The 60,948-nt window shown below is 41.7% G+C and overlaps 1 protein-coding gene, 2 long non-coding RNA genes and 1 pseudogene across 3 annotated transcripts; all 4 read left to right on the forward strand.

The window, feature by feature from the left end:
* Window positions 1-11,543: 11,543 nt before the first annotated feature.
* LOC149980843 (uncharacterized) lies at window positions 11,544-17,697 on the forward strand. The gene is made up of 4 exons (XR_016483150.1): window positions 11,544-11,636; window positions 13,185-13,243; window positions 13,364-17,340; window positions 17,465-17,697. It is a non-coding gene; the product is annotated as an uncharacterized LOC149980843 (long non-coding RNA).
* A 5,699-nt stretch (window positions 17,698-23,396) lies between these two features.
* On the forward strand, window positions 23,397-23,790 carry LOC149980844 (uncharacterized). The gene is made up of 2 exons (XR_016483151.1): window positions 23,397-23,444; window positions 23,582-23,790. It is a non-coding gene; the product is annotated as an uncharacterized LOC149980844 (long non-coding RNA).
* A 12,894-nt stretch (window positions 23,791-36,684) lies between these two features.
* LOC110531681 (uncharacterized) lies at window positions 36,685-39,429 on the forward strand. The gene is made up of 4 exons (XM_021615002.3): window positions 36,685-36,962; window positions 37,091-37,456; window positions 37,636-37,986; window positions 39,041-39,429. The coding sequence occupies exons 1-4, from the start codon at window positions 36,920-36,922 to the stop codon at window positions 39,151-39,153; spliced, it is 873 nt and encodes a 290-aa protein (XP_021470677.2). The 5' UTR covers window positions 36,685-36,919; the 3' UTR covers window positions 39,154-39,429.
* A 1,257-nt stretch (window positions 39,430-40,686) lies between these two features.
* On the forward strand, window positions 40,687-45,160 carry LOC149980845 (uncharacterized; annotated as a pseudogene).
* The last annotated feature ends 15,788 nt before the right edge of the window (window positions 45,161-60,948 follow it).

Raw genomic sequence — 60,948 nt, forward strand, 5'->3', positions numbered from 1 at the left:
GAATTGGCTTTGGGGCTGACCAGTGAGATATACCTGCTGGAGCGTGTGCTACGGGTGGGTGCTGATATGGTGACCAGTGAGCTGAAATAAGGCGGGGCTTTACCTAGCAGAGACTTGTAGATGACCTGGAGCCAGTGTGTTTGGCGGCAAGTATGACGTGAGGGCCAGCCAACGAGAGCGTACTGGTCCCAGTGATGGGTAGTATATGGGTCTTTGGTGACAAACTGGTGATAGACTGCATCCAATTTGTTGAGTAGAGTGTTGGAGGCTATTTTTTAAATTACATCGCCAAAGTCGAGGATCGGTAGGATGGTCAGTTTTACGAGGGTATGTTTGGGAGCATGAGTGAAGGATGCTTTGTTGCGATATAGGATGCTGATTCTTGACTTAATTTTGGATTGGAGATGCTTAATGTGAGTCTGGAAGGAGAGTTTACAGTCTAACGAGACAGCTAGATATTTGTAGAAGTCAGAACCATCAAGAGTAGTGATGCTGCGGACAGGTGCGGACAGCGATCGGTTGAATAGCATGCAATTAGTTTTACTTGTATGTAAGAGCAATTGGAGGCCACGGAAGGAGACTTGTATGGCATTGAAGCTCACCTGGAGGTTAGATAATATCCTCTTGAAGCTAGGGGGCACTATTTTTATGTTTGGAAAAATAACGTTCCCAAAGTAAACGGCCTATTTCTCAGGACCAGATGCTAGAATATGTATATAATTGACAGATTATGATAGAAAACACTCTAAAGTTTCCAAAACTGTCAAAATATTGTCTGTGAGCATAACAGAGCTGATATTGCAGGCGAAACCCTGAGGAAAATCAAACCAGGAAGTGGCTTCTATTTTGAAAACTCCATGTACCATAGCCTGCCTTCGCCCCATTTAAAGGGATATCAACCATATTCCTTTTCCTATGGCTTCCTCAAGCTGTGAACAGTCTTTAGACATAGTTTCAGGCTTTTATTTTGAAAAATGAGCGAGAAAGAACCCATCGCGTCAGTGGATGGCTGGGTGCCAGCAGAGTTTTTCATGCGCAACAGCCATTTTCTTTCTCTCGCCTATGGAAGAAGCTACATTCCGGTTGACATATTATCGATTATATATTGTAAATACAACCTGAGGATTGATTATAAAAAACATTTGACATCTTTCTACGCACTATTTGAATTTTACTACGATACTATTTGGAATTTTCGTCTGCGATGTCGTGACCGCTCGAGCTTGTGAATTTCTGAACATAACGCGTCAAACAAGTGGAGGTATTTTGGATATAAAAATCATCTTTATGGAACAAAAGGAACATTTATTATGTAACTGGGAGTCTCGTGAGTGCAAACATCCGAAGATTATGAAAGGTAAGTGATTTAATTTATTGCTTTTCTGACTTTCGTGACCAATCTACTTGGCTGCTAGCTGTTTGTGATATTTTGTCTACTGAGAGATGTTCTTACATAAACGCTTGTTATGCTTTCGGCAAAAAGCTTTATTGAAATCTGACACACCAGGTGGATTAACAAGTTAAGCTGTGTTTTGCTATATTGCACTTGTGATTTCATGAAAATGAAATAGTTTTAGTAATTTAATTTGAATTTGGTGCTCTGCAATTCAGCGGAAGTTGATGACAATTATCCCGCTAAAGGGATAGGTGCACCAAGAGGTGCTCCTAATTTAACAATTTGGCATACAAGTTTTTTAATAAGGCATATGAACGTTCACATATTCCAGGAGGAATTTCTGCCAAAAAACAAATTTTGATTATAAAAAAAAGTTTACGTTAAAATGGCTCTCCTGTGAAGTAGTGACGCGCAACATACCCCTAGTTTCCTGAAACGAGTAACATATACTCATGGTGCTCCACCCCTGTTCACCCTTATACTGTGGCATTCTGCAATAGCATTGAATATCCCCTACGATATTCAGCTTTTTTTTTCTTCACGGCTGGTCATGCTTACCACCTTGCTACTCCTACCCTAGCCAACATCTCAGCACCCCTTGCAGCAACCCCCCCCCCCCCCCCACCCCGTCTTCAAAGGGGGAGACACCACTCTAGTCACTCTAGACCACTCAAGACACTCTAGACAATTTAGACCACTCTAGACCTATCTAGACCTATATCTGTCCTGCCCTGACATTTATGGAATCTTCAATGCCGAGTTAATAAACAGATCACCAACCATTTCGAATCCCACCGTACCTTCTCCACTATACAATCTGGTTTCAGAGCTGGTCATGGGTGCACCTCAGCCACGCTCAAGGTCCTAAACGATATCATAACCACCATCGACAAAAGACAGTACTGTGCAGCCGTCTTCATCGACCTGGCCAAGACGTTCGACTCTGTCAATCACCGCATTCTTATTGGCAGACTCAATGGCCTTGGTTTCTCAAATGATTGCCTCGCCTGGTTCACCAACTACTTCTCTGATGGAGTTTAGTGTGTCAAATCGGAGGGCCTATTGTCCGGACCACTGGCAGTCTCTATGGGGGTGCCACAGGGTTCAATTCTTTGGCTGACTCTTTTCTCTGCATATAACAAAGATGTTGCTCTTGCTGCTGGTGATTCTCTGATCTACCTCTACACAGACAACACCATTCTGTAAACAGCAGGCCCTTCTATAGACCTCCAAACAACCTTCAACACCATACAACTCTCCTTCCGTGGCCTCCAACTGCTTTTAAATGCTAGCAAAACTAAGTGCATGTTCTTCAACCGATTGCTGCCCGCACCCTCCCGCACGACTAGCATTACTACGCTGGATGGTTCTGATCTAGAATATGTGGACAACTACAAATACCTAGGTGTCTGGTTAGCCTGTAAACTCTCCTTCTAGAATCGGCTTCCTATTTCGCAACAAAGCCTCCTTCACTCATGCCGCCAAACATACCCTCGTAAAACTGACTCTCCTACCGATCCTTGACTTCGGCTAAGTCATTTATAAAATAGCCCCCAACACTCTACTCAGCAAACTGGATGTAGTCCATCACAGTGTTATCCGTTTTATCACCAAGCCCCATATACTACCCACCACTGCGACCTGTATGCTCTCGTTGGCTGGCCTTCACTACATATCCATCACCAAACCCACTAGCTCCAGGTCATCTATGTCTTTGCTAGGTAAAGCCCCGCCTTATCTCACCTCACTGGTCACCAAAGCAACACCCACCTGTAGTATGCACTCCAGCAGGTATATTGCACTGGTCATCCACAAAGCCAACACTTCCTTTGGCCGCCTTTCCTTCCAGGTCTCTGCTGCCATTGACTGGAACGAATTGCAAAAATCCATGAAGCTGGAGTCTTGTATCTCCCTCTCTAACTTTCAGCATCAGCTGTCTGAGCAGCTCACTGATCTCTGTACCTGTACACAGCCGATCTGTAAATAGCACACCCAATTTCCTCATCCCCATATTATTACTTACCCTCTTGCTCTTTTGCTCCACAGTATCTCTACTTGCAGGCCCCTATGGTAGACCCAGGGTCAGGGCCAGATCAGGAGGCAGTGATGGTGTGTCCAGGGTAGATGGTCGAACAGCTCGGACCACAGGAGCAGGAATAGGTAGTGTGTCCCCCATAGTCAGGTTGGGAGGTTGAGCTCAGTGGTAGCAGGACCAGGACTGGAGCTAGGCTTCCTGGACACCCCGAATGGGACCAGGGCTGTGGCTGGGTCAGTTGAGGCTGTACTGTCTACAGCTGGTGACAGTGGTGTGGCTGTGGCCCCCAATGGGCCTAGGTTAGGGCTGGACTAGTCATCGGAGTTAGCAGCAGGTGGGTTCAGTGCTGCTGAAGGGTCTCCTAATGCAGGGACATGCAGAGAGTCAGAGGACGGCAGGGCCTCTGCCGCTGCCAGTGTGACCTGTATAGTTAAGAGGGTGGGCAAGTGCCCGGCCCCATAGTAACCTCCCTAGAAACCTATCAGGGCGAGTTTGAGAGGCAGGAACAGGAGTGAAGTGTGCAGCTCAGGGTTGCGAGGTGCTGATAACAGTCACCGGCATTGCTTTTGTAATAAGTGATTTGGGGGAAACTGAGAAGAGGGGGTGTCTCTGTGTTAATGTCAGCTGGTGCACAATATCTAATATTAAGAAATTCTCAAGGCTCTGCTCGCCTAAGTTAGAATACCCCATGATAAGGTGTAGACCATACTATTTACCAATAAATTTTTTATCCATATTTTTCATAGATGTCAATTTACCACCACAAACCAAATGCTCACCCAGAGGCAGAGCTCCTAGTGGCCAGAGCCTTTAATGCAGGAAAAGTCAAATCTGTTTTACCTCACATCTGTTAGCATGTCACTTGTGTAACTAGATGTTAAAACACTCTAGATCACCTTCACTCCACACACAGAGACGCATACATAGTTCTCCCTGGCACACCATTTAAATATGACCATAACTGTATCAATTAAATGTATTTATAAAGCCCTTTTTACATCCGCCGCTGTCACATAGGGCTGTACAGAAACCCAGCCTAAAACCCCAAACAGCAAGCAATGCAGATGTAGAAGCACAAGAAATAAAAAAATAAAAAACTTCCTAGAAATGCCAGACCCTAGGAAGAAACCTAGAGAGGAACCAGGCTCTGAGGGGTGGCCATTCCTCTTCTGGCTGTGCTGGGTGAAGATTATAACAGAACATGGCCAAGATGTTCAAACGTTCATAGATGACAAGCAGGGTCAGATAATAATAATCACAGTGGTTGTAGAGGGTGCAACATGACAGCACCTCAGGAGTAAATGTCAGTTGGCTTTTCATAGCTGATCATTCAGAGTTTGAGATAGCGGGTGCGGAAGACAGAGAGTCCAAAACAGCAGGTCCGGGACAAGGTAGCACATCCAGTGAACAGGTCAGGGTTCCATAGCCGCAGGCAGAACAGTAGAAACTGAAGCAGCAGCATGACCAGGTGGAATGGGGACAGCAAAGATGCATCAGGCCAGGTAGTCTTGAGGTATGGTCCTAGGGCTCATGTCCTCCGAGAGAGAGAGAGAGAGAGAGAAAGAAAGAAAGAAAGAATTAGAGAGAGCTTACTAAAATTCATACAGGACACTGGGTGAGACAGGAGAAATACTCCAGATATAGCAGACTGACCCTAGCCCCCCGAAACTATTTCAGCATAAATACTGGAGGCTGAGACAGGAGCGGTATCATCCTGATTCCTCCTTACAAGCAAAAACTCAAACAGGAAGTACCAGCTACACCCTCAATGCGGAAGTGTTCCAATGAAGCGGATGTTAAGCTACACGACTGTTTCACTAGCACCGACTGGACCAAGACAGAATCCTACTACACCGGTTCTGATGCTCGGCGAATGTGGCAGGACTTGCAAACTATCACAGATTACAAAGGGAAACCCAGCTGTTAGCTGTCCGGTGATGCAAGCCTACCAGATGATCTAAATACCTTCTATGCTCGAGTGTGATGTTAGGCCACTAGAACAATGGACCTACTCAATAACACTATCATGGGAGGGCATTCTAGCCATCTTTTCATTTGAGTGTAAATAATGAATGAAAGATCACTAAAAAAAGACTACGTTGATGTGTTTGTTATATGTTTTTCATAGATGTTTTTAATGAGGTGAAGATACTGTGTTGTGATAGAAGCCCGAATGGTTGACACCTGCATTGCTTGCTGTTTGGGGTTTTAGGCTGGGTTTCTGTACAGCACTTTGAGATACCAGCTGATGTACGAAGGGCTATATAAATACATTTGATTTGGTTTTGATTTGATTTGATTTGACAATGTCATAGCATGCAAATTCCAAAATGGTCACAAATTTGAGTATCTTAGACAACTGTAGCTGAAGTGATAAATAATAAGTGAAACCTTGCTTCAAAAATGTGTCCTCAATTTGTACAAATCTAAACGATGAGATTCTACCTGTAGGACAATTCTGAAACTCTGAACTGTACAAGATACACGTAAAGACCACAGTCATGCCTGAGTGAGGCGTAAACAAATATTATGCAGTCCAATTCGACCAATCACCTGTAACTTCATTGTTGAAGCGTTGTCTACATGGGTGGACTCTTTCCACTCAAGACCCAAGTTGTGAAGAGCTGACAACTTTAAAGATGATCGCACTGTGTCTGATATTTCCACTTCTCCTAGAGATGGGTAAGTCAATATTTTACATTTCTCTGCTTATGTGATGTCCAAACTTGATTTGGAGACACAAGGTATCCAATTATTGTTCTACAGACATTTTGACAATCCAAGGTTGTAATTGAGATATGTAACAGCTAATATATAATAATGTTCTCTAGTTCATGGACTAGCTTGGACTGAGTCCTCATCCATCAGTCAGAAGAATGGTCTCATGTCAGCCAACGTTGGAGACACAGTGGTTTTGCTCTGCTTCAACAAAGGCGACGTGGGAATAATGTTCTCCTGGTACAAGCAAAGTTTTGGAAATATTCCTCAGCTCATCTCGACAATCTATAAGTATGACAGGAATGCAACATTTTACCATGAGTTTAAGGATAACCCTCGCTTCTCAGTAGAAGGTGGCCAAGGAAAAAATCACCTAATGATAGCAGATGTGGAACTCTCTGATACAGGCACATACTATTGTGGAAGTGCTTTTGGAAACAATGTGGAGTTTGGACAAGGATTCATTCTCATCATAAAAAGTAAAGAGAAAGTTATTATTATGATGATTTTTTTTGTAAATCTGAATTTACTTGTATACAGTGTAAATATGATGCATTCACTGGATAAGATGCGATCTTCATTGAATCAATTTTGATTTATAAAACTTGCCATAGGGATACGCTAGAGAGATGAAATGTGTTTATTGACCTTCTTGTCAGGTTCCGGGTCCAGAAATATGCCTGTTATGCATCAGTCTGTGTCTGAGTCAGTCCAGCCAGGAGATTCTGTGACTCTGAACTGTACAATACACACAGAGACCTGTGCAGGAGAACACAGTGTCTATTGGTTCAGACATGGCTCAGGAGAATCCCATCCAGGAATCATTTACACCCATGGAGACAGGAGTGATCAGTGTGAGAAGAACCCTGAGGCTGGGTCTCCTACACAGAGTTGTGTCTACAACCTCCCCAAGAGGAACCTCAGCCTCCTTATGCTGGGACTTACTACTGTGCTGTGGCCTCATGTGGGGAGATACTGTTTGGGAACGGGACCAAGCTGGATGTTGTCCGTAAGTGATAATTCTGATATGTTCTGATATTATTTCATGGTGCTATGAAGAAACTCAATGCCTGGTGGAGCAAAATGTCCTGAATCTCCTCTATTACTGTCTGTATTTCTACAGATGGTTGTAAGGAGGACCGTGTTCTCTTGGTGTACTGTCTGGGTGCAGCGTTGGGTCTGTGTTTCATCATCATCATTGTCCTTGGTTGTGTTTTGTATAAGATCAGCAGTAGAGAATGTGAACAGTGCAGAGGTAAGTTTTATCAATGTGCAATATGCTGAAACTGTTGGTACAGGGAACATGACATGTTTTTGATCATAAAACTTTTGATTATAATTATGATGTTGATGATGATGATGATGATGATGTTGATGATGATGATGTTGCTGATGATGTTGTTGTTGTTGATGATGATGATGTTTTTGTTGTTGTTATTGTTGATGATGATGATATTGTTTGATTAAAAGGGGCGCCCCCTCAGCCAAGTACTCCGGCAGTCCCCAGTCATAACCAGGTACACACACCTTGCATTTTTTGAGCTGTTGCTGAATCAATGTTTTTTTTTATTCAATCAAAATATGAACATTTACACTTTGGTATTGTGTGATTTTCTCTCAGATTTTGCCCTTGCTCTTAAATTTCTACAGCGGTTTCACTGGTGGGTTTGCAGGGAAGAACAATGACACCACAACTGATTTTGGGCAACAACATCAGAGTTGATTGAGGTTTATGCTCAATGTAACATTAGCTCATCCTGATGACAATATGTGCATATATGCATGCATGGAGTCCATTCTATTGACTAACTCTTTCAGTCATCTCTCCTTCGTAAGCTGTATCCTGTATCACATCTCTCTGTGATGTTCTGAATGCCCCTAAATAGATTTTCCACTCATGTAAACTCATCTCTAACCCCCAGCAATGACTGTCAGCCCTCATCACACGCTCTCTACACACAACTCGGTGCATTGTAACCACAACACACCCGTATCACCGAGGGCCCATTTCAGACTTAGGCAATACATGCCGTTCCTACGCACTCCTTTCCTGCACACTTCTCAGTAGTTGCTATTCAGACTTACTTTATGCAGGTGTGTAACGGGCTTTGCAGGCGTGGTTCCCTTGCATGCGCTGAATAAATTAAATGAAACTGCTGAAAACCCTCCCACTTACTGACCAGCTGATTTTCTAATGGAGTTTCCATTCAATCAGGTATTAAGTACATTTGTTTAAAACTATCCCTACATTTGGTGTACCTTTAATTTGAATTTCTCGCCAGTCTCACTAGAATATAGAGAGGGAACTGTTCATAATATTAGGGTGTAACACGATACAAATGGTAAAAGATACAGTGAACAATTTGGGCATATAATTAAAACATTATAGAATTATAGTTATAAGGCCAGAATTTCACTGTGGAAAAGGTGATATGTTGATATGCTTCAGTTTGCTGCTATGTGACTGGTTTCATATTTGTCTCAAGCGATCATAAGGTAAAATAGATATAAAACAATGGTAATGTATATTTACAATCCCTTCATCCCAAAATATTACTAATTTATCTTGCTCTTATCAACAGCCTTTATCAATTTGTAAATTACAGTATATATAAAACTGTATTTCTATCAGAAAAAAGAAAGTAGTTGTTGTTCCACTTGGAACTGAGGTTGCTGGACCTTTATAAAACTTTTCATTGTGCATAAAGTTGGTGATATTATGAGGTCAGAATATGGCGTGTCTGTAGACACACCTTCATTTCTTTGAACTCCACCCAAAACGAATAGTTAATAGCATTAATAGCATGCTTTTCTCAAGCTTAAATTCAAAGTCAGAATAAGCTTAGAGAGAAAGGTGCATAAAAAAGAAATTATGTTCCATTCATGCGATCTTAGGTTGGGCCGGAATCGGCCCCTAAGATCACAACTCTCTTTTACTGAGAAAAGACTGAAATAAAAACAAACTTCTTATCTGAGTACATTTTCAACATATTTTGTATTGTTGAGAGACTGGTTTCAAATATGACAATGTGCACATTGTGACTGAGCAGTTTTAACAAAACTGCACGTAACCTTGCGGTTAAATGCGTTGAGCGTTGGGCCAGTTACCAAGCCAACTATTTGAAAACATCTGTTGATGTGCCCTTGAAGCCCTAATTGCTCCTGTAAGTCATTCTGAATAATAGCGTCTGCTAAATTACTCACATGTAAAATGTTAACTATTGACAAAATGTGAATATATAAGTCCACCATGCAGGACTGCAATTCATATATCTTTCAATAGGGGGCAGCAGTGCATATACAAGTCCCTGTCACTGTTTTACCAGTAGATTCACAGCAACTTTAAGAAGTTGTCAAAAGGTTCAAATTGTTCACTAATTTGATGAAGTATCTTTGAAAACTTGCTTTCCTGTGATGGTTCATGTGCATAGTCGAAATAGCTGTCAAACAAATGCAAATGACCAACAAAGATGTATGTTAGACGCTATAACATGGGTGATATAGTGATTACATTGTTATTACACATCTATAACATGTTATAAACCCATTTCAGCGTCATAAAATCACATGCATCAAACAGCATAGGGTGTCATCATCACTAGATTATTACTACTAACATCAGCTAATTCATTAAAAGTTTAGTAACTAGGAGTCACAAATACCCAAAATAAAATTGGTAGCAGAATGATCTGTACATGACAAAGATAATGACTTGTGTTGACGTGTACATTTGTATTGAGTTCCAGGGAGGAGTTGAATAAGAATGGGAGACAATCTATTTATTCACGCCATCTCTCCTCTGTAATGTGTTGTCCTCTTTTAGTAGTGTTGATAGCTTGTCACTTACAACCACCCCAACACAGTGAACAAGTTCAGAGGCCCTCTGCGGTCTTCTTTTAGCACAAAACAAGGTCGTATCTATGCTTTGGTCAGGTGGGTCTGCTGGCTTTGTGCACACAGGACCCTCCTACCTGCTCTCTGTGTCTCTGTGTCTCTATGTGGTTTTCAGCAGGATGTCTCTGTGGTGTCACTGTTGTTCTCATAATCTCCTCCGCTTCACTTCTCACAATTTCTACACAGGCTTTGCCAAAGACCGCTTGCAGCCATAGCAAATTAACTCTTTATAAACTGACCCTGATATACAGTATATATATATATACAGTATTTAGTTACCTTATATCAGTTACAAACCACAAAGAACTGCTGATTAACCCTATTTGAACTCTCTGAGTTAACAGTCTCATGTGTGATACCATCTATTCTAGATCTATGGACAAAGGGGAGGGGACAGTTTATGATGATGTCATCTGAGAACTTTCAGTATATTCACAATCAGACAATCGTTATAAGACTACTGCAGGATGCTCTGTCAGAGACCAATAGAGGAGGATCCTCATTCTGATAGATGTATGAGAATCAAATCTAATTTTAAAACACTAAACAGAGAGTGAAACAGACTAGATGAAGTGTGTCATGTAAGGGTTGGCTGGTTGACTGGTTGACTGGTGTCCAATCAGACATGCACTCTCGGGTGTTACACATTAGTCAGTGCATGTCTCTGTGAAGGATATAGAGGGAATGAGACTGACATACAATGTACTTGTTTCATTCTGTGGGTGTTTTCCCATATGTACTCTGCGACCCCCCTTCACCTTTATACTGTACATGACAAGGCATGCTCTAGACACAACAGACCTTCTATGGGTCACCTGGAGTACTATAACTGTCTTAATAAATTGACCAGCTGGACCAAAAAATATTTATTTTCTTTCAAAAACTTTAGTTACAAAATACTGTACACTTATAAGGGACACAGTTGAGTGGCACTACTGAGGTTAATTAAAGGATATGGGCTAACACATAAAAAAGGGCAAAAAATTTAGCCTTTACATATTTAAAAGGGCATTGACAACCAACAAAGGTCTGAATTTAATAGACCATGCTATAATTCCACATCTGGTAATACATTATGTCATGTTGGAGGCCTAAGATGAAAACCAAGAGACAAAATTGGAGATTGTATATGCTGTGGGGGAGAAACTTCACTTGGGCTTGGGCTAGGCTGGGTTGGGATGGGCTCAGTACCAGGCACTAGAGAGGGGAATAGGATCCTTTACTGTTTGTCCAAACATCAAAAGAAAATTGGTCTTAATAAATTTAATTTCCCAGATAAATAAGCAGATTACCAAGCCACGATTTTGTCGGCTTGATCTAATAACTCTGACTTGATTGTCTTCTTTAAAAGTCTGTCTGGGCTTCTCAAACTATGGTAAATACACTTGCTAAACAGTAGCTTTTATTCCTGTTCAGACAGCCAATAGAGTCTCTCAGTTCAGTGTTCCCTCCTACTGTATGACGGCTACATGTAAAGTGTCATCATAAAAGAGGTTTCCTGTTGTCAAACCTTCACACGATACAATGCAGAAAGGTTTGACATTACAATGAAGATCAGACATTGGTCAATGTTTTTGTTTTACACCAACTTCAGTAAGTACACATTTTGAATGATGCTTTTTCAAATAATTTCATGCCATAGTCTTATGAATCCATTTAAATGACTAGCAGTATGCATATGAAAAGTATAATGAGATGTACTGTCTCCATAATGGGTAGAAATAATTTTTGATCAGATCTTTTACAGTTTGTGCATTGTCTAAGGACATTATTCAATCCTGGGATTTGTTCTGGGATGGGAGGTAGTGTGACTATCCCTTGCTTTGGTTCATCTGATATGGTGACCTACACTACATGGCCAAAAGTATTTGGTCACGTGCTCGTCGAATGTCTCATTCCTAAATCATGGGTATTAATATGGAGTTGGTCCCCCTTTTCCTGCAATAACAGCCTCCAATCTTGTAGGAAGGCTTTCCACTAGATGTTGGAACATTACTGTGGGGACTTGCTTCCAATCAGCCACAAGAAAATGATTGAGGTCAGGCACTGATGTTGGACGATTAGGCCTGGCTCGCAGTCCGAGTTCCAATTCAACCCAAAGGTGTTCGATGGGATTGAGGTCAGGGCACTGTGCAAGTCTGTCAAGTTCTTCCACAACAATCTCGACAAACCATTTCTTTATGGACCTCGCTTTGTGCACAGGGGCATTGTTATGCTGAAACAGGAAAGAGCCTTCCCCAAACTCTTTCCACAAAGCCCCGAATCAGATTTGTCCATCAGACTGCCAGATGGTGAAGCGAGATTCAACACTCCAGAGAACACGTTTCCACTGCTCCAGAGTCCAATGGCATGGAGCTTTACACCACTCCAGATGACGTTTAGCATTGCGCATGGTGATCTTAGGCTTGTGTCATAAACCGGCTCAAAGCCCGTAACAAAAGGGAGACAACGTAGAGATAAGGAGTAACAAAATATATATTTATTGAATAAAGTACACTAAGTACAATATACAATGGTGTGTGTAATCAGTAATCAGTAGTGTAAGTGAGTGTTTTGCATGCATGAATGTGATAATGCAGGGTGTTGAAAGGTGCCAAAGCAAACAACCAAAAGGCCACCAAGATACACAACAAAATCTGTAAAGGTGTCTGTATGGAGAGAGTCTCCTCCATGAATGGGGAAGAGGTCTATTTATCCTGGGACACACCGAGCCCAGGTGTTTCCCATGTAGCTGACGACCCTCCCAACTCCGCCCACCAGCATCCTAATAAGGAAACAAGAACGAAGAGAGAATACGGCAGACAGAGTGGGAGGGTTGTCACAATTGTGAAGCTCCAGACGAACAGATTTTGTGCTGATGCTGATTCCAGAGGCTGTTTGGAACTCTGTACTTGCAATAGAGGACATCCTATTTTTACGTGCAACGCATTTCAGCACTCGGCGGTCCTGTTCTGTGAGCTTGTGTGGCCTACCACTTTGCGGCTGAGCCGTTGTTGCTGCTAGAAGTTTCCACTTCACAATAACAGCACTTTGACCAGTTGACCAGGGCAGCTTTAGCAGGGCAGACATTTGACTTTAAGAATAAAATGACAGACGTAGTATGTTTCAAGTGTTTTCAATGTTTTATAATTCATCTTTTAGCGGGGACGCCTCAGCAGAGAAATTATGGGAATCCTCATGCCAACACATCAGACCAACAAGTCAGCAGGATTGCTGTATCAAGAATGGGACTTTTAAGAGTATTAAAGCAAAATATTACAGCATTACATTTGACCCAGAGTCTTAATTGAGTGAGTCTGTGTTTCATCCTCATACTGTAGCTACAGGATGGGAATGATGCCATAAACTATGCTGTCCTGAAGTTCACTGACAAGAATAGTACCACGCCAGGAGACAGAGGAGAGAACGGAGAGAACAGAGAGAGGAAGAAACCATCTACTCAGGTGTGAGTCATCAAGACAGGGTGTAACAGAGTAGGGTCATCCAATCAGCATCATTCTAAGTTAAGCCCCACCCCTCCTCTGAACTCCAATTTGATCTTGACATTGTCCTTGTGACCTGGCTATTTTGTACACTTCTGATTTACTGTAGGATGTCATTGCAGGGGCTCTAATTTTGCTGAATATATGCAGTACCAGTCAAACGTTTGGACACAACTACTCATTCAATGTTTTTTCTTTATTTTTACTCTTTTCTACATTGTAGAATAATAGTGAAGACATCAAAACCAGTTCTAACCAAAAGAATGTTAAACAAATAAAAATATATTTTATATTTGAGATTCTTCAAAGTAGACACCCAGTATCTCTACCGCTGCTGTCTCTAGAGAGTTGAAAACAGCAGGTCTGGGACAGGTAGCACGTTCAGTGAACAGGTCAGGGTCCCATAGCCACAGGCAGAGCAGTTGAAACTGGAGCAGCAGCACGACCAGGTGGACTGGGGACAGCAAGGAGTCATCAGGCCAGTTAGTCCTGCTACAGAGAGAAAAGAAAGAAAGAAAGAAAGAAAGAGAGGAAGAAAGAGAGGAAGAAAGAGAGGAAGAAAGAGAGAGAAAAAGAGAGAGAGAATTAGAGAGAGCATGCTTAAATTCACACAGGACACAAGATAAGACAGGGAGAAATACTCCAAATATTACAGACTGACCCTAGCCACCTGACACATAAACTATTGTAGCATAAATACTGGAGGCTGAGACAGGAGGGGTTGGGAGACACTGTGGCCCCGTCCGACGATACCCCCGGACAGGGTCAAACAGGACATATGTACCAGTAGTCTCAGCCACCGACCCAAATGATGAAAAAATACAAACCATTAACTCTGACTTTATAGTATTTTAAGACATACAGTGCATTCGGGAAGTATTCAGACCCCTTGACTTTTTCCACATTTTGTTACATTACATTCTTATTAAAAATGTTGTTTTAATAAATGTTTTCCTCATCAATCTAAACACAATACCCCATAATGACAAAGTGAAAACCGGTTTTTGGAAGAAAAAAATAATAATTCTTACAAATAAAAAACTGTGATACATTATTTACATAGGTATTCAGACCCTTTGCCATGAGACTTGAAATTGAGCTCAGGTCCATCCTGTTTCATTGAGATGTTTCTAGAAATTGATTGGAGTCCACCTGTGGTAATTGCAATTGATTGGGCATGATTTGGAAAGGCACACACCTGTCTATAAAAAGGTCCCACAGTTGACAGTGCAGAGCAAATATCTAGCCATGAGGTCGAAGGAATTGTCCGTAGAGCTACGAGACAGGATTGTGTCGAGGAACAGATCTGGGGAAGGGTACCAAAATATTTCTGCAGCATTGAAGGTCCCCAAGAACACAGTGGCCTCCATCAGTCTTAAATGGAAAATGTTTGGAACCCCCAAGACTCTTCCTAAAGCTGAGCAATCAGGGGAAAAGGGCCTTGGTCATGGAGGATGTCACTCAACCCGATGGTCACTTTGACAGAGCTCCAGAGTTCCTCTGTGGAGATGGGAGAACCTTCCAGAAGGACAACCATCTCTGCAGCACTCTACCCATTAGGCCTTTATCGTAGAGTGGCCAGACGGAAGCCATTCCCCAGTAAAATGCACGACAGCCCGCTTGGTTTGCCAAGAGACACCGAAAGGACTCTGACCATGAGAAACAAGATTCTCTGGTCTGATGAAACCAAGATTGTCTTAACAAGAGATGGTGATGGTTGTTTTACACAGGTATCCTTGATTTAGTTGTGTACTGTTAGCTAGCTAGCTAACGTTATCTGGCTGGATTCCTAGCATTGGAAGTTTAAGACCATGTTTAACCATTGTTCTCTCTCTTAACTCTGGTCTTAACAAGAGATGTTCATGGTTGTTTTATACAGGTATCCTTGATTTAGTTGGCGTGGGCTACGACCAAACAGTTGCCTGTGTTGAGTTGGGTTAATACTATGTTATTTCATAGTTTTGATGTAGAAAATGTAGAAATTAATAACAATTAAGAAAAACCCTTGAATGATTAGGTGTGTCAAAACCTTTGACTGGTACTGTTTATTTAAGGGATAATGAACGAGGGGCTATGTGTTCAGTGGAAAATAATGAATGGCGTGGAAGGTGTGGTCCACAATGTGCTAGCTCATAGATAATATATATATATGCATACATACAGTGGGGAGAACAAGTATTTGATATACTGCCGATTTTGCAGGTTTTCCTACTTACAAAGCATGTAAAGGTCTGTAATTTTTATCATAGGTACACTTCAACTGTGAGAGACGGAATCTAAAACAAAAATCCAAAAAATCACATTGTATGATTTTTAAGTAATTAATTTGCATTTTATTGCAAAGGGTACTTCCTGAATTGACTGGAATTTAAATGGAATTGACCCCAACCTTGACTGTAAGGTAACTGAAATTGTCCTCTACCTTAGCACAACTCCCATACTGTAACGCCTATGCAAATAAGAATGCAAATTTATTATTTTATGTCTAAATCTTAGCAAAAAGTGGGTCCTTTACCTCTAAACGGTTTACACTGTGGTATATTTCCCTCTCCAACTATGTACTCTGTCCTGTTAGTTCCAGACATGTCCATGCATCTGAATGTATCTCAGCCTGTGAGGACAGAACCATTGACCCTGGGGGGTTCTGTGAACCTTGAATGTTTCTCCACATTAGAAACATTAGACATTAGTGTTATCCTGGTAATGGCTGAAACACACCCAAGGACATGGACTTTTACCCATTGTAACAACCTACTATTAAAACGTGCAATTTCATGTTGCAAAGGATGAAATAAACTTTAATCTGAAGCTTTGCCCTCACTGATGTTGGAATGTATCATTGTGGAATATTCTGGTATAATGAATGCTATTTTGGAAATGGTGCACATCTCATGATTCAAGGTCAGTATAGAAATGGGAAGAGATTGCAAGACAGTAAAAACATTGAGTATAAATATTCAGATTTTTTTTCCCACTAAGAATTTTTAAATGTTGCATGGTTCTTTTTAGCCAATGAATCTACTCAAGTGAAAGGAACCAAGTCTGACAATGAAGGTAAGATATTTGAACAGCTGATCTCTGAAAAATGTCTGTACATGTTATCTTATCCTCACACGGGGTACCAAATGTAGGTACAGTGTTATAAATTATGTGTTTGTGTTTTTCTGGTCAGCAACATTAAGAAATCCCTTATTATATGTATAAATTGTTCACCTTCTCAAGAGAAAAAAAACAGAATTGCTGAACTACATTACATTGTTGCTATCATTATTATCCTGATAGTAGCAAACATTCTCCTGACAATCTTGTGGAGGAGAGTTCTGCAATAATTTAAATAGTGTGTTAAAGTGTATCTTTGTCATGCCTTATACAAAATATATGATGAATAAATGTATATTATATAATGTATTAATGGCAATCAATTTTATTTCTGCGTTTTGGGTAGCGCCGGCTACCGCAAAATCTGTTGTCTACGTGTCGTGCTGGTATTTTGGGGGGTGTATGCTATCAGATAATAGCTTCTCATGCTTTCGCCGAAAAGCATTTTAAAAATCTGACTTGTTGGCTAGATTCACAACGAGTGTAGCTTTAATTCAATACCCTGCATGTGTGTTTTGATGAACGTTTGAGTTTTAACGAGTACATTTAGCATTTAGCGTAGCGCATTTGCATTTCCAGGTGCCTAGTTGAGACATCTGCGTCTCAAGTAGGAGCAAGAAGTTATATAATGTATTACTGGCAATCAATAATACACAAAAAGTATATGTTTTGTTATTTAATCTAGGGGTGCCAAGGACATTTCACCCTCAGTCCAAGTGAGTAATTTTGCATTACCTATTTTGCATGATGTTAAATTGCTTCACATTCTCATGCTTCTTGTAGGTAGCTGGAGTAATTTAGTAATTGTGGATGAGGTATGTATCTCTCTCTTTATTTTAGAATCTGAACGTGGACAGAGAGAACTATGCTGCACTGAGCTTCTCAATAAACAGATCTGAGTGTGGAAGAGGGAGAGGGCAGCGTGGAGACGTTTGTTTATGCTCCAATACAGCAACAGCTGTGAAATAGTGTTGTTTGAATATATTAACATTCCATAATGTATGTAATGTGTAATTTTGCCAGAATTTAATATTTTTTTAAATGTTATTTCAATAAAGATGCATTTATTTTTTGAATGTATAATTGTACTCGCTGGTGAAGGCTATGTTTAAATGTGGCTGAGTAAAAATGCCATCAAAATAAAAGTAAATAAAACATACCTATCTCTCCAAGAAGCAAAGACGCTTACAATTGTGCAAACATCCTAATAGCTGTCATCTTCTTCAAAACCTGTGTCTTGAGTGGAAACGTTTACCTCTATAGAACAACAGTTCTCAAATGAGGTTATTTAGTTTTCTGTTTTCAAATATAGTTCTATGTTTTCAAATGTAATAAAAGGTCAGAATTTCACTTTTTGGATGAAAAATTAAGTTTAACAAAAGCCTGGCCTTTTTATGGGACAGAAATTATCATCTTCACAACCCACTCCACTTTACAACTCACTCCCCACTCCCCTTTAAGGAGTGGGGATTGCTCAAGGCCTTCTAAGTCTTCACAGAAGTCACAAGGACTTATAAAGTATTCTGATTATATTATTTTTTCAATGACATTCTGATATAATTTTTTCAGTTTGCATTTAAAACGAAAAGGTTCAAAATGAGGACAAAAAAAGATCCATTCAAGATTTCTCATTGGTTGTCCCTGGGGAGAAATGTAGCAAGATAGCTCAACATTGGCTATGCCATCAGAAGCTCGATAGAAGGCACCTGCTATTCAACCATATTAGAGCAGAATTTTGAAGTGACAGTAGAATCAACCAATCACATTTTGACATGTAATGAGTTGGACCATTTTTTTAAAAACGTATGGAAACTTCCACCATTCTTTAACCTGTCTAGGACTGGCCCCCACAACAGCCAGTGAAAGTGCAGGGCGCCAAATTCAAAACAACAAAAATTTCATAATTAAAGTTCCTCAAACATACAGGTATTTTACACCATTTTCAAGATAAAATTCTCGTTAATCCAGCCACAAAATGAAAGCACCACAAATGATTATGTTAGGTTCAGTAGTTATAAAACATGCAGTCATATTGCAGAGAGCCACATCAATTTACAGAAATACTCATAATAAACATTGATAAAGATATGACTATTATACATGGAACTTTAGATAAACTTCTCCTTAATGCAACCGCTGTGTTATATGCATATTCTAGCTTTTACGGCTGAGTAGCAGGCAGCTTGATTTGGGCACATTTTTCATCCAAGCTAAAAACAATACTAGCCCCCTACTCCAAAGAAGTTAAAGCTCGATAGGTCCCCGCACAATTGCAAGCAGTAGTTTTCCCATTGTCTAAGCTAGCTAGTTTTTGTTGTAGGCTAGTGTGCGGCGGCTGCTCTTGTTGGTGAAAATTAAGAAGATGTTGATGCTATATTGTTAGCCTCATGATTTTCGAAATTAACTTTCAACAAGAAGTTGTTTCAAATGATCATCATCTGGTGCGTGGAACAGTTTTTTTTTTATTGCAGCTCACTTGCTGTTGTTAGCTATCCCTTTGAAAATAATGTGTTATGCGTGTGAAACTTTAGATCAAACGGTTAGTGTGTGTGCGTAATGTCATAACGACGTTTGCAATGGGAAGTAATAATTGTACATTTCTATTGGTAAATGTTTATCCTAATGGTTGTGTTTTTGTGATCTTACGATTGGGAGCTATTGGACTATTAATTCCTAGTAAATGGACTGCTTATACCTTTAACATCATCCTGTGTGTGACTGCTGTCTTTCTATCAGTCTAAGTGTTTTACAGAAAGTGTTTGATAATTTGGTACAATGTTTTGAGTTATGTACAATGTTTTGGAAGAGTTTTCCCCCTCTGAAGGCCTAGGTCCAAAAGCCAGGGTACGCCACTGGCTTTAAGGTATACTGTGGGTGAAGTACAAGCCACTGCTCCTGGCAATCGCAGGAGTTCCTAAATTCATTGGTCTGTAGGTGCAGTAAGAAGAGTTCCCCCTATTGGCCAATGTTGAGTCAAATATTTGCACCGATACCGGAACTTGTAGATTCAGTTAGACTTCATTACAAAGTAACAGAGCCGAGCGATTCCATGGAATGACCAACTTTCTTATCACAGAGCTCTGTCTTTATAATTGTTCTTCTTTATATAACACATAGAGTCACGTCCCTCTATATGGATGATAACTCCCCTTGACCTTTCGCCACCATTATCTTCCAGTCTCAGTTATTGCTTGTTAACGCCCACATCTGCTCCGTTCTAGATTATAATGTTGGCGGCGCCTTGGTTATAATACAAAAAAAGAATACATTTATTGCATACATATGTTTCCAGTATTAGTTCTGTTTTCTGCTGACATTATGCTTTTCTGTAACCCTAACCCTAACCCTAACCCTAACCCTATCTAGCTCTGTCCCTTTACCTAAGTTCAGCTCACATTTGTTTTATCCCTTATACATGTTATTCTGTCTCAGTACTTCAAAGTGGACAGTGTGGATACTGCGGATACTGGAAATGTAATCATTGTCATGAGTTTGGCTCCTACACCAACCATCAACAATTCCAGCCAATAGATACCAACTCCAGGAGGTCCTAAAGCCCACTAAAATAAATAAACACAACAGTGAGGGGAATTTCACAGTGAGAACAGATTTAGATTTTGAATGTTTACTGTCAACCACACCCTTTTCAAAGGTTATTACTTTAAAATGGACTAAATATGTTTGACCAACTGTTCTGTTTGTCACATCCTGACCTTAGTTCCTTTTTTTATGTCTCTGTTTTAGGTTGGTCAGGGCGTGAGTTGGGGTGGGCATTCTATGATTTTGTTCTATGTTTTGTATTTCTGCTTTTGGCCTGGAATGGTTCCCAACTTACTTTTCCCATACTTAGGTAGCCTGTGTTCCCACTATGATTTGTAGGTAGTTGTTTTCTGCTTTGTGTATTCACCTGACAGAACTGTTAGTATATCGTTTTGTTGTTTTTGTTTGTGTATTCATTCTTTATTAAAAGTATTATGGATACGTACCATGCTGCACTTTGGTCCTCTTCTCCTTCCACCAACGACAACCGTTACAGAACTACCCACCACCAAAGGACCTAAGCAGCGTGGTAAGGAGGAGCAGCGCTATAAGGAGGAATGGACATGGGAGGACATTCTGGACGGCAAGGGTTGCTACTCCTGGGGGGAGATCCTGGCTGGAAGGGACCATGGGAACAGGTGGAGGCAGCCAGGAGAGCGGAGGCCGCAGGTAAAGGGAGCCAGCGCTTTGAGGGAACACGGCTGGCAAGGAAGCCCGAGAGGCAGCCCCAAACATTTCTTGGGGGGGCACACGGAGAGATTGGCTAAGTCAGGTAGGAGACCTGATCCAACTCCCCATGCTTACCGTGGAGAGAGAGTGACCGGGCAGGCAACATGTTATGCAGTGAGGCGCACAGTGTCCCCAGTGCGCACGTATAGCCCGGTGCGCAACATCACAGCTCCTCGTATCGGCCGGGCTAGAGTGAGCATCGAGCCAGGAGTAATGAAGCCGGCTCAGCGCATCAGGTCTCCAGTGCGTCTCCTCGGCCCGGGTTATATGGCACCAGCCCTACACACGCTGTCGCCGGTTCGCCAGCACAGCCCAGTGCGGTCTGATCCACCCCGCCGCACTTGCCGGGCTACAGGGAGTATCCAGCCAGGACGGGTTGTGCAGGCTCGGTACTCGAGAACTCCAGTGCTCCTCCACGGCCCTGTGTATCCGGTGCCTCCTCCACGCACCAGGCTTCCTGTGGCAGCCCCACGCACCAGGCTGTCTCTCCGTCTCCTCCTTCCAGGTTCTCGCTCCTGTCCGGTGCCTCCAGAGTCTCCCTCCTGTCCGGCGCCTCCAGAGTCTCCCTCCTGTCCGTTGCTCCAGAGTCTCCCTCGTGTCCGTTGCTCCAGAGTCTCCCTCCTGTGCGGCGCCGCCAGAGCCGGCCGTCAGTCAGGAGCCGCCAGAGCCGCCCGTCAGTCAGGAGCCGCCAGAGCCACCCGTCAGTCAGGAGCCGCCAGAGCCGCCCGTCAGTCAGGAGCCGCCAGAGCCGCCCGTCAGTCAGGAGCCGCCAGAGCCACCCATCAGTCAGGAGCCGCCAGAGCTGCCCGTCAGTCAGGACCCGCCAGAGCCGCCCGTCAGTCAGGAGCCGCCAGAGCCGCCCATCAGTCAGGTGCCGCCGGAGCCGCCCTTTACTCCGTCGCCGCCGGAGTCACCCTTCAAGCCGACGCTGCCAGAGTCTCCCGCCTGTCCGGCGCTGCCGGAATCTCCCGTCTATTCGGGGCCCACTGCAAGGGTCCCCAGTCCGAGGTCGGTGGCGAGGGTCGCCGCTCCAAAGGCACCACTTAAGTGGGCCAAGACTATGGTGGAGTGGGGTCCACGTCCCGCCCCGGAGCCGCCACCGCAGACAGATGCCCACCCAGACCCTCCCCTATGGGGTTAGGTTTTGTGGCCGGAGTCCGCACCTTTGGGGGGTGGGTACTGTCACGTCCTGACCTTAGTTCCTTTTTTATGTCACTGTTATAGTTTGGTCAGGGCGTGAGTTGGGGTGGGCATTCTATGTTTTTGTTCTATGTTTTGTATTTCTGCTTTTGGCCTGGTATGGTTCCCAATCAGAGGCAGCTGTCAATCGTTGTCTCTGATTGAGAACCATACATAGGTAGCCTGTGTTCCCACTATGATTTGTGGCTAGTTTTTTTCTGTTTCGTTTCTTCCATTCACTTTGTTATTTTGTTTTGTGTGTTCAGTCTAATAAATTACATGGACACTTACCACGCTGCATATTGGTCCGATCCTTCCTACTTCTCTTCAGACGACTAAGAGATTCGCTACACTGTTAAAAAATATTTGATCAATTCTGAGAATTTAAAATTCTGCGAACATCTATGATGATAAACTACAGTCTATAATTAAAATATCTTATATTTCTCTCTATTAAACCAAATACAAGGGTGGAACATCAGTGGTTGGTGATAAGATTACTTGTATCTGTGGTCATTGTCCACAGATATGGTTGTCATTATGTCCCGCCCATAATCACAAATTACTTTCATTTCTCTTATTTTAAGATTCATTCCTTCATTCATGGTCTGGCAGTGTAGATCTAAACACAGAATGGAACGCATATATGTACCAGCTCTCGTCCTCTACGGCTTCTGTAAGTGACTGTATCTTCAGTTCAGATTTTGTGATTCATCAATAGATTTGGTCTCTCACATAGTTGTGTTAAAGGTGTGTATTTAATGTGCATGAAGATGACGTTTTATTCACAACTCTTTTGTAACTTTTGTTCTCTCTCTCTTTCAGATCTGAACCATGTTGTGTGTGTCTCTCCACCACCCTTAATGGTGGTACATTCAGGAGAGAATGTCACCCTGCAGTGCATCAATGTCCTTAAAACACCAGGACATGTTGGCTGGTTCAAGCAAATCAACGGCTCAGAGCCGCTGTGCATCACGTATATGTGGAGCTCCGTGCCAACTATTCATCATCAAAATGGATTTCAGGGCATGAGTATGAAAATGTTCATGACCAATATAACTATCTATCTCACAATCACAGAGGTGGATGTAGCTGATTCTGGTCTGTACTTCTGTGGAATGTTGGATAACTATTTAATCTTCACCAACGCGACTGTCCTGAAGGTGCAAGGTAACCTTTTCAATACATTGTCTGCTATGACACCAAATGCACAACCATTTATTCTAGGTATCAGATATAATTTTGACTTAATGTTGGAGATACAATACTATCTAGTATTACAGTTTGAATAACAGTAGAATATTTAACTCACCTAACTGTTCAAAAGGTCACAAAGATTATGACAAGGACTCTACAGAGCACCATGAAGAAGGTATATTCATTCTGTAATTTTAAGTGAGAATCTTTCAGAAATTAATTGATATGATGTACCATGAAAGTACCACAGAATAGAAATAAAGTATAACAGCAGCTTATACCAACCTAGCCTGAGAATTCGTATCATTTCAGTTGCTGATCCACAGATGAGAATCCTGGTCCTTCTCTCCATCACAAGAACTGGAGTTCTCCTCTGCTGTCTGACCACCTTCATCATCATCTACACCGCAAGGAAATAGATAAAGCTAAGGCCAATATCAATAGAGTATATGCAGTATGAATCTTGCTATCGCCAAGCACTGTTGTATGTAAGAATTAATAAATAGTACTGTGAACATTGATACTGACTGAAGTCGATATGTTTTGAGCGCACGGGTCAGAGGTTTTCATGAAGGAAAAGAGTTGACAAATGTATTAATAAAGTTAACATTTTTGTAAGGTTACAAAGTATCTGCATATTTTCCACTTGTTGAATGCTTTCGGGAATTTAAAGGTTTTTAGCTCATTGTTTGTATTCTTTACATACATAGTTTGAACATCTTGTTGAGCAGCAAAGGTCTTGTCTGGTGTTTTTCATCCAGATAAACAGATGAAGAGAAGTGTGGATAGAATGTGTGTTGTTTTGATGCACTGAGGGTTGTACAGTTCTTTCAGAAAGTATTCACACCACTAGACTTTTTCCAAATGTTGTTGTGTTGGATAGAAATGGATTTAATTGTATTTTTTTTAAACACAAAATACTCTGCTATGTTAAAGTGGAAGAAAAATGTTTAAATTTGTAAAAAGTTAATGTAAAATTAAACCCTAACTAACGTATCTTGATTCACTAAGTATTCAACCCCCTGAGTCAATACATGTTGAAATCACCTTTGCCAGCGATTAAAGCTGTGACTATTTCTGGGTAAGTCGCTAAGCGCTTGCCACAGCTGGTTTGTGCAACATTTGCCAATATTATTTTTCAAATTCATCAAGCTCTGTCAAATTGGTTGTTGATCATTTCAACTCAATATCAGGAAGTTGATCTTAATGATGTGTACACGCAGTGGATATTGAATGGTTGTTTTATAATTGACTGTTGTTGTTGTTGCTGTGCTCTGTCCCCCTATTCCAAGCAGTAGGCAAAAATACCCTTCTGGCAGCCTTCATGGTCAGGGTCTGAGGTAGAGTAGGAGGGACCAGTGAGCAACGTATCACCACCTTCTCAAATCCCATTGCATGAAAAATTTAGAGGAGAGGGACCTCTGGCTTTCTCATCCAATGAGTTTAGAGAAGGAGGCGAGAAGAGAGGCGAGAGGACGTGAGGAGTTTGCAATTGAGATTCACCAGTGCTGAGGTGAACAAGACTGGCCTTAAGACATAACATTTGTCGGGGAGACAGTGGAATATTTTTTAAAGAACAACTATTTAGAATCGATTCCCTGTATGTTACCATCTTTTGAAATTAAAGATGACATAGCCCTTGGGTAATATATCGAATTCTGTGGATTAAGTTGTGTATTGGAATTGTATTGTGTATTGGAATTCCCCTTGGGTTGTGCCGGGTTGTGCCGTGGCGGAGATCTTTTTGAGCTATACTCGGCTTTGTCTCAGGATGGTAAGTTGGTGGTTGAAGATATCCCTCTAGTGGTGTGGGGGCTGTGCTTTGGCAAATTGGGTGGGGTTATATCCCGCCTGTTTGGCCCTGTCCGGGGGTATCGTCGGATGGGGCCACAGTGTCTCCCGACCCCTCCTGTCTCAGCCTCACGTATTTATGCTGCAGTAGTTTAGGTGTCGGGAGGCTACACAAACACAGCAACGTAGTCTTTTTTTTGTGATTTTTTGTGATTATTTACACTCAATTAAAAGATGGATAGAATGCCCTCCCATGATAGTGTTATTGAGGTGGTGCATTGTTCTAGTGGCCTAACATCACACTTGAGCATAGAAGGTATTTAGATCGTCTGGTAGGCTTGCGTCACCGGACAGCTAACAGCTGCGTTTCCCTTTGTAATCTGTGATACTTTGCAAGTCCTGCCACATTCGACGAGCATCAGAACCGGTGTAGTAGGATTCTGTCTTGGTCCAGTCGGTGCTAGCGAAACAGTCGTGTAGCTTAACATCCGCTTCATTGGAACACTTCCGCATTGAGGGTGTAGCTGGTACTTCCTGTTTGAGTTTTTGCTTGTAAGGAGGAATCAGGATGATACCACTCCTGTCCCAGCCTCCAGTATTTATGCTGCAATAGTTTATGTGTCGGGGGTCTAGGTTCAGTCTGCTATATTTGGAGTATTTCTCCTGTCTCATCCAGTGTCCTGTGTGAATTTAAGTATAATGTTTATTTCTTTCTTTCTCTCAGAGGACCTGAGCCCTAGGACCATGCCTCAGGTCTACCTGGCGTGATGACTCCTTGCTGCCCCCAGTCTACCTGGCCGTGCTGCCAACTGACATTTACTCCTGAGGTGCTGACCTGTGGCACCCTCAACAACCACTGTGATTATTATTACTTGACCCTGCTGGTCATCTATGAACATTTGAACATCTTGGCCATGTTCTGTTATAATCTCCACCCGGCACAGCCAGAAGAGGACTGGCCACCCCTCATAGTCTGGTTCCTCTCTAGGTTTCTTCCTAGGATCTGACCTTTCTAGGGAGATTTTCCTAGCCACTGTGCTTCTACACCTGCATTGCTTGCTGTTTGGGGTGTTAGGCTGGGTTTCTGTACAGCACTTTGAGATATCAGCTGAGGTAAGGAACTTTAAACCAAACTCATAATACTTGTGGTGGTATACTGTACTTTATATGTAAGTGGAAATAACACATACATAAATACATTTTCTGTAAATACATTTTTGGGTACTTTGTGTTTATAATAGCGTCACTGATAGGCCTAGTTATATTCCGCTGTGGTAAACTCATCTCATTCTTTCTCTCTCTCTGATGAATACGAGCAACCTGAACCACAGGAAGACTGACCTGGAGCTCTTATCTCTCACCACACTGATCTGTTGTTCTGTTTAAACCCCCCCTCTCTCAGTTCTCTTCACACCTCTCCACCTCTCTCTCTCTCTCTCACTCTCTTTCTCTCTGCATCTAAGTCACACTCTCTCTTCTTCTTTCCACCAATCAGGCCCCACATCTCTTTCCATCCATAACTCCAGACTAAAAACACCTGACCGGCCCAGATGGCATCCCTAGCCACATCCTCAGAGCATGCGCAGACCAGCTGGTTGGTGTGTTTACAGACATATTCAAACAATCCCTATCCCAGTCTGTTGTCCCCACATGCATTAAAATATATCTTTTTTTTGGGGGTGGGGGGACGACGACAAAAAAACAGAACTTCAGCGTGCATAATTATTCACTCGCCCCAAAGGCAATACCTTGTAGAGCAACCTTTTATAGCAATTACAGCTGCAAGTCTCTTGGGGTATGTCTCAATAAGCTTGGCACATCTAGCCACTGGGATTTTTGCCCATTCTTCAAGGCAAAACTGCTCCAGCTCCAACAAGTTGGATGGGTTCCGCTGTTGTTTAGCAATATTTAAGTCATACTCAATTGGATTGAGTTCTTGTTGCTTTAGCAGTATGCTTAGGGTCATTGTCCTGCTGGACACTGCACACTGCCCTATCCCATCTGGACAAGAGGAATAATGTACGAATACTGTTCATTCACTACAACTCAGCATTTAACACCATAGTACCTTCCAAACTTGTCATTAAGCTTGAGACCCTGGGTCTCTACCCCGCCCTGTGCAACTGGGTCCTGGACTTCCTGATTGGCCGCCCCCAGGTGGTGATGGTAGGAAACACCATCTAAACCCTGCTGATTCTCAACACTGAGTCCCCACAAGTGTGCGTTCTCAGCCCTCTCCTGTACTCCCTGTTCACCCATGACTGCATGGCCATGAACGTTTCCAACTCAATCATCAAGTTTGCAGACAACACTACAGTGGTAGGCCTGATTCCCAACAACGAAGAGACGGCCTACAGGGAGGAGGTGAGTGCCCTCAGAGTGTGGTGTCAGGAAATAACCTCTAACTCAACATCAACAAAACATAGGTGATGATCATGGACTACAGGAAACAGCAGAGGGAGCACCCCCCCATCCACATTGACGGGACAGTAGTGGAGAAGGTGGAACGTTTTAAGTTCCTTGGCGTACACATCACGGACAAACTGAAATGGTCCACCCACACAGACATCATGGTGAAGAAAGCGCAACAGCGCCTCTTCAACATCAGGAGGCTGAAGAAATGTGTCTTGTCATCTAAAACCCAATTTTACAGATGCACAATCGACAGCATCCTATCGGGCTGGATCACTGCCTGGAACAGCAATTACATCGCTCTCAACCGCAAGGCTCTCCAGAGGGTAGTGAGGTCTGCACAAAGCATCACCGGGGGCAAACTACCTGCCCTCCAGGACAACTACACCACCCGATGTCACAGGAAGGCCAAAAAGATCATCAAGGACAACAACCACTCGAGCCACTGCCTGTTCACCCCGCTATCATCCAGAAGGCGAGGTCAGTACAGGTGCATCAAAGCTGGGACCGAGAGACTGAAAAACAGCTTCTATCTCAAGGCCATCAAACTGTAAAACAGCCATCACTGACATAGAGGCTGCTGCCAATATACAGACTCAAATCTCTGGCCACTTAAATAAATTGACTTAAGAAAGGTATCACCAGTCACTTTAAATAACACCACTTTAATAATGTTTACATATTCTACATTACTCATCTTATATGTATAAACTGTATTCTACACCATCTACTGCATCTTGCCATCTCGCACGCCATTGATCATCCATATATTTATATGTATATATTCTATTCATCCCTTTACATTTGTGTGCATTTGGGTGTATAAGGTAGTTGTTGTGAATTTGTTTGATTACTTGCTAGATATTACTGCGTAGTCAGAACTAGAAGCACAAGCATTTCGACTACACTCACATTAACATCTGCTAACCATGTGCATCTGACCAATAAAATGTGATTTGATTTGATTTGATAACCAAACTACACCAGGTTCTAGACTAGAGAGTTGTGTTCAACGTAAGAGGAGTACAAACAAAGATAAACACTATTTTATTTATTTACTGTTGTTATCATAATTGTTTTGTTGAAGGTAATTGAATATGTATGTGTAATGGTGACACTGATAGGCCTAGTTATTTTCCACTGTGGTAAACTCATCTCATTCTCTCTCTCTGCTGAAGACGAGCAACCTAAACCACAGGAAGACTGACCTGGAGCTATCAGCTCTCACAACACTGAAATCTCTCTCACACTTTCGTGCTCTCTCTCTCTCACGCTCTCTCTCCCTCTCTGACACTCTATCTCTTGTGCTCTCTCTGTTCTCTTCACACCACTCTCTCTCTCATTTCAATTTAACTTAAGGGGCTTTCTTGGCAATGGAAACACATGTTTACCTTGCTGAAGCAAGTGAAATATATAATAAACAAAAGTGAAATAAACCATACAAATTTACAGTAAACAATACACTTAAAAAAACTTCCAAAAGAATAAAGACATGTCCAATGTCATATTATGACTATATACAGTGTTGTAATGATATGCAAATAGTTAAATTACAAAAGGAGAATAAAATAATAATAATACATAGGTTGTATCTGTCTAACTCTCTGTTCTCATCACACCTCTCTCTCTCTGCCGGATCTAAACCATAATACAGATGAATTTAATTGAATGCATGATGTACAATGATACTGTATGTTGGACACCTGGGGTTTGGGACACCTGCACAATGCCAACTGCTGTTGAGTACAATAACTGTACTTTAGTGGGCTATCTTTAAAAAGACTCTAAATGTGTTCTATGCAAAATCTTCAACACTTTGGAGCTCTTGTAGGCCTACTTCAGTTTTGGTGCATCCATTATGTATTTGCATGCAGAGTGAACGCATCCACAAACAATAGACCTACTGCTCTAATGTTGAGTGTACAGAGGCAGGTGTCAATCTTCTCTGCAGACTCTCATCTGATGCATTCGCTGCAGATGCTACATCCCCGGCCTGTGGTCAGTGTCACCTCGCTGGTATGAACAGGGATGGAAAACAACCCACACCTCATACAAAGATCTCTGTGGTCAGAAGTTTCCACTCAACAACTAAACAAACATACATTATGCCTTCACACATTTGGTATAAACTTTTCTTAGGTACTTTGAGTTCACACCTCATCTATTAGTGTGACATTAACGGTTTGTTATGGTTTGATACCATTGCAGATCATTTGTCCCATTGTGTTTCTAAGGCCTGTGATAAGCCTTGTGATGTCTTTGGTCATCATGCACTTTTTCAATTTCTATATTAAATATCTTCTGAACAAAGGGATTCAGAAGAAGTTGAAAACCAAATGTCACAGCTTTAGTTTGACCTCTTACTCTTATTGTAACGATCGTCTGTGGTGGAAGAAGGTGAGGACCAAAGCACGGCATGGTAAGTGTTCAAGTTTTTTAAATAAAGTAATGAACACTGAACAAAACAATAAACGTGAAGTAATCAAACCGAAACAGTCCCGTGTGGCACAAACACTAACACGGAAAATAATCACCCACAACTCAAAAGTGAAACCAGGCTACCTAAGTATGATTCTCAATCAGGGACAACGATTGACAGCTGCCTCTGATTGAGAACCATGTTGAGCAGAGCCCTATGGGCCTTGGTAAAAAGTACACTGTACACTCTGAGAAAAAAGGGTGCTATCTAGAACCTTAAAGGGTTCTTCAGCTGTCCCCATATTATAACCCTCTTAAGAACAATGTTTGGTTCCAGGTAGAACCCTATCCACAGAGGGTAATATATATATATATATATATATATATATATATATATATATATATATATATATATATATATATGTATATATAGTATATACAGCCGGTCTCCTGTAAGCACAAAACGAGGCCACTACTATGCTTTGGACAGGCGTGATAGCCTTCTACACACCCTCTCTCTATGTGGTTTTCAGCAGGATGTCTGTGTGGTGTCACTGTTTTCTCTCTGTTGTTGACAACAATGACAATTAGAAACACAGTCCACTGACATGTACGACCCACACAGTATATTATCACCAAAACTGAATAGAAGGCCAGGTTGAATTCATTATTGGACTACAATCATTAGCTCATAGTGTCTAAATAGCATTTATCTATTTATCCCAGGCTGCATCCAGAAGGTCTTGCCAGTTAACCGTTACACCCATACTAAACCGACAGGTGTCACACTTCAGATAGAGCATGATTCTGTGAATGATAGGTAATGAGACTGACATAAAAATAGACTTGTTTCATTCTGTAGTGTATGTTATTCCCCCATATACACTCATGATGCTCCACCACTCTTCCCCCTGGTACATATCAAGACCTGTTGTAAACCAAACAGACCTCGTATTGGTCATCAAGAGTACTGTAACTGTTACATGGGGTTGGGCCAAGTCTAAGGAAGATAACTGGGTGTCAGACCAAGAGCCTGTGCAGGTCCTTGTACTGTAACTGTAGCTCTTTAATGTTTGTACTCTGATTGAAAATGTATTGTATGCTTGCCAGATAACAATTTCTTCATTTCATATCTTGTTTACTGAAGAAAATGCATCTGTTTTCACACTGCAACCTCAGCATTGTACGTTCTTTATCCAACCGGTGCTAGAAAATTATACAATGGTTCATTTAACTGATCATCTAGACACCAAAAAGTCACACACCCTGCACAACATATCGTACACAGTAAGCATTGGACCACTTTAAAGGAATAGTTCACCCAAATTACAAAATCACATTTTGGTTTCCTTTCCCTATAAGCAGTATACGGACAAGGTATGACAGCAATCCATGCTTTGGTTCAGTTTCCCTGGAATTGTTTCCAAATGCAAATATTTTATCATTTGTGGCATTCAAGTTATGGGACCGATATTAGCATTTTTTGCATTTTTCGCAAATCATTTGAAAATATCTAAAATTGATTGTGAAACTTGTTTTCAACCACTCCACAAATTTCTTGTTAACAAACTATAGTTTTGGCAAGTCGGTTAGGACATCTACTTTGTGGAGTGGTAATTTTTCCAACAATTGTTTAAAGACAGATTATTTCACTTATAATTCACTCTATCACAATTCCAGTGGGTCAGAAGTTTACATATACTAAGTTGACTGAGCCTTTAAACTGCTTGGAAAATTCCAGAAAGGGTGTTATGGCTTTAGAAGCTTCTGATAGGCTAATTTAAGTAATTTGAGTCAATTGGAGGTGTACCTGTGGATGTATTTCAAGGTCTACCTTCAAACTCAGTGCCTCTTTGTTGTACATCATGGGAAAATCATAAGAAATCAGAAAGAAAATAGTGGTCTGGTTCATCCTTGGGAGCAATTTCCAAACGCCTGAAGATACCACGTTCATCTGCACAAACAATAGTATGCAAGTTTAAACACCATGGGACCACGCAGCCGTCATATCGCTCAGGAAGGAGACTGTCTCCTGTCTCCTAGAGATGAACGTACTTTAGTGCGAAAAGTGAAAATCAATCCCAGAACAACAGCAAAGGACCTTGTGAAGATGCTGGAGGAAACAGGTACAAAAGTATCTATATCCACAGTAAAACGTGTCCTATATCGACATAACCTGAAAGACCACTCAGCAAGGAAGAAGCCACTGCTCCAATACCGCCATAAAAAAGCCAGACTACACTTTGCAACTGCACATGGGTACAAAGATCCTACTTTTTGGAGAAATGTCCTCTGGTCTGATGAAACAAAAATGAATGATGAAACTGTTTGGCCATAATGACCATCGTTATGTTTGGAGGAAAAAAGGGGGGTGCTTGCAAGCCGAAGAACACCATCCTAACCGTGAAGCACGGGGGTGGCAGCATCATGTTGTGGGGGTGCTTTGCTGCAGGAGGGACTGGTGCACTTCACAAAATAGGTGGCATCATGAGGAAAATGATGTGGATATATTGAAGCAACATCTCAAGACATCAGAAAGTTAACGCTTGGTCGCAAATGGGTCTTCCAAATGGACAATGACCCCAAGCATACTTCCAAACGTGTGGCAAAATGGCTTAAGGGCAACATAGTCAAGGTATTGGAGTGGCCATCACAAAGCCCTGACCACAATACCATACAAAATGTGTGGGCAGAACTGAAAAAGCATGTGTAAGTAAGGAGGCCTACACACCTGACTCAGTTACACCAGCTCTGTCAGGAGGAATGGGCCAAAATTCACCCAACTTGTTGTGGGAAGCTTGTGGAAGGCAACCTGAAATGTTTGATCCAAGTTAAACAATTTCAAGGCAATGTTACCAAATACAGATTGAGTGTATGTGAACTTCTGACCCACTGGGAATGTGATGAAAGAAATACAAGCTGAAACAAATCATTCTCTCTACTATTATTCTGACATTTCACATTCTTAAAATAAAGTGGTGATGCTAACTGACCTAAGACTGGGAATTTTTACAAGGATTAAGTGTCAGGAATTGTGAAAAACTGAGTTTAAATGTATTTGGCTAAGGTGGTTGTAAACTTCAGACTTCAACTGTATATATTCTCATCCCATTCCTTTACTAGATTTTGTGTATTAGGTTTTGTTGTGGAATATGTTAGATATTAGGTTTTGTTGTGGAATTATTAGATATTACCTGTTAGATACTGCTGCATTGTCAGATCTAGAAGCATAAGAATTTTGCTACACTCACAATAACATCTGCTAACCATGTGTATGTGACCAATAAAGTTTGATTTGATAAGCAAACTGGAACGGAGTCTTTATCAATATGTCAAAAGAGAGGTATTGTGTCAGGCAATGTCGGAGACAAAGTGATTTTGCACTGCTTTCATAAAATGTTACCTTTATTCAACTAGGCAAGTCAGTAAAGAACAAATTCTTATTTACGATGATGTTCTACACCACCTTATAGTACTCCCAATCACAGCCAGTTGTGAAACAGCCTGGATTTGAACCATGTTGTCAGTAAAGACCTATATAGTACTGAGATGCAGTGCCTTAGACCGCTGCGGCACTCGGGAGCCCAGCAACATTGCTGTATTGTTCTCTTGGTACATGAAAACCTTGGGAGATAAACTTCAGCTCTTCTCAACTGTCTTAACGTTTGAAAGGAACGCAACATTCTAAAGTGAGTTTCAGGATAACCCTCGCTTCTCAGTGGAAAATTGCCAATGAAATAATGACCTAAGGATTTCAGACATGCAGCTGTCAGATTCAGGCACATACTACTGTGGGAGCTCTGATAGCAATAACATGGAGTTTGGAGAAGAAGCCATTCTCATAATGAAAGGTAAAGAAAAAGTTAAACCATGGTTCTCCCAAGTGGCATGGTGTTCTAAGGCACTACATCGCAGTGCTAGCTGTGCCACTAGAGATTCTGGGTTTGAGTCCAGGCTCGAACGAATGGGAGACCCATGGGGCAGCACACATGTGGCCCAGTTTTGTCCGGGTTAGGGGACTGTTTGTCCGGCAGGGATGTCCTTGTCCCATTGCACACTAGCGACTACTGTGGTGGGCTGGGCGCAGTGCATGCTGACACGGTCGCCAGGTGAATGGTGTTTCCACCGACACATTGGTGCAGCTGGCTTCCGGGTTAAGTGGGCATTGTGTCGAGAAGAGTTGCGGCTTGGTTGGGTGAAAAGAGCAGGTCTGGGACAGGTAGCACGTCCGGTGAACAGGTCAGGATTCCATAGCCGCAGGCAGAACAGTTGAAACTGGAGCAGCAGCACGGCCAGGTGGACTGTGGACAGCAAGGAGTCATCATGCCAGGTAGACCTGAGGCATGGTCCTAGGGCTCAGGTCCTCCGAGAGAGAGAAAGAAAGAATTAGAGAGAGCATACTTAAATTCACACAGGACACTGGACCAAAGTGATCAGTGTGAGAAGAGCCCTGAGACAGGGTCTCCTACATAGATATTTGAAGTAAAGTTTACAACGTAGGTGCACACGGGTTGAGAGAAACATTTGAGGTGACAGACAGTGACACACATTGGCACAATCAATTCCTCCTTCACACATATTACCTTCATCAGCTGATATATACTTAATCATTAGTACAACAGTTGCAAACAAGAGTTTCTATTGAGCAAATTCACATATGTGTGACACCTTTTTGATAAGTTTGCTTCTGTTTAAGAAATGTTTTTCAACAGAATGTAATGAATACACCCCTGATCACTCATAAACCCAGTTCACTTTCATAACAGCCTAGTTATATTCCTTCTTGCATCTATGATCTCCCCATCCTCTCACATCATCCCTATGCTTGTGGACTTCAATACACAACACATCATCTGTACGTGACCAGGTGAAAAAATATTTCAAAGCCAAACCATATCATAACCGCTACACACAGCCTACATCGTTGTCAGCATTTTAGCTAAAGTAACATCACAGTCAACATAGCTAATTGAACTAAAGTGTTAGTTAACCTGCTACAATCATGCAGTAACATTACAGTGTGCAGTCAGTTAGCAGTTTAGCACTTACACTGGTGGGCCCCGGGGGCAATGAATTAGGAAAACCAAAAGCTTACCTTGACTTGGAAGAGTTCCAATGTTGTGTTGGATAGTCATAGCCAGCTAGCTAACATAGCATCTCTTTGTTTGAGCAGGGTGTTTCAGTGGGCTAAACTAGCTAGTTGCATTTGCTAGATAAGTAAGTGAAAGTGAAAAAAAAGGATAACATCTCTTTCCATCTCTCTCTTGCTTCTCCTTCATTTTGCAAGAAATGTATTTGCTCAAAACTGTTAAACTACTGTCTTTCTCTCTCTTTGAGTCAACTACTCACCACATTTTATGCAATGCAGTGCTAGCTAGCTGTAGCTTACGCTTCCAGTTCCAGAATCAATCTCTGATCCTTTCATTGGGCGGACAACATGTCAGTTTATGCTGCAAGAGCTCTGATAGGTTGGAGGACGACCTATGGAAGTTGTCATAATTACTGTTTAAGTCTATGGAAGAGGGTGAGAACCATGAGCCTCGTAGGTTTTGAATTGAAGTCAATGTACCCAGAGGAGGATGGAAACTAGCTGTCCTACGACTACACCATGTTGCTACCCTACAGAGTGCTTTTGAGGCTACGGTAGACCTTCATTGCAAAATAGTATGTTTTAATCAATTATTTGGTGATGTGATTATATTTAGAATAGTGTTATCAAAAAAGTATAACTTTTTAAATGATTTAACATTTTTATATTCATGAAATTTACAGAGGAGGATGGTCCTCCCCTTCATCCTTTGGGGAGCCTCCACTGGTAGCTCTGAAATCTGAGTAACAAGGAAAAGAGGCCTAGAAGACAGAGAAGCAACATGGGAGAGAAGATGTACTCTGGGATCAGACAGTAGAACAATAAAACAGATTTCCATTTAAATGAATGAGCTCTTCATTAACTGTATTAGCTTTGTTATTGTAACTGTAGCTGCCAATAAATTAAATGCATTGCTTCTCTGCCATTTGATATTGACTTGCTTCTGATAAGATTAATCAACTGTTCAAGACAAAGGAAGTTGTATGTATTTATTTGGGCCATCTGTAAGTTGTAGTTTTGAGAAGTGTTTTCTGTTCTCATGCCACTAACACCCCATTACACACACAGCAACTTATTTCCAGGTACTTTGTAGTCTTTGATGAACACAAAATGAGGATGTATCTATGCTTTGTTAGGGCCTGCTGGCCTATTGCAAGCAATATCCTTATCTCGCTCTTTCTCAGCTCTTTACTCTCCCTCTCCCACTATCTCTCTTTCTCTTTCTGTGGTTTTCAGCCGGATGTCTCAGAACTCTCATTTCTCTCATACTGTAGGCTCTACTACTTACTCTTTAACTGACCATTTTAGCAACAGTAAACCAACTATTTTAAGGAGGCAGCTTAGTAATACCAAGTCAACTGAAATGTATGAAAAAACACAATGAGCTATGTATTAGGTATTTTGACGTAGAGATCAGTACAGTATTCTCAATCAGTGTGATTTTAGGCCACATGGAACTACAAAAATAACAATATCATAGGGCATTCTATCTATCTTTTCATTTGAGTGTAAATCCCGAATGAGAGATCACTAGAATAAAACTACTGTATTGTATAAGCTGTGTTTGTCATATTTTCTTCATAGATGTCTTTAGTGAGGTAAAGTGACTGATAGAAGCACTAGTGGATGAACAGGTCACACATTTGAGTCTCTTAGACAACAGTAGCTGCAGTGATAAAGATTGAGGGAAATCGTGCTTCAAAAATGTGTGCTCAATTTGTACAAACCTAAACTATGAGATTCTACCAGTAGGTCAATTCTGAGACTCTGAACTGTAAAAGCTACACGTAAAGACCGCAGTCGTGCCTGAATGAGGCGTAAACAAAAATGATGTGGTCCAGTTCGACCAATCACCTGTAACTCCATTGTTGAAGTGTTGTCTACATGGGTGGACTCTTTCCACTCAAGACCCAAGTTGTGAAGAGCTGACAACTTTAAAGATGATCGCACTGTGTCTGATATTTCCACTTCTCGTAGAGATGGGTAAGTCAATCTTACACATTTTCTATTTCTTGATTTGGAGACACAAGGTATCCCATTATTGTTCTACGGACACTACGACAATCCAAAGTTGTATTTAAGGTATGTAACAGCTAATATATTTTCTCTAGTTCATGGACTAGCTGGGACTGAATCCTCATCCATCAGTCAGAAGAATGGTCTCAAGTCAGCCAACGTTGGAGACATGGTGGTTTTGGACTGCTTCAACAAAGGCAACGTGGGAGTAATGTTCTCCTGGTACAAGCAAACTTTTGAAAATATTCCTCAGCTCATCTCGACCATCTATAAGTTGGACAAGAATGCAACATTTTACCAGGAGTTTAAGAATAACCCTCGCTTCTCAGTGGAAGGTGGCCAAGGGAAAAATAATCTAATGATCGCAGACGTGGAACTCTCTGATTCTGGCACATACTACTGTGGAAGTTCTTATGGAAACAATTTGGAATTTGGAGAAGGAGTCATTCTCATCATAAAAGGTAAAGAGAAAGTCATTATTATTATTGTTTATTTTTTTGTAAATCCGAATTTACAGATATGCACTGTAAATACGAGGTATTCTCAGATGAGATCTTTATTGAATAAATGTTGAGCTACAACACTTGCCACAGGGATATTCTAGAGAGATGAAATTGTTTTTTTTTGGCCTTCTTGTCAGGATCAGATTCCAGAAATATGATTATACTTCAGCAGCCTGTGTCTGAGTCAATCCAGCCAGGAGACTCTGTGACTCTGAACTGTACAGTACACACTGAGACCTGTGTAGGTGAGCACAGTGTCTATTGGTTCAGACATGGCTCAGGAGAATCCCATCAAGGAATAATTTACACTCATGGAGACAGGAGTGATCAGTGTGAGAAGAGCCCTGAGGCTGGGTCTACTACACAGAGCTGTGTCTACAACCTCCCCAAGAGGAACCTCAGCCTCTCTGATGCTGGGACTTACTACTGTGCTGTGGCCTCGTGTGGGGAGATACTGTTTGGGAACGGGACCAAGCTGGGTGTTGAAGGTAGACTACATTTTCTAATGTATTAAGCTATTATTAAAAATACAAACATTACGGTTAATTATTGATTTGTGGTATCGACTACTCACCATAGCAATATAGTGGAGGGATACAGTATACACTGAGTATACCAAACAATAGGAACATCTTCCTAATGTTGATATTTAAATGTCACCCCCACTCCCCTCCACCTTTTGCCCTCAGAACAGCCTCAATTAGTCAGTGCATGGACTATACAAGGTGTTGAATGCGTTCCACAGGGAAGCTGGCCCATCTTGACTCCAATGCCTCCCAGAGTTGTCTCAAGTTTGCTGGATGTCCTTTGAGTGTTGGACCATTGTTGATACACACAGGAAACTGTTGAGCGTGAAAAACCCTGCAGCGTTGCAGTTCTTGACACAAACCGGTGCACCTGGCACCTACTACCATATCCCATTCGGCACTTAAATATTTTGCCTTGTCCACTCACACTCTGAATCACACAATCCAAGTCTCAATTGTTTCAAGGCTTAAGAATCCTTCTTTAACCTGTCTGCTCCCCTTCATCTACACTGATTGAAGTGGATTTAACAAATTACATCAATACGAGATCATAGCTTTCACCTGGTCAGTCTTGTAACGTCTGCGACCAACTCACACTCCCAAACACTTAGATCCCGGAACGCAGCCCACTTTCCAGCTCACTCTCCAGATCCCAATCACCGGAATTCTAATCACCTGTTCACACACCTGCATGTCATCATCCCACACTATTTAGTTCAGTTCCTTGCAACCCATCACTGTGAGGTATTGTTTGTTTTGAGACAAACTTATTTTGGAGTGCTGGTTGTTTCTCGTCCTGCGCTCCTCCCGTGTATGATAGTTTTTGCCTGCCTGTACTGTTGCCATTTTGTACCAACTGTATGACCTTCTGCCTGCCCCTGGATCCAGCTACCTGCCTCCTCCCATGGTTCCTTCCAATAAACACCTGCTACGCTCTGTGTTTGAAACCAGCTCTCTCTCCTACCGTGTGCATTACAAGTCTATGGCATTTAAAGAGCAATTTTATTTTTTTCAGATTGTGGTGTTGATCCACAGATGGAAATCCTGGTCCTTCTCTCCATCATAAGATCTGGAATTCTCCTCTGCTGTCTGATCATCATAATCATCGTCTATATCACCAGGAAATAGATAAAGATAAGACCAGTGTCAATAGACTAGAGATGGGTTTTGGAATAAAGTTGGAGATATTGTATCATCGCTATGCATTACAAATTATGATTAACTGAGATTGCTTTGTTGCTCGTATTGCATTTGAAAAATATTTGCCTGCGACTTTTAATTAAATTGAGTGTCATCATCCTTGCTTATGCTCTATGTGTTAATTGATTGAACTGCTCTCCTGAAAACCATGTATACAGAATATGCCTTCTTTTTGCATGAATAAATATCAATTTTAACAACTGATACAGACTAAAATAGAATTCTTCCTTCTCTTGTGTTCTGTACATACAGTATGTCTGTATGAATGTTTGTCCAGAGGGTTTCTGCAGACACAACCTACTCTTACCATGCTAAACCCACCCACTCATCATGCACTCAGTGAGCTGTTCATAGGTACCTGAACACTTTGGCCTAATGTGAGCTCAAAATGACGCCGTCTCTATGCTTCGGACAGGCCTGGTTGGCCTTGACTCACTATGTGGTTTCAGCAGGATATCTATGTGGTCTCAGTGTGTTTTCTCTCATGTTTACATTGTTGATCACGACCATGACAATTAGAAATACAGTCCACTGACATACTTAAAGCTATATAGCCTCTATCTATCACATGGGCCAGTTTCCCAGACACAGATCATGACTAGTCCTGGACCTAGAAGCATGTCCATGTTCAGTCCTTAACTATGATAATTGATTTAAAGTAGCAGTTGTATACATGTGTACTAGGCTACAGATAAGAGCCCTACCCACCCAGGTACACCCCTGACCCCTATTAAACTGTCAGGTGTTACACTTCAGATAGAGCATGATTCTGTGAATGGTAGTTAATGAGACTGACATATAAATAGACTTGTTTAATCCTGTCAGTGATTCCCACATATACACTCATGATGCTCCATCACTGTTCACCCTGCTACATTTCAATACCTGTTGTATACCAAACAGACCTCCTATAGGTCATCAGGAGAACTGTAACTGTGGTATGGGCTGGGGCCAACTCTATCACAAAGTTTGATACTAAGAGCATATAAAGGTATGTGCTGTATATGTAATGTATGCTTAAATGTTCTGCATGCTTACCAGACAACAGTATTACTTTAAACCCATTTACTGATGGACATTTATATTATTCTGTCCACGGTGAAACCTCAGGATTGGACAGCTTTGTCCAGACAGTACTTGCAATCAACACAATGTTTTTTTTAAAATTACATCATCAAAACACAAAAAATGTCCTTCACCCACCCTGCACAAAATATCTTATAAAATAAGCATTGGTCCACTTTAAACATTGATTAAATTAGTGATTTTCAGTTAGACCATGGTGAGCTGAATAATGCATTTACAATAATGACGCATGTGTCCAGTCAGACCAATCACCAATAATTGTAGAAGTGTTGTCTACATAGTAGACTTTTTCCACTTAAGACACAGTTAGTAAAGAGGATGACAACATCAAAGATGATCATGGCACTGTGTATGATACTTCCACTTTTCAGAGTGATGGGTAAGTCACACATATCTATTTCTCTGCTTATAGGATGTACACCTTTATTGATACAATTCATACATGTATATTGAGGTATATAATGAAATTCTGTACTTTTGTGTATTCTAGCTGTGGCACAATCCTTAGCCATCCGTCTCATGTCAGCCAATGTTGGAGACACAGTGACTTTGCACTGCTTTCATGAAGGCAATTTGACAATGCACTTCTTATGGTACAACCAACCCTTCGGATATAATCCTCAGCTCATGTCAACCTTTTATGAGTATGAAAAGAATGCTATATTTTACCATGACTTTAAGGGTAACGCTCGTATCTCAGTGGAAGCGGCAATGGAATAAACCACCTAAAGATCTCAGACGTTGTAAGGGGTGTGTGTTGGTGGCAGGGAAGTCAGGCGCGGGAGGATGAACTTGGTATAAACAGAGTTGTTTAATAAATGCTGACAAAACTCCAAAACAACCTAAATGTACAAAATAACAAAGTGAGTACAAAACCCTGTCAGACACCAACACTAAATAGCACATCACATACAATCAAAACAATCTCCGACAAGGACATGAGGGGAAACAGAGGGTTAAATACACAACATGTCATTGATGGGATTAGAACCACGTGTGAAGGAAGACAATACAATATGGTGGAATTTGGAGGATACATTCTTATTGTAAAAGGTACAAAATTCACATTTAGAGAGAAAATAACTAGTTACTTATGGACTGCAACTGAGGGAACATCTTGAGCACTTTCTCCACTTTACCGTCTGGATACAATGATACTGAATACAAAATGATATATTCGCATAATCAATAATCAAATAATCAAATATTACTTTATGTGTTCGACATATGTTTAATTAAGATCCAAACATATATTTACTGACATAAATATATGGTTCAGGTTCAGGATGCAGAAACACCACCGTTGTACAGCAGCCTGTGTCTGAGTCAGTCCAGCCTGGAGACTGTGACTCTGAACTGCACAATACACACTGAGACCTGTGCAGGACAACAGTGTTCTCTTGAGGTCCCCCAAGAGGAACCTTAGCCTCTCTGATGCTGGGACTTAATGCTGTGCTGTGGCCTCAAGTGGGGAGATACCATTTGAGAACGGGACTAGGCTGGAGATCAAGAGTAGGTGATTCATCTTACACGTTTGTTCACATCTATTGTATAATATACTATGTTAAACTGTGCACAGTACTAGTTATTTATATCACATAAGAAAACATGCAACCATCCTTGAAGTTACTATACTTCTAGCACAATATTTATTTTCACAGACAATGTGGTGTATTGACTGAGCCCAACGTTTGGTCTCTCGTTCATTCTGATCATTGTCCTTGGTAGCATCATGTACAAGATGAACAAGAGTAAGCGTCTGCAGTATAGAGGTAAGAGAAGTCCATACCAATTAAATCAATGATGTATGTAACAGGTAAAGTCCTTCATAGAAGTTATGTATCTAATGGGAAAATGAGTTGTATCTTTATCTTTACTGTCTTTCTTTTCAGGATCCGTCTCTCAGACAAGAGGTCCAGCAGTCTCTTCTTCAGATACAGGGGTAAGTAAAATTCCTGATGTTGCATTACCATAAAAAGTTTAAAGATTTACATATAGTAATATTCTCCCTCCATTTCTTAATTGTTCTCCACAGGCCCAAGATGCAGACCATCTCCATTATGTAGATATGAATCTAAACAACAAGAAAAAAAACTCTAGAAGACAGAGAAGCAACATGAAGGAAGAGAAGATGTACTCTGGGATCCGACAGTAGAACAATAAATCAGATGTCCATAAAATTCATGAGCTGTTAGTTAACTGTCTTTCTTTGTTATTGTAACTGTAGCTACTAATAATTCAATTCATTGATTCTCTGCCATTTGATATTGACTTGATTGTGATACGATGAATAAATAACAATAATCAAGACAAAGGATGTTGAATGTATTTATTTGGGCCATACTCAGGCATCGTTAAGTTGTAGTGTTGAGAAGTGTTGAGAACCTATTTACAGGTACTCTGTGGTCTGTGATGAACACAAGATGAGGATGTTTCCATGCTTGGTTAGGACCTGCTGGCCTATTGCACACAATACATTTGTCTCTCTCTCTCTGCTCTTTACTCTCCCTCTCTCTCCCTTTTTCTCTATTTCTGTGGTTTTCAGCCAGATGTTTCAGAACTCTTAGTTCTCTCATACAGTAGGCTCTACTACTTACTCTTCAAGTTGAACATTTTAGCAACAGTAAACATACTCTTTTAATTATGAGGCAGCTTATCTATACATAGGCCATCATTGAAAATAAGAGTTCATTTTTTAACTGACTTGCCTAGTTAAAGGTTAAATCAAATCAAATGAATACATAGTCAACTGAAATCTGTGAAAAAACACAGTGTGCAATCTATGTATTACATAATTTGACTTAGTGATCAGTAGTTCTTAGTCAAAAACAAACCCTGATTTTAAGTGTGATGTTAGGACACTAGAACCATGGACCTACTCAATAACAATATCATAGGAGGGCATTCTATCCATCTATTCTACTGGGTGTAAATCCTGAATGTGAGATCACTAAAAGAAGACTACTGTATTGTGTTTGCTGTGTTTTTTCCATAGATGTTTTTGGTGAGGTGAAGTGGCTGTGTGGTGATAGAAGCCTTATTAGATGACAGCGTCATAGCATACATGTTCCAAAAGGTTACAACATTGAGTCTCTTATACTACAGTAGCTGCACTGATAAAGATTGAAACATTTGCTTAAAACATTTGTTCTCAATTTGTACAACTCTAAACGATGGGGATTCTACCTGTAGGACAATTCTGTGACTCTGAACTGTACAAGATACACAAACCAGGGACTGTAGTGATGCCTATAGCACTGAGACGCAGTTCATTAGACCGTTGTGGCAATCAGGAGCTATAAGGTGGAGTTTGGAGAAGGAGCCATTCTCATTGTAAAAGGTAAAGAGACAGTTTGTGTTTTGTTTGAGTAAATCTGAAATTACAGACATACTGTGTAAATATTAGGTATTTTCTTAATCAGATTATTAAGAACTTAATTTAACAAATGTTTAGGTAGAACACTTGCTACAGTAATATTCTAGAGCTTCAATATTTTTATTGGCCTTCTTGTCAGGTTCTGGATCCAGAATCATATCTGTGCTTCAACAGCCTCTGTCTGAGTCAGTTCTACCAGGAGACTCAGTGACTCTGAACTGTACAATGCAGACTGAGACCTGTCCAAGAGAAGAGTGTCTATTGGTTCAGACATGGCTCAGGAGAATCCCATCCAGGAATCATTTACACCAATGGAGACAGGAGTGATCAGTGTGAGAAGAGCCCTGAGGCTGGGCCTCCTACACAGAGCTGTGTCTACAACCTCCCCAAGAGGAACCTCACCCTCTCTTATGCTGGGACTTACTACTGTGCTGTGACCTCATGTGGGGAGATACTGTTTGGAAACAGGACCAACCTGGACATTCAAGGTAATTTATTTCACTTCATTTCACCAATTTACCATTCCAGAGTTTTATAGGAAGCATATTTGTAACCTGCATGGTAAGAGAAAATGTACTATTACCTGATATTCCTCCAATAAAACATTTAAATGATCAAAACCTTTGGTTTTCGAGTATGATTTTCCCCTGACTCCTACTGCTCGCATCAAACATTGTTTTTGTGATTGTCGTCTTTCTACTGACATGGGGGATATGCAAGGAATGGACCCGAGGGCCTAAAGGTACAGAATATGCATATTAATACTTACTAACAGTCTAACCGTTATGTCATGTTTCACAGTAATGTTTGAAGATGTCTTCATGTGAAATGAAAATATACATTGAGTGTACAAAACATTAGGAACACCTGCTCTTTCCATGGCATAGACTGACCAGGTGAATCCATGTAACAGCTATGGTCCCTTATTGATGTCATCTGTTAAATCCACTTCAATCAGTGTAGGAGAAAGGTTCAAGAAGGAGAAAGGTTCAAGAAGGATTTTTACAATTTAGACATGGGGGTGAATGTGCAAGACAAAAGATGTAAGTGACTTTGAACAGGGCATGGTAGTAGGTGCCAGGCACACCGGTTTGGTGCAACACAAGGGGGTGCAACTAAATATTAGGAAGGTGTACCGTGTTCCGTTTCAATAAGATTTCTTGTGTACTGTACATAATTAAATGTTGTACTTTCTGTTTTTAACCTGAAGCATCAACTGATAGATCACCATCCGCACTAGTCAACAGGTAAACTTTAGCACATAATTTCACCCCATATAAAAATGGTTCCTGTAGTGGATGTAACCAGTATAATGTCTTGTTTATGACTCCACTTCTCACACAGCACCGAGAGAGGGACGTGTTGAACTATGCTGCTGTGAGTTTAAACCCCAAAAAGAACTCCAGAAGAGCAAGATAGAAGACCAGCAGAGAGGATGCAGTGTACTCTGAGGTGAGATACCTTCAGCAGTAGTGAGAGATATAACCACTGTCACAAAGACTCCAAGTAGAATCATTTTACGATTCGTGGCCTAATAAAACTGCTTTTAGTAAGTGAAATTAGTATGGAATTTAGAAGGCAAAAAATAAACTATAATTTTAGCTAAGTCTTTATGTTAGATTTATGCAGTATGATGATCATGTAATGCCTAAAATGTTGAAACCTTTTATTTGTGCTTTTAATTGCTAGAAATTTTCTCGCCATACATCTCTGTTTCCTCTCTAAAGTACATCTCTGTTACCACAGATACAATAGGATTAAAAGGAACTGCTGTTTAGCTTATTGTGTGTCAGGCTCCATCAGTCAGAAAGCCATCACACCATTAGAAAAGAAGACTTACACACCGTCAAGAGGTTTCTGACTCTACATACTTCATAGATATACAGTGGGCAGAACAAGAATTTGAGACACTGCCAATTTTGCAGGTTTTCCACTTACAAAGCATGTAGAGGCCTGTAATTTTTATCATAGGTACACTTGAACTGTGAGAGACAGAATCTAAAACAAAAATCCAGAAAATCACATTGTATGATTTGTAAGTAATTAATTTGCATTTTATTGCATGACATAAATATTTGATCACCTACCAACCAGTAAGAATTCCGGCTCTCACAGACCTGTTAGTTTTTCTTTTAAGAATCCCTCCTGTTCTCCACTCATTACCTGTATTAACTGCACCTGTTTGAACTCGTTACCTGTATAAAAGACACCTGTCCAAACACTCAATCAAACAGACTACAACCTCTCCACAATTGCCAAGACAGGGGGACGTGTAAGGACATCGGGGATACAATTGTAGACGTGCACAAGACTGGGATGGGCTACAGGACAATAGGCAAGCAGCTTGGTGAGAAGGCAACAACTGTTGGCGCAATTATTAGAAAATGGAAGAAGTTCAAGATGATGGTCAATCACCCTCGGTCTGGGGCTCCATGCAAGATCTCACCTCGTGGGGCATCAATGATCATGAGGAAGGTGAGGGATCAGCCCAGAACTACACGGCAGGACCTGGTCAATGACCTGAAGAGAGCTGGGACCACAGTCTCAAAGAAAACCATTAGTAACACACTACGCCATCAAAGATTAAACTCCTGCAGCGCACGCAAGGTCCCCCTGCTCAAGCCAGCGCATGTCCAGGCCCGTCTGAAGTTTGCCAATGACCATCTGGATGATCCAGAGGAGGAATGGGAGAAGGTCATGTGGTCTGATGAGACAAAAATAGAGCTTTATGGTCTAAACTCCACTCGCCGTGTTTGGAGGAAGAAGAAGGATGAGTACAACCCCAAGAACACCATCCCAAACGTGAAGCATGGAGGTGGAAACATCATTCTTTGGGGATGCTTTTCTGCAAAGGGGACAGGACGACTGCACCATATTGAGGGGACTATGGATTGGGCCATGTATCGCGAGATCTTGGCCAACAACCTCCTTCCCTCAGTAAGAGCATTGAAGATGGGTCGTGGCTGGGTCTTCCAGCATGACAACGACCCGAAACACACAGCCAGGGCAACTAAGGAGTGGCTCCGTAAGAAGCATCTCAAGGTCCTGGAGTGGCCTAGCCAGTCTCCAGACCTGAACCCAATAGAAAATCTTTGGAGGGAGTTGAAAGTCCGTATTGCCCAGCGACAGCCCCGAAACTTGAAGGATCTGGAGAAGGTCTGTATGGAGGAGTGGGCCAAAATCCCTGCTGCAGTGTGTGCAAACCTGGTCAAGAACTACAGAAAACGTATGATCTCTGTAATTGCAGCTTTTCTGATGTATCAAATACTTTTGTCATGCAATAAAATGCATATTAATTACTTAAAAATCATAGAATGTGATTTTCTGGATTTTTGTTTTAGATTCCGTCTCTCACAGTTGAAGTGTACCTATGATAAAAAATTACAGACCTCTACATGCTTTGTGAGTGGGAAAACCTGCAAAATCGTCAGTGTGTCAAATACTTGTTCTCCCCACTGTATATGTAAGGGATAATCAATGAGGGGTTATGCGTTCTGTGAAAAATAATTAATGACTTGAGGGTGTGTTTCAAAGTATGCTAGCTCATAGATATAATATACTGTATATACAGTACCAGTCAAAAGTTTGGACACGCCTGCTCATTTAAGTGTTTTTCTTTATTTTTACTATTTTCTACATTGTAGAATAATAGTGAAGACATCGAAAACTATGAAATAACACATAATATATATTTTATATTTGAGAATCTTCAAAGTAGCCACCTTTTGCCTTGATGACATCTTTGCACACTCTTGGCATTATCTCAACCAGCTTTATTTCAATTAACAAGTGTGCCTTGTTAAAAGTTAATTTGTAGAATTTCTTTCTTTCTTAATGTGTTAGAGCCAATCAGTTGTGTGGCGACAGGGTAGGGGTGGTATACAGAAGATAGCCCAATTTGGAAAAAGTCCATATTATGGCAAGAAAAGCTCAAATAAGCAAACAGAAATGACAGTTAATCATTACTTGAAGACATGAAGGTCAGTTGATCCGGAAAATGTCAAGAACTAAACGTTTCTTCAAGTGCAGTCGCAAAAACCGTCAAGCGCTGTGATGAAACTAGCTCTCATGAGGACCGCCACAGGAAAGGAAAACCCAGAGTAACCTCTGCTGCAGAGATAAGTTCATTAGAGCTACCAGCCTCAAAAATCGGCAATTAACTGCACCTCAGATTGCTGCCCAAATATATGCTTCACAGAGTTCAAGTAACAGACACATCTCAACATCAACTGTTCAGAGGAGACTACATGAATCAGGCCATCATGGTCGAATTGCTGCAAAGAAACCACTATTAAAGGACACCAATTAGAAGCAGAGACTTACTTGGGCCCAGAAACACAAGCAATGGACATTAGACTGGTGGAAATCTGTCCTTTGGTCTGATTAGTCCCAATTTGAGATTGTTGGTTCCAAATGCGGACTGGGATATGTTCCAGGTAGCCTCAGAGCATAATATTGACGTATGCGCTGATTCAGTAAGTGAGTTTATAAGGAAGTGTATAGGAGATATTGTACCCACTGTGACTATTAAAATCTACCCGAACCAGAAACAGTGGATAGATGGCGGCTTTCGCGCAAAACTGAAAGTGCAAACCACTGCATTTACAAACAAGCAAAATGTCAGTATAGAGACAAAGTGGAGTCTCAATTCAACAGCTCAGATACGAGACGTATGTGGCAGGGTCAGGTACAGACAATCACGGACTAAAATAGGAAAACCAGCCACGTCACGGACACCAATGTCTTGCTTCCAGACAAACTAAACACTTTTCTTTGCCCACTTTGAGGATAATAAAGTGCTACCGACATCGCCCGCTACCAAGGACTGTGGGCTCTCCTTCTCCGTGTCCGACGTGAGGAAGACATTTAAACGTGTTAAACCTCGCAGGGCTGTTGGCCTAGACGGCATCCCTAGCCGCGTCCTCAGAGCATGCGCAGACCAGCTGCATGCGCAGACCAGCATATTCAATCTTTCCCTATCACAGTCTGCTGTCTCCACATGCTTCAAGAAGGCCACCATTGTTCCTGTACCCAAGAAGGCAAAGGTAACTGAACTAAATTACTATCGCCCTGTAGCACTTAATTCTGTCATCATGAAGTGCTTTGGGAAACTAGTTAAGGATCATATCAACTCCACCTTACCTGTCACCCTAGACAAACTTTAATTTGCTTACCGCCCCAAAAGGTCCACAGACGATGCAATCGCCATCACACTGCACACTGCCCTATCCCATCTGGACAAGAGGAATACCTATGGAAGAATGCTGTTAATTGACTATAGATCAGAGTTTAACACAGTAGTAGCCTCCAAGCTCATCATTAAGCTTGAGGCCCTGGCTCTCAACCCCACCCTGTGAAATTGGGTCCTGGACTTCTTGACGGCTGCCCCCAGGTGGTGAAGCTAGGAAACAACTCTCCACTTCGCTGATCCTCAACACTGGGGCCCCACAAGGGTGCATGCTCAGCCCCCTCCTGTACTCCCTGTTCACCCATGACTGAGTGGCCATGCACGCCTCCAATTCAATCTTCAAGTTTGCAGACGACACAACAGTAGTAGGCTTGATTACCAACAACAACGAGACAGCCTACAGGGAGGATGAGAGGGCACTCGGATTGTGTTGTCAGGAAAACAACCTCTCAGTCAACGTCAACAAAACAAAGGAGATGATCGTGGACTTCAGGAAACAGCAGAGGGAGCACCCCCTTATCCACATCGACGGAAAAGCAGTGGAGAAGGTGGAACATTTTAAGTTCCTCAGTGTACACATCACGGACAAACTGAAATGGTCCACCCACACAGACATTGTGGTGAAGAAGGCGCAACAGTGCCTGAGTATTTTGCAGCACTATTTTCCACAGTTTTGTTACAAAGTGGGATAGAAATGGATTTAATTGTCTTTTTTTTTTATTAACGGTCTACACAAAATACTTCAACGATTACAGTTGTGAGTATTTATGGGTATGTCACTAAGAGCTTTCCCCACCTGCATTGTGCAACATTTGCCAATTATTATTTTTCAAATTCATCAAGCTCTGTCAAATTGGTTGTTGATAATTTCTATACAACTATTTTCAGGTCTTGCCATAGATTTTCAAGCAGATTTTAATCAAAACTGTAACTCGGCCAGTTAGGAACGTTCACTATCTAGTTGTATGCTTGTAAATATGGAGATTGGTACTCAATGTGTTACAGTGGCTTGTGAAAAATTCACCCCCATTGGTATTTTTCCTATTTTGTTGCCTTAGAATCTGGAATTAAAATATATCTTTTTTGGGGGGGGGGCAAAAAAACAGAACTTCAGCGTGCATAATTATTCACTCGCCCCAAAGGCAATACCTTGTAGAGCAACCTTTCATAGCAATTACAGCTGCAAGTCTCTTGGGGTATGTCTCTATAAGCTTGGCACATCTAGCCACTGGGATTTTTGCCCATTCTTCAAGGCAAAACTGCTCCAGCTCCAACAAGTTGGATGGGTTCCACTGTTGTTTAGCAATATTTAAGTCATACTCAATTGGATTGAGTTCTTGTTGCTTTAGCAGTATGCTTAGGGTCATTGTCCTGCTGGAAGGTGAACCTCAGTCCCAGTCTCAAATCTCTGGAAGACTGAAACAGGTTTCCCTCAAGAATATCCCTGTATTTAATGCCATCCATCATTCCTTCAATTCTGACCAGTTTCCCAGTCCCTGCCGATGAAAAACATCCCCACAGCATGATGCTGCCAGCACCATGCTTCACTGTGGGGATGCTGTTCTCTGGGTGATGAGAGGTGTTGGGTTTGCGCCAGACATTGTGTTTTCCTTGATGGCCAAAATGCTAACTTTTAGTTTCATCTGACCAGAGTACCTTCTTACAAATTTTTGGGAAGTCTCCCACATGCCTTTTGGCGAACACAAACGTGTTTGCTTATTTCTTTCTTTAAGCAATGGCTTTTTTTCTGACCACTCTTCTGTACAGCCCAGCTCTGTGGAGTGTACGGCTTCAAGTGGTCCTATGGACAGATACTCCAATCTCTGTTGTGGCGCTTGGCAGCTCCTTCAGGGCTTTTTTTGGTCTCTTTGTTGCCTCTCTGATTAATGCCCTCCTTGCATGGTCCCTGAGTTTTAGTGGGTGGCCCTCTCTTGGCAGGTTTGTTGTGGTGCCATATTCTTTCAATTTTTTTAATAATGGATTTAATGGTGCTCCGTGGGATGTTTCAGATATTTTTTATAACTGTTTGGACAACCTGTTTGGACAACTCCTTTGTCTTCATGGTGCTGCTTGGTGGTGCCCCTTGCTTAGTGGTGTTGCAGACTCTGGGGCCTTTCAGAACAGGTGTATATATATTGAGATCATCTGACAGATCATTTGACACTTAGATTGCACAAAGGTGGACTTTATTTAACTAATTATGTGACTTCTGAAGGTAACTGGTTGCAACAGATCTTATTCAGGGGCTTCATAGCAAAGGGAGTGAAAACATTAACACCCACCACTTTTCCGTTAAATCTTTCCAGGCACTAAATATTGGATTTGCCCCAATCATAAGACTTTGTATTTACATTTTTTGCACTATTACTTTAGGGCCTTGTTACAAACAGAATGCATGTTTTGGAATATTTGTATTCCTCACAGTCTGATTTATTTTCATTCTGTCAATGAGGTTAGTATTGTTGAGTAATTACAACGTTGTTGATCCATCCTCAGTGTTCTCCTACTGCAGAGGGTGAATGGGTAAGACAAAAGATTGAAGTGTCTTTGAACGGGATATGGTGGTAGGTGCCAGGTAAGTCAAGAACTGCAACGCTGCTGGGTTTTTAACGCTCAACAGTTTCCCGTGTATCAAGAATGGTCTACCATCCAAAGGACATCCAGCCAACTGTGGGAAGCATTGGAGTCAACATGCATGCATGGCCAGCATAGGGGGGCAACTCAATAGTTGTCCTTAATGATTTGTCCACTCAGTGGAAATTGAATGGTTGTTTTATAATTTACTGTTGTTGTTGTTGCTGTGCTCTATCCCCCTATTCCAAGCAAGTAGTCAAAAATCCCCTTCTGGCAGCCTTCGTGGTTAGGGTCTGAGGTAGAGTAGGAAGGACCAGTGAGCAACGCATCACTTCCTGTAGCGTGAGTGACAGGAAGGAGCAGCTCAATATTGAGGGAGACCTGGGAAGAATCTCAGTATGTTACCATCTTTTGAAATTAAAGATGACATAGCCCTTGGGTAATTTATCTGATTCTGTGTAAATAAGATTTAATTCAAATCAAATCAAAGTTTATTTGTCACGTGCGCCGAATACAACAGTGAAATGCTTACTTACAGGCCCTTACCAACAGTGCAATTTCAAGTAAAAAAATAGGTATTAGGTGAACAATGGATAAGTAAGGAAATAAAAAACAACAGTAAAAAGACAGTGAGGCTATATACAGGCACCGGTTAGTCGGGCTAATTGAGATAGCATGTACATGTAGGTATGGTTTGCATATATGATAAACAGAGAGTAGCAGTAGTGTAAAAGAGGGTGAATGGGGTGGTGGGTGGCGGGTGGGGGGACAGAATGCAGATAGTCCGGGTAGCCAATGTGCAGGGGCACTGGTTGGTCAGTCTAATTGAGGTAGTGTGTACATGAATGTATAATTAAAGTGACTATGCATATATGGTAAACAGAGAGTAGCAGCAGTGTAAAGAGGGGTTGGGGGGGGGGGGAGGTCACAATGCAAATAGTCCAGGTAGCCATATGAGTAACTGTTCAGGAGTCTTATGGCTTGGGGGTAAAAACTGTTGAGAAGCCATTTTTGTCTTAGACTTGGCGCTCCAGGACTGCTTGCCATGCAGTAGTAGAGAGAACTGTCTATGACTGCGTTAGCTGGGGTCTTTGACAATTTTTAGGGCCTTCCTCTGACACCGCCTGATGTTGAGGTCCTGGATGGCAGGCAGCTTAGCCCCTGTGATGTACTGGGCCGTACGCCCTCTGTAGTGCCTTGCGGTCGGAGGCCGAGCAATTGCCGTACCAGTGATACAATATCGAGAGGATGCTCTCGATATTGCAGTTGTTAAATAAGTATCTGCTGTTAAAGTACATACGATTTAGGTCACAAACTGCAACAGAACTGCCACAAACTGGGGAGCTTTTAACCAAACTCATAATACTTGTGGTAGTGTACTGTACTGTATATTTAAAGGGAAATAACCAATAAATAAACTAATTGAGTGCAAACTTTTTCTGGTGTGTATAATAGCGACACGGATAGGCCTATTTAAATTCCTCTGTGGTAAACTCATCTCGTTCTCTCTCTCTCTGATGAAGACGAGCAGCCTGAAAGACACTAAAACTGACCTGGAGCGCTCAGCTCTCACTACACTGATTGATCTGCTGTTCTGTTCAACCCCCCCCCCCCCCCCCCCCCCCCCCCCTCTCTGTTCTCTTCCTACCACTCTCTCTCTCCCTCTGTTCTCTTCACACCACAATCAGGCCACACATCTCTTTCCATCCATCCTTACCACCAGACTAAAAATACCTGGCCAAACCTATAACCAAACTACACCAGGTTCTGGACTAGAAAGTTATGTTCAACGTAAGAGGAGTACAAACAAAGATGAACACTATTTTATTTATTTACTGTTGTTATCATAATTGTTTTGTTGAAGGTAATTGAATGTGTATGTATAATGGTGACACTGATAGGCCTAGTTATTTTCCACTGTGGTAAACTCATCTCATTCTCTCTCTCTGCTGAAGACGAGCAACCTAAACCACAGGAAGACTGACCTGGAGCTATCAGCTCTCACAACACTGAAATCTCTCTCTGTCTCTCTCTCTCTCTTAAGCTCTCTCATGTTCTCTCTGTTCACTTCACACCACTTGCTCTCTCTCTCATTTCAGTTTAATTTAAGGGGCTTTATTGGCATGGGAAACATATACAGTGCCCTGCGAAAGTATTCGGCCCCCTTGAACTTTGCAACCTTGTGCCACATTTCAGGCTTCAAACATAAAGATATAAAACTGTATTTTTTTGTGAAGAATCAACAACAAGTGGGACACAATCATGAAGTGGAACGACATTTATTGGATATTTCAAACTTTTTTAACAAATCAAAAACTGAAAAATTGGGCGTGCAAAATTATTCAGCCCCCTTAAGTTAATACTTTGTAGCGCCACCTTTTGCTGCGATTACAGCTGTAAGTCGCTTGGGGTATGTCTCTATCAGTTTTGCACATCGAGAGACTGAAATTGTTTCCCATTCCTCCTTGCAAAACAGCTCGAGCTCAGTGAGGTTGGATGGAGAGCATTTGTGAACAGCAGTTTTCAGTTCTTTCCACAGATTCTCGATTGGATTCAGGTCTGGACTTTGACTTGGCCATTCTAACACCTGTATATGTTTATTTTTGAACCATTCCATTGAAGATTTTGCTTTATGTTTTGGATCATTGTCTTGTTGGAAGACAAATCTCCGTCTCAGGTCTTTTGCAGACTCCATCAGGTTTTCTTCCAGAATGGTCCTGTATTTGGCTCCATCCATTTTCCCATCAATTTTAACCATCTTCCCTGTCCCTGCTGAAGAAAAGCAGGCCCAAACCATGATGCTGCCACCACCATGTTTGACAGTGGGGACGGTGTGTTCAGCTGTGTTGCTTTTACGCCAAACATAACGTTTTGCATTGTTGCCAAAAAGTTCAATTTTGGTTTCATCTGACCAGAGCACCTTCCACATGTTTGGTGTGTCTCCCAGGTGGCTTGTGGCAAACTTTAAACAACACTTTTTATGGATATCTTTAAGAAATGGCTTTCTTCTTGCCACTCTTCCATAAAGGCCAGATTTGTGCAATATACAACTGATTGTTGTCCTATGGACAGAGTCTCCTACCTCAGCTGTAGATCTCTGCAGTTCATCCAGAGTGATCATGGGCCTCTTGGCTGCATCTCTGATCAGTCTTCTCCTTGTATGAGCTGAAAGTTTAGAGGGACGGCCAGGTCTTGGTAGATTTGCAGTGGTCTGATACTCCTTCCATTTCAATATTATCGCTTGCACAGTGCTCCTTGGGATGTTTAAAGCTTGGGAAATCTTTTTGTATCCAAATCCGGCTTTAAACTTCTTCACAACAGTATCTCGGACCTGCCTGGTGTGTTCCTTGTTCTTCATGATGCTCTCTGCGCTTTTAACGGACCTCTGAGACTATCACAGTGCAGGTGCATTTATACGGAGACTTGATTACACACAGGTGGATTGTATTTATCATCATTAGTCATTTAGGTCAACATTGGATCATTCAGAGATCCTCACTGAACTTCTGGAGAGAGTTTGCTGCACTGAAAGTAAAGGGGCTGAATAATTTTGCACGCCCAATTTTTCATTTTTTGATTTGTTGAAAATTTTTGAAATATCCAATAAATGTCGTTCCACTTCATGATTGTGTCCCACTTGTTGTTGATTCTTCACAAAAAAATACAGTTTTATATCTTTATGTTTGAAGCCTGAAATGTGGCAAAAGGTCGCAAAGTTCAAGGGGGCCGAATACTTTCGCAAGGCACTGTGTGAGAGAAAGAGAATGAGTGAGTGAGTGTGCCATTCAGAGGGCTGATGGGCAAGACTAAAGATTTAAGTGCCTTTGAACGGGGTATGTTAGTAGGTGCCAGGCACAACGAAAAGAAACAGAAAAGTATACTCAGAGTTGTCCTTATGTTAGGTCCTGATCCGGCTATGCCAAATGGCTGTGGGCTACACTAGTTCATTGAGCAGACAAGAATTGCTTAGAAATCCGTAGCATTATTTTTGTATTATTTTATAGTATGAAGAATACAATTGAACATAGCTGAATAAAATAGAAAGGATTTCTTCTCCAAACTATTTCCAAGGAAGTGGGCACATTCGGCTATTAATGTGATGAGCGGTTAACAGAGGAACAGGTCCTCCTATAATTTAGAGTTATTTATGCAACTTTAGTTGAGATACAAACGTTGCGCTATATGTTTAGGTTTTTAATACCTTCTAAGGCTGCATGATGCGACTCTAATGATGATTTGAAAAAAAGTTGCATGAAAGGCATGAGCTCTGCTTAGTTTTTTGTGTGCAGGCTGTACACACTTCATCAGTCTCTCATTCACAATTTGACAAGCACTTGATAATATTCTCACCAGGCCTCAAATTTCCCAGCGGCATCCCCCTTGTGTGGCCGTAATGTCCCCTAAAAGATCCAGGCCTTTTGCGGTCAAAGTGGACGTTGTGCCCTTGAGCTAAATATAATAATTATAATTCCCTTCTTCCGTCTGCTGTGCTCTGAAGCACCTCTCAATCACATGGCTCTCTCAGATATCTCAAATCGTATTAGTTAATGCCCGTCACATGATCGGTTCCTTCTTACAGGCGTCTCAGCCAAGAAGTAGGCTACAATTGTAGAGAGACACATTAGGGAAACTGTGCGCCTCCATCTTATCGAATTCAGCTAACAAGATGAGTAGGCCTAGCAAAGAGCAAAGCAAAAGTTGACCTATTCTATTGGCAGACTTGTCCTTCTGTGCAATAAATAACTATTCCAAACATACACTGGGGCAATTGTGGGATGTGATAGATCCCAAATTAATACAACCATTTGCATAAAAAAAATGTTTAAAAGAAATGAGGCTGATGCAACAGATCAGAGCGTTTTGCTTAAAATGTTGATAAACTATTAGGCTATTTCTTCTAATCAAATCAAATTGATTTATATAGCCCTTCTTACATCAGCTGATATATCAAAGTGCTGTACAGAAACCTAGCCTAAAACCCCATACAGCAAGCAATGCAGGTGTAGAAGCACAGTGGCTAGGAAAAACTCCCTAGAAAGGCCAAAACCCAGGAAGAAACCTAGAGAGGAACCAGGCTATGAGGGGTGGCCAGTCCTCTTCTGGCTGTGCCGGGTGGAGGTTATAACAGAACATGGCCAAGATGTTCAAATGTTCATAAATTACCAGCATGGTCAAATAATAGTAATCACAGTGAACAGGTCAGGGTTCCATAGCCGCAGACAGAACAGTTGAAACTGAAGCAGCAGCACGGCCAGGTGGACTGGGGACAACAAGGAGTCATCATGCCAGGTAGTCCTGATGCATGGTCCTAGGACTCAAGTCCTCTGAGAGAGAGAAAGAATGAAAGAGAGAATTAGAGAGAGCATACTTAAATTCACACAGGACATAGGATAAGACAGGACAAATACTCCAGATATAACAGACTGACCCTAGCCCCCCGACACATAAACTACTGCAGCATAAATGGAGGCTGAGACAGGAGGGGTCAGGAGACAATGTGGTCCCATCCGATGATACCCCCAGACAGGGCCAAACAGGGCCAAACAGGCAGGATGTAACCCACTTTGACAAAGCACAGCCCCCACCAGTAGAAGGATATTTTCAACTACAAACTTACCATCCTGAGACAAGGCAGAGTATAGCCCACAAAGATCTCCGCCACGGCAAAACCCATGGGGGGGGTGCCAACCCAGACAGGAAGACCACATCAGTGACTCAACCCACTCAAGTGACTGGGAGCTCTATAGGAGAAAGCCCTGCCTCCAGCTGTTTGCTTAGAAATTCTAGGGACAATTAGGAGGCCTGCGTCTTGTACGTGTAGGTATGTACGGCAGGACCAAATCGTGAAGATAGGTAGGAGCAAGCCCATGTAATGCTTTGTAGGTTAGCAGTAAAACCTTGAAATCAGTCCTTGCTTTAATAGGAAGCCAGTGTAGGGAGGCAAGCACTGGAGTAATGTGATCAAATTTGTTGGTTCTAGTCAGTTTATTTAGTGCTTTATCCGGGTAGGCGAAAAGTAGAGCATTGCAGTAGTCTAACCTAGAAGTAGCAAAAGCATGGATTAATTTTTCTGCATAATTTCTGGACAGAAAATGTCTGATTTTTTCAATGTTACGTAAATGGAAAAAAGCTGTCATTGAAACAGTCTTGATATGTTCGTCAAAAGAGAGATCAGGGTCCAGAGTAACATCGAGGTCCTTCACAGTTTTATTTCAGACGACTGTACAACCATCAAGATTAATTGTCAGATTCAACAGAATCTCTGTTTTGTCCGAGTTTAAAAGTAGAAAGTTTGCAGCCATCCACTTCCTTATGTCTGAAACACAGGCTTCCAGTGAGTACAATTTTGGGGCTTCACCATGTTTAATTGAAATCTACAGCTGTGTGTCATCCCAATAGCAGTGAAAGTTAACATTATGTTTTCTAATGACATTCCCAAGAGGTAAAATATATAGTGAAAACAATAGTGGTCCTAAAACAGAACCTTGAGGAACACCGACATTTACAGGTGATTTGTCATTCACAGAGGCCATTCACAGAGACAAACTGATATCTTTCCGACAGATAAGATCTAAACCAGGCCAGAACTTGTCTGTGTAGACCAATTTGGTTTTCCAATCTCTCCAAAAGAATGTGGTAATCGATGGTATCAAAAGCAGCACTAAGGTCTAGGAGCAAGAGGAGAGATGCAGAGCCTCGGTCTGACGCCATTATAAGGTTATTTACCATCTTCACAAGTGCAGTCTCAGTGCTATGATGGGGTCTAAAACCAGACTGAAACATGTCGTATACATTGTTTATCTTCAGGAAGCCAGTGAGTTGCTGCGCAACAGCTTTTAAAAAATTTTTGGGAGAGGAATGGGAGATTCGATATAGGCCGATAGTTTTTATATTTTCTGGTCAAGGTTTGGCTTTTTCAAGAGAGTATTTATTACTGTAACTGTTAGTGAGTTTGGTACACATCCGGTGGATAGAGAGACGTTTATTATGTTCAACATAGGAGGGCCAAGCACAGGAAGCAGCTCTTTCAGTAGTTTAGTTGGAATAGGGTCCAGTATGCAGCTTGAAGGTTTAGAGGCCATGATTATTTTCATAATTGTGTCAAGAGATATAATACTAAAACACTTGAGTGTCTCCCTTGAGTCTAGGTCCTGGCCGAGTTGTGCAGACTCAGGACAACTGAGCTTTGGAGGAATACGCAGATTTAAAGAGGAGTCCGTAATTTGCTTTCTAATGATCTTGATCTTTTCCTCAAAGACGTTTCTGAATTTATTACTGCTCGAAGTGAAAGCCATCCTCACTTGGGGAATGCTGCTTTTTAGTTAGCTTTGCGATAGTATCAAAAATACATTTTGGATTGTTCTTATTTTCCTCAATTAAGTTGGAAAAATAGGATGATCGAGCAGCAGTGAGGGCTCTTCGATACTGCACGGTACTGTCTTTCCAAGATTCACATACACAAACACACAGTCTAGGCTATTGATTAGATCTTAGTACAATAAAACAGGTCCTAGGTCCCTAGGATTTCAAAAGAGAGAGAACGAGAGAGAGTGAGAGTGCATGAGAGAAAAACACAGTTGGGTACATTTGTCAGCTGTGCTTATTTTAAAACTAACCTTGCCCTGAACTGCTGCTCTTATGGGTCAGAATATATTGATGTAATTACGTGTTGAAGGTCTCCGATGGGGGTCTCTGCGTGGACCGGATTGTGAGTTCTCTGATGACGGTCCGTCTTCGGTTACCGGGTGTAACTGTCACACCCTGAACATAGAGAGCCCATAGTTCTCTATGGTGTAGTAGGTCAGGGCGTGACTAGGGGGTGATCTAGTATATATATTTCTATGTTGGTGCTAATATGGTTCCCAATTAGAGGCAGCTGTTTATCGTTGCCTCTGATTGGGGATCATATTTAGGTAGCTATTTCCCCACATGTGTTTTGTGGGATATTGATTGTTTGTTAGTGTGTTTGGGCGCTACGTCCTCGCAGTCTTTGTAAGTTTTGTTCTTTTGATTTAAATAAATATGTGGAACTATACTCACGCTACGCCTTGATCCGCCTCATTTCCAAAAACGTGACAGTAACTATCTCCCAGGAATGCACAATACCGCCATCAGTGCTCAAACTGTCCACAATAGGCAGAGAAAGGCTGGACTGAGGGCTTGTAGGCCTGTTGTAAGGCAGGTCCTCACCAGACATCACCGGCAACAACGTCGCCTATGGGCACAAACCCACTGTCGCTGGACCAGACAGGACTGGTAAAAAGTGCTCTTCACTGATGAGTCGCGGTTTTGTCTCACCAGGGGTGATGGTCGGATTTGCGTTTATCGTTGAAGGAATGAGCGTTACACCGAGGCCTGTACTCTGGAGCGGGATCGATTTGGAGGTGGAGGGTCCGTCATGGTCTGGGGCGGTGTGTCACAGCATCATCGGACTGAGCTTGTTGTCATTCTAGGCAATCTCAACGCTGTGTGTTACAGGGAAGATATCCTCCTCCCTCAAGTGGTACCCTTCCTGCAGGCTCATCCTGACATGACCCTCCAGCATGACAATGCCACTAGCCATACTGCTCGTTCTGTGTGTGATTTCCTGCAAGACAGAAATGTCAGTGTTCTGCCATGGCCAGCGATGAGCCTGGATCTCAATCAAATTGAGCACGTCTGGGACCTGTTGGATCGGAGGGTGAGGGCTAGGGCCATTCCCCCCCAGAAATGTCCGGCAACTTGCAGGTGCCTCAGTGGAAGAGTGGGGAAACATCTCACAGCAAGAACTGGCAAATCTGGTGCAGTCCATGAGGAGGAGACATTGACTTTTTTTTATTTTGACTCCACCCCTTTTGTTCAGGGACACATTAAATTTCTGTTCGTCACATGTCTGTGGAACTTGTTCAGTTTATGTCTCTGTTATTGAATTATGTCATGTTTATACAAACATATACACATTTGCTGAAAATAAACTCAGTTGACAGTGAGAGGATGTTTCTTTTTTTGCTGAGTTTATTTGGATTTGGAAAACTTACTGTCGTCCAGACCTTTTTCAAAGGTTATTACATTAAAATTGACCAAATATTTTTGACTAACTGGTCTGTTGAAATACATTTAATCAATTCTGAGTATTTACAATTGATAATTCTGGGAACCATGAGATTCCAATTTTTGTGATTCATCAATAGATTTGGACTCTCACATAGTTGTGACTGTGTTTAGGTGTGTATATCTTGTGCATGAACAATACTTTTTATTCACAACTCTTAACTTTCGTTCTCTCTCTTTCAGATCTGACCCATGTTTCTGTCTCTCCGCCACACTTAGTGGTGGTCCATTCAGGGGAAAATGTCACCCTGCAGTGCATCATTGTCCTTAAAAAAAAATGGGACATGCTGGCTGGTTCAAGCAAGTCAACAGCTCGGAACCCCTGTGCATCACATCTATGTGGAGCTCTCTGCCAACTGTTAGTCATCAAAATGGATTTCATGGCAATCATACGAAAATGTTAATCACC

Source organism: Oncorhynchus mykiss, chromosome 9 (genome assembly GCF_057628025.1).
Source record: "Oncorhynchus mykiss isolate SJ-2025 chromosome 9, ASM5762802v1, whole genome shotgun sequence".
NCBI classification, from domain to species: domain Eukaryota; kingdom Metazoa; phylum Chordata; class Actinopteri; order Salmoniformes; family Salmonidae; genus Oncorhynchus; species Oncorhynchus mykiss.

Excerpts from the sequence above, each read along its gene's own strand:
- LOC110531681 (XM_021615002.3), top strand. The coding sequence starts at position 36,920 with ATGATCGCACTGTGTCTGATATTTCCACTTCTCGTAGAGATGG. Across the intron at positions 36,963-37,090 it reads TCCACTTCTCGTAGAGATGG|TTCATGGACTAGCTGGGACT; the intron begins GTAAGTCAATCT and ends TATTTTCTCTAG. Across the intron at positions 37,457-37,635 it reads AGTCATTCTCATCATAAAAG|GATCAGATTCCAGAAATATG; the intron begins GTAAAGAGAAAG and ends CCTTCTTGTCAG.